General features: G+C 49.9%; 1 protein-coding gene across 2 annotated transcripts; it reads left to right on the top strand.

Annotated features, from left to right (window-relative positions):
• The first annotated feature begins 35,078 nt into the window (after positions 1–35,078).
• On the top strand, positions 35,079–70,592 carry LOC119955304 (podocan). 2 transcript variants are annotated; one of them, XM_038781385.1, is made up of 4 exons: positions 35,079–35,140; positions 56,058–56,135; positions 63,870–64,737; positions 69,155–70,592. In XM_038781385.1, exons 1-4 carry the CDS (start codon positions 35,131–35,133, stop codon positions 70,239–70,241), a joined length of 2,043 nt encoding a protein of 680 aa, XP_038637313.1. In that variant the 5' UTR covers positions 35,079–35,130; the 3' UTR covers positions 70,242–70,592. The 2 variants fall into 2 exon arrangements, with proteins under 2 accessions (XP_038637313.1, XP_038637312.1); XM_038781384.1 differs by lacking the exon at positions 35,079–35,140 and adding an exon at positions 55,374–55,458.
• Positions 70,593–72,089: the final 1,497 nt, after the last annotated feature.

Here is a 72,089-nt window from a genome sequence, read left to right as displayed (position 1 = left end):
CCTGAACCAACTCCCGTACCCACCAGGGTCTGATTCCCACCACCCCTGAGGTCCAACCCCTTCACCAATGTCCCCCCACCTCCGAGGTCTAACTTCCCTGAGGTCCGATGTGTATCCCTTGAGGAATGATCCTCCCTCTTCCCTACCCCTGAGGTACAACAACCACCCCCCAACCCCCGCAGCTCAATCAACCCCTCCCATCAACCCACCCAATGTCCAAAACACCCCTACTTTCCCCTCAGGCCCGATGCTGATTGGTACTCCATAGTTTCATAGTCCATAGTTTCCCAATCCACCAAAGCTAATTTGCTTCCTCCAGAATTTTGTTGTGATTTAAGACCTTTGTTTCTTATTGAAATACATAACTTTCAAAATTCTATAATTTTATGGTCACTCTTTACTAATGGCTCATTTATAACAATTAATTCGCCTTTTTCATTGCACAATATGAGATGTAAATAGCACATTCCCTTGATTGGAGACGTAGGATTATTCTCCTCAGAGAAGAGGGGTGGGATTCTGCAGTAATCGGCACGGTGGGCAACTCCGGCAGGACGGAGTGGGGTGAACCACTCCGGTATCGGGCCGCCCCAAAGGTGTGGATCCTCCGCACCTTCAGGGGCTAGGCCCACCCTGGAGTGGTTTGCACCCCGCCAGCCAGCGGGAAAGGGGCTTGGCGTCACGCCAACTGGCGCGAAGGGCCTCCGCCGGCTGGCACAAGTTGGCGCATGCGCGGGAGCGCCAGCGTGTGCTGGCGTCATCCCCGCGAAGGAGCAGAGGGCTTCGTTTCCACACCGGCAATGGCGGACTGCTGCAGCTGCCAGTGCGGAACAATAGATTGCCCCCACGGCACAGGCCCGCCAGCGGTTCGGTGGGCCCCAATCATGGGGGCACCTCCTGATCTCCCTGCGCTCCCCCAATGACCTCGGTGGCCGCCCGCACAGCCAGGTCCCGCCGGTAAGGGACCTACTCCAATTTACCCTGGCGGGACTGGCAAAAAACGGGCGGGACTTCGGCCATCACGGGCCGGAGAATTCGGGCACCCCCGGGGCCCATTGAGTCATGCCATTCTCCGAGGCGGGCGGCGCGATTCATGCCAGGCAGATTTTTGGGGGGACGGGGAATTTGGAGGACGGCGGGGGCGGGATTCACGTCGACACCCGGCAATTCTCCGACCCGGCGAGGGGGGGTCATAGATCATAGAATTTACAGTACAGAAGGAGGCCATTCGGCCCATCGAGTCTGCACCGGCTCTTAGAAACAGCACCCTACCCAGGCCCATATCTCTACCTTATCCCCATAACCCAGTAACCCCACCCAACACTAAGGGCAATTTTGGACACTAGGGGCAATTTAGCATGGCCAATCCACCTAACCTGCACATCTTTGGACTGTGGGAGGAAACCGGAGCACCCGGAGGAAACCCACGCAGACACGGGAAGAAAGTGCAGACTCCGCACAGATAGTGACCCAAGCCGGGAATCGAACCTGGGACCCTGGAGCTGTGAAGCAATTGTGCTAACCACTATGCTACCGTGCTGCCCTAACTGCTGCTGCCTCCATTTGTTCATCAGCTTCTAGGAGAGAAAGAGGGAGCGAAATGTGTTGGTGTGTGCTATGCAACTTATTTTGGTGATGTGGCTGTCATTGCTGGCAGTGTGAGTAAGCTGTGAGATGTGAGTTTGAGGCTTGCAGCTGGACTAAGTGTGTGAGGGTGAGGTGAAGAATGCGAATGAATATCAGATGGGAGTCATGATTGATAGATGTTGGTAGGTGAGTGATGGGGCTGCTGATGATACATGCAGTACGAAGCTGGTGGTGTAGTTAGCAAGATATGCAATTTGAATTCACTGATCTTGACCACTCGTGTGAGGCCATTGAACTTTAAACAACCACATCCAGGTTTTGGCGACTAAACCCCTGGCACTGAGTCCACAGCCATCTGCTTCCACTGCCTCAAGCTCATCCGCCTGTGGATACAGGACCTCTGCTCCTTTCCACCCCTGCCAGACAGGCCTCCAGCAGAACCATAAAGCCTTGGTGGACATTTTACCATGGCCAGCCATTGTTCTTTGTTGCACAGCATATTCCAAATATTGACAGTCCCTCCAACTGTTACATTGTAGCTTCCCTTCAAGAGGTGCAGGCTGGTGTTGAGCATTAAGTTGTAAGTACTGCGCGTGATAATACGTGCAGCCAATGAACAGCCCAGTTGGTATCAGCTGCATACAGAGAGAGGCCTGTAGGTGCACAAAGATGGGGTGCTGTCTGCAGTCCATTGAACTGTGGTTGCCAATCCCACCTCTCGTATCCTATGCCTGCTTTCAGACCGAATCCGGAGAATCCGGCCCGAGAATGCTGAGAGGAGATTTGATAGAGGTGCTCTAAATCATCAGGGATCTAGCCAGAGTAAATAGGGAGAAACTGTTCCCATTGTTGGTAAGCTGGGGAGCAGAGGGCACCAATTTATGGTGATTTGCAAAAGAACCTTTGATGACAAGAGTGGTTAAGGCCTGGGATGCACTACCTGCGAATGTGGTCGAGGCAGATTCAATCGGAGTTTGAATTGGATAATTAGCTGAAGAGAGATGATTTGCAGGGTTACAGGGAAAAAGTGGGTGAATGGGTTCATTGTGTTGGTCTGGCAGAGACCTGGAATGAGCAAGACGGCCGAATGACTTCCCTTTGTACTGTAACCATTCTATGCAGTGCCACCAGCAGCCACTATACCTCCTTGGCACTGTTACGCACTGAGAGTCCCTCTGAGATTGGCTAACAACTCTTGGCGAGTGGGAATTCCCTTTCCTGGGATCCTTGAGCCAAGGGGAAGGCCTGCTGCTGCCTAGTTAAGTGCCTGAGTTGTATTTAATATGGCAGCCTTTCCCTAAAGCTGGCGCTGCAGTCTCCGACTGGCTTTCCAACCGAAGGATGAGACCCCCATTGCCTGCGTGAGAAACTTCACTCAATGTGATCTTCCCTGGACTGTCCATTATGGCCAGAAGGTGGCCGTGCTGCCCAATTCAGTAGGACGGCTGGGATCTCGAATCTGGAGGACCAATCAGAGGCCTCTCAGCACTGAAACAGGAGTAACTGCCGCTCTGACAGAGAGCACTCCAAACTAGAGGCGCCTAATCTCCATATTTGATGTCTCTCTGCAGGATGGCTTGTGGCTGCTGCCTCATCCGGAAACTGGTGTATACAGGGAGGCCCTAAAACCTTTCCTGAAGCACTGGTTTCCCACCCCACCACCAGATTCCTCCAGGCTACTGCCAGGAGGCCCCCTGCTCCAGGAAGGTCAAGTAGACTGTGTCATAATATACACCAGTATATCATGGTGCAGACACACATTGATGGACACACACAGGGACCAATCAACATGTACAAACACCGCAGTCAATCACCAGTTAGAATACACACACTATAAAGGCAGAGGGCACCACGGTTCCCGCTCATTCTGGGTGCTGCCTCTCAGTGTAACAAGAACTCATCCAGCCCAGCACGGACTCACGCCACGTGCTGAGAGAATCAACTGGTTCGGACAAGGCTTAGGTCTCTAGTTTAAGTTAGCATCATTTAGACCCACAGTCATCGTGTGTTAGTTAGTTAGAAGTAGTTAATAAAATTGAGTTGAACCTTCATCCGTGTTGGAAGTGTCTGTTCATCTCTCCAGCCCACACTAGCCAACACATCAGCCTGTGCTGCCTTTAGGAGCCTGGAGGCCAACCAGAAAATCTCATAGACCCTAAAATGTCTCATGTGCTACTGACCAGCCTGGTGATAGCAGCAAGTTCAGAGCCCAACCACCTCTGTTTATTGTTCCAGCTGGGCCTTACCATCCTGCCCAAAGTGTTCTTGTGGATCGATATCTGTAGGTTCATCATTCTCCAGGCTCAGGTTCGTTCAGTCAGCTGTCCTTCAATGAAAATAATCAGCTCTGGACAAATTCTGTCAGGCGACCCTCCTGGTTAAGGTTGAAAGCTCTGGTTCGATGTATTGCTGGAGATTCCATAGAAACAAACCAAGAAGATTTACCGTGCAGATGGAGAACCATTCAACCCATTTGCCGGGATTTTCCAGTCCTGCCTGTGGCGGGAATCACCGCAGTAGGGATGGAAATTTTGCGGACCCACCAAAGATCCATTGACTATGGGATGGAATTTCTGGTCCCACAGAGGGCAGGACTGGAAAACCTTGGCCATCAATTGTGTCTGTCCTGCTTTTAAAACTACAATCAAACAAATCTCACTTTCCTGCTCTTGATCCGTAGCCCTGGAGGTTTTGACACCTCAAGTGCATATCAAAGTTTATTTTTAAAATGCGATGGTTTCTGCCCGTGCCACCCTTTCAAGGCAATGAGCTCCAGACTGCTCACCCTCTGGGTGAAAAGATTACTCCTCAGCTTCCCTCTCTCTCATCCCTTTGCCAATTACTTTAAATCTATGAGTTTGAAACACTTTCTTCCTATCTTCTCTATCAGAGCCCATTATCATTTTAAATACCCCGATTAAATCTGCCCCTAAGCTCGGCTCTAACCATCCTGGTTTCTGCACTGTCACTGGGCAAACCTTGGCTAGAATTCTCCAGCCGCTGGCTGGCGTTGGGATTCTCTGGCCCCATTGGCAGTGCACCCCTTGCCCGGGAGTTTCCCGGCAGCGTGGAGTGGCTGCAATAGGAAATCCCATTGACAGCGTCAGGAGCACAGAATCCCACCACCAGCGAATGGCGTTCTGCCTCCACTGCCAGGAAACACGCGTCTGGGAGGCCGCAGAATCCGCCCTCTCTGATTTGAAGTCAGTTGAGTGTTTCCGCAGTGCTGTGAATGTTCCACAAGGGGGCGCATTCGCCCACACTTTTTCTTCCACATCGTGGCACAATTTATTTCCCTATATTCACCTGAACTGTATTAAAATCTTAAAATTCTCACCCTGGTTTGCAATTCCTCTGTGGAGTGTTGCCACTTTGCAGTCTCCTCCAGTCCAGTCTTTTGCAGGAGAGAGTTACAGATCTTGCTGTGGGAAAGTGTCTCCTGATCTGCCTTCTAAATGGCCTGCTTCGAATGATTAGATAGATAGAACAGTACAGCACAGAACAGGCCCTTCGGCCCTCAATGTTGTGCCGAGCCATGATTACCCTACTCAAACCCATGTACCCACCCTATACCCATAACCCAACAACCCCCCCTTAACCTTACTTTTTCTAGGACACTACGGGCAATTTAGCATGGCCAATCCACCTAACCCGCACATCTTTGGACTGTGGGAGGAAACCGGAGCACCCGGAGGAAACCCACGCACACAGGGGGAGGACGTGCAGACTCCACACAGACAGTGACCCAAGCCGGGAATTGAACCTGGGACCCTGGAGCTGTGAAGCATTTATGCTAACCACCATGCTACCCTGCTGCCCTGTCCACTTGCCACATGATGTCCACTTGCACTGAATCTCTTCACTTCATGATGTTAGTTCACAATTACATACCATCTCAAATTTAAAATTTTCACATGATTAACTGCATTATCTTTAAGCCCATTGATTAGACTATTTCTCAATCTTCTATTCGCGGGACGACAAGCCATGTTTATGCAATCTAGCTTCATAATTAAAGGGAAGCCTTTCTATGCTTTTCCCTTTTCAAAATTTGTTCCAGGGAAATGGGTGTCGCTGTCTATTCCATTTATTGCCCATCCTTTTTGACCCTTGACAAGGTGATGGTGAGCTGCCTTCTTGAACCGCTGCAGCCCACGTGGTGTAGGTACACCACTGTGCTGTTAGAGAGGAAGTTCCATGTGCCATCTTTGGTTCAGCCCAGGAGTTCTGGAACCTTGGCGGTGCCATTTAGACAGGAGGCTGATGCGCATCAAATAACGTTTTGTGTGGGCCAAGGAGGCAGAGTCTATGGATTGGGAAGCACAGGGAGAAAGGGAAGGCATCATTTGCTGTTGGCTGTCCTCTACCTGCCCACAGAGACTCATATGTCTGTGGTGCTCCTATCCCACTGCAGCAAAGCCTCTGGAAAGTGAGGCCTTCGTCATTGAGATAGTTCCCTCCACATGTGGTGGCTGAGGGGGTGGGAGAGACGTTCCTCTAAAGACAAAATGTCAGTAGGTCAGAAAAATCAGGCCCTAATAATTCAAATTGGCTGCCCACTTCCTTTGGGAAGGCCATTGCCATACCCATTGCTGGGAAAATTCCCTGGCAGCAGGACTACAGTGGAGAGCCTTCCAGACATTTTGCAGTTGAGCCAGCCCCCATTAGTGTCAGCTGAGGACCTGTAAAATTTAACTCAAGGGACTAGATTTTACGTAAGCGATGGTGTCCTGCCTATCAGCTGGAGAGTCCCATACAGCCCATGGGCCTTCCCACCATGGACTGACGGTGCAGAAGTGGGATGTGGCAGGGATGTGACACCTTGCTGGATTAATTGTCCCCTTGCCTCCACTTTCACCATAGGGAAGGACATTTAACCCTGCCCATGTTCTCTGTAAAACAGTAACATAACCTCCACATGGTCTTGAGGCACAATGGTATCGCCCCGCCCTCTGAACCAGAAGATCAGAGTTCGAGTACAGCGTCAGGACCTATTGGCTACGGAAGGAACGTTCATAACCTGGTTCAATGGGCTGATAATCAACTCAGGAATCCTTCCATCACTATCCCATGGAATCTACAGAATCCCTATAGTGCAGAATGAGGTCATTCGGTCCATCCAGACTGCACCGGCCCTTTGGAAAAAGCACCCTACCTAGGCCCACTCCCTCACCTTATCCCCATAACCCCACCTAACCTGCACATCTTTAGACACTAAGGGGCAATTTATCATGACCAATCCACCTAACCTGCACATCTTTGGACTGTGAGAGGAAACTGGAGCACCCAGAGGAAACCCACTCAGACACGGGGAGAACGTGCAGACTCCGCAGACAGTCACCCATGGCCAGAATTGAACCTGGTTTGCTGGCACTGTGAAGTAGCAGTGCTAACCACTGTGCCACTGTGCCTCAAAGCGAAACAGCAGTGGCTTAAAACCTCCTGGTTTTCCAGCGTTGCATTTAGGGGATACCCCAATGATGTGCTGGGGAATCCCTCAAGGAATATCCCAGGGAAGGGTTTACCCGACAATTTCCCAGAAACGCTACCTTCCTCTGGACAATTGCACTGCACTGGAAATGATGCGACAGAAACAATTTAAATCAGTAACTTTGGATGGTTCTGCCAGTTGTACCCTAGTAGTTACTCTGAAAGAGTTAGAGGAGAAAAATCACTTCTAACTTCAGAGTAACTATTCAAAAAGTCCAGACACATGCCTCGCATGTGACACCCCCCACATACATTCCCCTCCCCATACCCCCCAGGGGATCCACACACCACCCCCAACTCGACCCAACCACCCCCCGCACCCTTAAGGAACGCCCCTCCAAACCTGACCATCCCACCTGAACCCTCCTCGCAAACCAACCCAACTGCACCCCCCCCCCACCGACCACCCCCCCCCCGCCTTCCACCCCCACCCAGGCCTTTACGGAGAAACAAAGAGTGTGCGGGGTTCTGACCCACTGCCCGCGATCGGTGCCCACCGATCGCGGGCAGCGGGTCCGAACCCCGCGCACTCTTTGTTTCTCCGCCGCCCTGCTGGATCAGTCCGCGGGGCGGCTGAGGGGCAAAACGGCCCGCGCATGCGCGGGTTTCACGCATATGCGTGATGACGTCATCCGCGCATGCGTGGGTTGGAGCCGTCCAATCCACGCATGCGCGGCTGACGTCATCGTTTGCGTCAGCCGCCGTTAACCTAGGCGCGCGGGCTTAGCGAAGTTCGCTAAGCCTGCGATGCCGCGGTTCACGGGGCCCCGCTGCTAGCCCCGACCGGGGAGCAGAATATGGTCCCGGGAGGGGGCGCGGAGGCTGCCGTGAAACACGGCCAGTTTCACGGCAGCCTTCACGACTCTCCGCATTTGCGGAGAATCGCACCCAATGTACTGAACAATCGGTAAAGAAAAAAAACAACAGTAGTATATTCAGAGCCTTTTTCACATCCTTCCTATTTTCTGAGCTTTTCACTGCATTTAAGGAATGTTTGAAATGTAGTCACCACTATAATGCAGCTTCTGCTTGTGCACAGTAAGGTCACACATGTATCAATTAAATTATTGACAAGACAATCTCTTTCTATGTTCAAATTCTGTTTTCTTTTCATGTGTGCTGGTTCAGTGAAGGATCTTGGGTGGGATTCTCCGTCGGCGGGATTCTCCTAGACGGGTTGGCCACAATGGCAAAAGCCATTGGCCAGCTGCCAGGACAGAGGACCCTGTTGGGGCATGTTGTGCCAGAAAAGGGTCTGGCAGGACGGGGAATCCCGCCCCGTGTATTTGTTTAGTGCCCCTCCTGGTCTCCGGTTGTCCCTGATCAGCTACTTTTGAAGCCTATGTAGATAAAGTTGGAGGGAATCCTGAACATAAAGCACCAATGTAATAATGATGCATCCTTTTTTGGATTCCGAGATGACCTGAATGGACATAAGAAAAAGGAGCAACTCTCCCCCATATTCCTCAATTTCCCCATATTCCTCAATTTCCTTGGCTTCTGAAAATCTATCCATCTCAGTCTTGTGCATACTCAATGACTAAACATCAACAGCTCTCCAGGGAAGAAAAATTCAAAGATTCACAATCCTCTAAGTGAAGAAAGTTTTCCTAATCTCTAACTGTCCCTGATGACTCAGTATGCTACACTCTAACATGGCCTCTCGGTAACTACCTTATCAAGCCATCTCAGAATCTTATATTTCAATGAGTTAGAGTTGCTTGCGCTCATTGAAAGTATGTGAAGAGAAAAAGATTGGTGAAGAAATATGAAGGCCCTTTACAGTTATAAACAGGGGGTTTATAATGGGGAACAAAGAAATGACTGCCCAACTAAATACATAGTTTGGTTCTGGCTTCACAGAGAAGGAAACAAATAACATACCAGAATTGTTGGGGTTTAGTGAGAAGGAGAAACTGAAGTAAATCACTATTAGTAGGGAAATGGTGTTGAGGAAATTGATGGGATTAGAGGCCAATAAATCCCCAGGTCCTGATAATCTATATCCCACAATACATCAGGAAGTGGCCCTGGAAATAGTGGATGTATTGGTGGTCGCCTTCCAAGATGCGATAGACTCTGGTACAGTTCCTGCAGATTGGAGGGTAGCTAATGTAACCCCACTATTTAATAAGGGAGGTAGAGAGAAAACAAGGAATTATAGACCTGTAAGCCTGACGTTGGTGGTGGTGAATCTGCGTGCATTATCTGCATCTGGTGGTCGCACACGAGCTGTATGTTCAGGGAGTGGAACCCCTTTTGGTTAACAAAGGGCACCCCTAGATGGCCCGGTGAACGCAGAGCAACATGCGTGGCATTTATACCCTCCTGGACCTGGGGCAGTGATGGCAGTGAAACCTGCTGCCTGGGCATCTTGCTGGGCTTGGTCCATGTCAAAACCTATGTAGTCTCTGCCCGAGCAGACAGGGCATTCATGACCTGCGGATGCACCTGTGGGCTGTGAGATGCCCTGGAATGATCCCGTGGCATAAAAGGTCAGGGCTGCAGTGAACTTGACGGCCATCAGAAGCTGGTATCCTCCTCCACGTGGTCCACGAGAATATGGCACAGGGGTCGCACCGTCTCCTTGTTGAGTCGGAGCCTCCTGTGGCATGCGCTGTCCGTTATCTGTTCGAATGACCAGCAATGCCTTGTGCACCCTGGGCTACCGCGGGACCTCCCCCCTGGGTCCCTCCCTCACGTGATAGGCGGCCAGGTCCTCATGATGTGGGGCGGGGTCCGGCACTTGGGCCGCTGACTCAAGCATCTGCAGATGCTGCTGCTGCCGTCTTTTCCAGTGTCTGGCCACATCCCGTAGCATCAGCACCACTGGGCCATGTTCTGCGTCCAACATCCCTGCCATAACATTCAATATCTGTACGTTATTGGAGAGGGTGTTAGTCCGACAAACAGCGGTGGCTCTCACCCTGGGACCCACCACTCCCCCATTGATTCCCCTCCACCACCCAACCCGTAACGCCTTCCCCATGTACCCCAGGCCATAGCGGGCCCCCTCACCAGGCCCCAGACCCTGTACCCCGGACATCTGATCACAACACCACCCGAACGGGTGCTGGCCCCCTCCTGTGGCACTCACCCACCCCTCGGCCATGGACATATCCCTGGAGCTTTGCCCCTTCCCTTGGGTGTTCGGATGTTGGCTGCTGCGTGTGTGGTGTTGCTTCCCGCAGTGTTCCGGTACACTGTCCAGGCCTCCCGGCCCCAGCCGAGAGTCCCCCATCCCCCACCGAGCACAGAGGCAGCAAGTCCAGCGCCCCCGGGCTCTGTGCCTGTGAGCAAAGATGGTTACTCACCTCCTCTGCTCCCCACAGAAGTCCTTCTGTCAGGTTCATGTTTTGCAAAAAGAGTACTAATCGGTGCCAGTGTGAATACTTGCTGGGGTGGCCGGTGAATGACGCGAGGCCATTGGATGATGGGTGGCTTTCGTTAATTATGTGGAAATAGGACTTAAGTGTTAATAATTAGTTTCTCGCCACGCTTCAGCGCGATCCCGATTTCGCCGGTTGCATCACTAACTATTTTGCGCCTGGCGCGGTTCCTGTTTTTGGCCTCTCCCGTTATTCACCGGCCTCATTAGGCTTGAACGCGAGTGTATCGAGGCCGGAAGATCACACCTAAAATGTGGATTAAGTGAGAGGACCTGCAGTGAAAAAAAAAACAAGTTGAGATCTGATAGACTGAAGGACCTGTTTCGGTGTTTCTGAAGCATTCTATGAAGCCTTGACAAAGGGTCATCCAGACTTGAAACGTTAACTCCCTTTTCTCTCCACAGTTGCTGTCAGACCTGCTGCAATTGTCTGGTATTTTCTGTTTTGATTCGATGAGTCATTTTGTGTTGCTGTCAGTGTGACTGACCAATAGAGGTCAGTAATGTGCTGCTTTAACCAAGGTTAAAATGGGGAGTCGAGTTGGGCGATGAAAGCAGCGAGCTACACAATGAGAACGAAACCAGTCCCTGCCAACAGCCCAAAGAGCCCATTGGCAGAAGGCTTTTCACTGTGCCGGTTTTTATTTTTCATTGACCTGGCAAAGGCTGCCTGGATTTTAAATCTCAAGCCAGCTAAATGTGACGGTGAGATGAGGGGACAGTTCTCCAGAGAACAGCTTGACAATCTGGGAATATAGAAACGTATAAACATTGAAAATAGGAGCAGGAGTAGGCCACCTTGCCCATTGTGTCGGCTCCACCATTTATTGTGATCACTTGCTGATCATCCAACTCAGTAACCTGTTCCCGCCCTCCCCCCGCTAAAACTATAGAAACATTGGAAATCGGGGCTTCAATGAACAGAAGGTGAGGTGAGAAATTAGCTGCCAATTCACCTCAGCCTGATTTGGACTGCTATAGGTCAATTTTACCCTCAATAAGAATTATATAGTGCCTTATAGGCAGTAAAATATCCCAATTACTTAACTGTGATTCAGTCTGCACCCCACTGGAGCATAGACCAATTGGGAAAGGGTGAGCAGTGCATTTTCCGATTGGAATATGGGAAAATTTGGTTCAGGTACTTTGGGCGGGATTCTGCGGGAATCGGTGGGGCGAAGGAGTGGCGTGAACCACTCCGGCGTCGGGCCGCCCCGAATGTGCGGAATCCTTCGCACCTTCAGGGCCTAGGCCGGCGCCAGAGTGCTTTGCGCTGTGCCGGCCGGCGCGGAAGGGGCTTGGTGCCAGGCCAACCAGCGCGAGTTGGCACATGCGTGGGAGCGTCAGCCTGTGCTGGCGTTATCCCAGCGCATGTGCAGGGAGGTTCATCTCCGTGTCGGCCATCGCGGAGATCCACTGCAGCCGACGCGGAGGAATAGAGTGCCCCCACGGCACAGGCCCGCCCGTGGATTGGTGGGCCCCGATTGTGGGCCAGGCCACCGTGGGGGCACCTCCCGGGGCCAGATCACCCCGCGCCCCCCCGAGGACCCCGGAGGCCGCCAGTCCAGCATCCAGGTCCCGCCGGTAAGTACCTGTTGTAATTTACGCCGGCGGGACCGGCCTAAAAATGAGCAGCCACTCGGCCCAACGCAGGCTGGAGAATCGCCGGGTGGTCGGAGAATCCCGCCCATTGGTATTTGGCCCCAGTATTTATGGGGAAGTGGGAGTGCAGATACAATTTGACCAGGTCGAGGACACTATGCTTATAATTGTTCATTTCAAGCTAGCAGACTGACATCAGTTGAGCTCACTTGTTTGAGTCACAACATTCTGGGTGTAAATATTACTCCACGGCTTGAGTGCAAAAAATAAATACTGACACTCCTGTGTAGTACAGCGGGAGTGCAGCATTGTGGGGCTGTTGCCTTTCAGGTGAGACATTAAACTGAGGCACCATTTCTCTTCTCAGGTGGAGATAAAAGGAGTTCTCCCTGTGGTTCTGGGGCCAATAGGTATCCCTCAATCAACATCACAAAAACAGGCGATCAGGTCATATTGCAGTGCTGTTAATGGGAGCTTGATGTGCACAAAATGGTGGCCCCATTTCCTACGGGCTAGTATCAGGGCATTGCAGCTGGGGATCCTGGAGAAGGCCTCAGGCAAGTGAGAGGAGGGTAACTTGGCGGACGGGCAATAGAGAGCTGGGTCTGTTTCTGGCTGACGGGGATCACCTTTTATAATAGCAACAACAACTTGCATTTATATAATGCCTTTATCAGAAAATTCATCCCACCACATTTCAGAGGGGCAGCACAAAACAAAATTTAACACTGAGCATCTTAAGGAGATATTAAGACAGAGGAGCATAAGCTTGGTCAAAGGAATAGGTTTTAAGGAGCCTCTTCAAGGAAGAGAGAGAGAGATTGGTATTTATACAGGTCCTCCATGACCTCAGTACTACAAGATCTTTTACAGCCGACAAAGCATTTTTTAAAAGTTTAAACACTATTGTAATGTAGGAAATGAGGCAGCCAGCATGTACACAGCAAGCTCCCACAAACAGAACGTGATAATGGTGGATAGTAATGATGCAACAGTGCAAGACCTGGCAGCTTGCCCTATGGTTTGGAAAGTCACAGCTGCTTCTCCTGTTCCAAGGAAAAAAATCAATTGCTTAAACACACAGAGAGTTGGCCGTTGAAGGTTGGTGACTTGGCTCGCTTCAGGCTGAACTTGGAAAACCTGATGCTTTCAATCGGCGGTTCTGCTGCTTTTGGCGTTAAGGCGATTTAAAGATGTGGATGGACGATTTATTTGTTCCACTGGAGACAGCAGTGCTGGGTTGAGTTATTTAAAAATAACATCTCTCTCTGAGGCACTTGGGTAGTCAAAAGCAGCAGACAAGGTTCAAAACTTGAAAGTGGGATGGCGAGAGAGAGGGAGAGAACGAGAATCCATTTGGAGTTGAGTTCCTTCAGCATCTCCGCTGCTTGTCCTGTTGCACAGAAAAAAAGTTACGTAAGCACACATAGGCTTGGCTTGTCCGAATACCTTCTCTCTCCAACTGCCCATTGACCCAAATATGTTCATGGCTACTATATTCCTTATAACTTCATTTGAACATGGCTGGGAATTCCCTTCTTAGGCAGGGTCCCATTGTCCAAGAAATTATGCCTCATGGTTTGTCTCCAACCCTAATGAGTCTCCATGTGAATGTCTGCATTATTCAGACAATCACATGTCCTAACAGCGCAGCACTCCCTCAGGACTGACTCTCTGACAGTGCAGCACTTCCTCAGGACAGACTCTCTGACAGTGCAGCACTCCCTCAGGACTGACTCTCTTTCAGTGCAGCACTCCCTCAGTACTGGCCCTCTGACAGTGCAGCACTCCCTCAGTACTGACTCTCTAACAGCGCAGCACTCCCTCAGTACTGACCCTCTGACAGTGCAGCACTCCCTCAGTACTGACCCTCTGACAGTGCAGCACTCCCTCAGTACTGACCCTCTGACAGTGCAGCACTCCCTCAGTACTGGCCCTCTGACAGTGCAGCACTCCCTCAGTACTGACTCTCTAACAGCGCAGCACTCCCTCAGTACTGACCCTCTGACAGTGCAGCACTCCCTCAGTACTGACCCTGACAGTGCAGCACTCCCTCAGTACTGCCCCTCTGACAGTGCAGCACTCCCTCAGTACTGACCCTCTGACAGTGCCGCACTCCCTCAGTACTGACCCTCTGACAGTGCAGCACTCCCTCAGGACTGACTCTCTGACAGTGCCGCACTCCCTCAGGACTGACTCTCTGACAGTGCAGCACTCCCTCAGTATTGACTCTCTGACAGTGCAGCACTCCCTCAGGACTGACTCTCTGACAGTGTAGCACTCCCTCAGTATTGACTCTCTGACAGTGCAGCACTCCCTCAGTACTGACCCTCTGACAGTGCAGCACTCCCTCAGTATTGACTCTCTGACAGTGCAGCACTCCCTCAGGACTGACTCTCTGACAGTGTAGCACTCCCTCAGTATTGACTCTCTGACAGTGCAGCACTCCCTCAGTACTGACCCTCTGACAGTGCAGCACTCCCTCAGTATTGACTCTCTGACAGTGCAGCACTCCCTCAGGACTGACTCTCTGACAGTGTAGCACTCCCTCAGTATTGACTCTCTGACAGTGCAGCACTCCCTCAGTACTGACCCTCTGACAGTGTAGCACTCCCTCAGTATTGACTCTCTGACAGTGCAGCACTCCCTCAGTACTGACCCTCTGACAGTGCAGCACTCCCTCAATTCTGACTCTCTGACAGTGCAGCACTCCCTCAGGACTGAATCTCTGACAGTGCAGCACTCCCTCAGTATTGACTCTCTGACAGTGCCGCACTCCCTCAGTACTAGTGCTCCAACATTGAAGTACTCCCTTAATACTGTCCCTCTGACAGTGCAGCATTCCATCAGTATTGACTCTCTGATTGTGTGGCACTCCCTCAGTATTGACCCTCCAACAATGCAGTGCTACCTCAGTCCAGACCCTCCAACAGTGCAGCATTCCTTTACTACTGCCCCACGAACAATGCAGATCTCCCTGTATTGACCCACAAACAACGCAGATCTCCTTCAGTACTGACCCTCATACAGTGGAGCTCGCCTTCAGTACTGACCCTCAAACAGTGGAGCTCTCCCCCAGTACTGCCCCACTGTCAGTGCAGCTCCCCCAGTACTGACCCTCTGACAGTGCAGCTCTCCCTCAGTACTGCCCCCCTGTCAGTGCAGCTCTCCCCCAGTACTGCCCCACTGTCAATGCAGCTCTCCCCCAGTACTGCCCCACTGCCAGTGCAGCTCTCCCCCAGTACTGCCCCACTGTCAGTGCAGCTCTCCCCCAGTACTGCCCCACTGTCAGTGCAGCTCTCCCCCAGTACTGCCCCACTGTCAGTGCAGCTTTCCCCCAGTACTGCCCCACTGTCAGTGCAGCTCTCCCCCAGTACTGCCCCACTGTCAGTGCAGCTCTCCCCCAGTACTGTGTCCCTGTCAGTGCAGCTCTCCCCCAGTACCTCATTAGGCAGTCAGCCTGGTTTACATGTTCAAGTCTATGAAGTGGAACTCTACATCCTCCTGACTGAGAGGGTTGAGACGATCCACTCAGCCATGGCTGAGAACTTGAAAACTACACATCAAGAAATGGATTTATCAGCCTAATTATCAAAGCTTTGTTATCGCAAAGTTAATTTGCCATCAGAATGTGCATTACCTGTAGAATTCACAGTAAGCAGCAGCCATAAACAGTAGACAGAAAATACTGGATAAAGGTTTATGAGCAATACAGCATGTCTTCACTTCCCTCAGGGTCTCCTTCCTCGCCCTGCACCCAGGTCAGGGTCCCTAGGGTCTCCTTCCTCGTCCTGCACCCAGGTCAGGGTCCCTCAGGGTCTCCTTCCTCGCCCTGCACCCAGGTCAGGGTCCCTCAGGGTCTCCTTCCTCGCCCTGCACCCAGGTCAGGGTCCCTCAGGGTCTCCTTCCTCGCCCTGCACCCAGGTCAGGGTCCCTCAGGGTCTCCTTCCTCACCCTGCACCCAGGTCAGGGTCTCCTTCCTCGCCCTGCACCCAGGTCAGGGTCCCTCAGGGTCTCCTTCCTCACCCTGCACCCAGGTCAGGGTTTCTATACAAGTGAGGGCTTTCCTTGTTAAGGGGAAGCCCTGCCCCGTTACCGGGGTATTCTGTGGAGGTCACGGAAAACCGGGCGGTCCTTATCCCGTGAACTACATGGGGGTTATAGCACTCCTCCATCCCTAATCAGGAGTATGACCATGGCCAATGCCTGGTGCGCAGGACACCTCGTCCTCTGCATCCTGGAACGATTACAGGAATTATCTGCGTAGCATCTGGAGGCGTATACTGGAATGGGGACCAGCGTTTGCGCAAAGAACACCTGGATGATGTCAGCGCAGTGGCGCGGCATCGGGACTTGGCAAGGCTGCCCCTGGCGGTGGCAGGATATCCATGTCCAACTCAGAATTGGAACTGGGCGGGTCCTCGCCTAGTATCGCAGCGTCCTCAAACTCGGCATTTGGACACTCGACAGTTGGCAGAGCCGGTGGTGGCGACAATGGCGACAATAAAGGCAGCTGACATGGCCTCCGGAACAGGAGTGGGCACATCTGGCACACAGCCGGGGAGGTGGTCTATGTGCTAATTTGACTCGCAGCCCTGTGTGCGCACCTGGTAGGAGACTGGCCCGGTTTGGAACAACATGATGCCTGTGATCCATGCTGTCCCGTTGCCAAAATTCTTGACGTGCACCGAATCTCCAGGGGTGAATGTGCGTAAAATTTGCATCGGCCTGTGGCCGCTTCAGTTCTGCCCTGAATATGGAGGACCTTCCCGCCAATATCTGGGATGACGAGACTTATGCAGCTGCGGAGTTGACGATCCAGCAACATCTCTGCTGGTGCGGACCCCGTTGTGGCATGCAGAGCTGCGCGTTAACAAAACAGGAACCAAGTCAATCGGGTCTCCCAGGAGCCAGACATTGGTTTCCTCCTCCCAAGCTTGGACATTTGTGCCGCCCTTGCAGCCAACCCATTCAAAGCTGGGCGGTATGGGGCGGTACGTACCTGGCGGATTCCGTTTGTGGTAATGATCGCTCAAAATTCCGGACATGTGAACACCATCCCGTTGTCAGACACCAACACCTCCATCCACTTCGAGTGGGCGCCCACGATGATGAGGAACTTCGCCCGCTGATAGCATCCTACAAAATCAACATGGAGGCAAGACCAAGACTGACCCGGGCATTCCCATGGGTGGAGTGGTGCTGCCGGAGGCATCTTCTGGCGCTCCTGGCATTGCATGCAGCTATTGGCCAATCGTTCAATGTCAGCATTGATTCTGGGCGTGGTAGGTACGGGCTAACATTTTCATCTTGGATACTCTTGGGTGTCTGTTGTGAGGTCTTGTAGGAGTGGACCGAGTCCCCGGTCGGGAACCACCACACATGTTTCCTAAAGAATAACATCATCCTCGATGCTCAGCTCCTGCATCATGGATGTATAGGCTTTTAGATCTTTCAGCAAGGCGTTGTGCTCGGCCCCATACTGAATGATGTGGCAGATGCACAACAGTTGCAGGTCCGTCTGGATCTATCCTGAATGTGGGATGCCGTAACCGGCAGAGAGTCCATAAAATGGAGGGCGGCGATAACTTGGTCGGCCGATGCGGGTGTAAACAGCCTGGTGGGGAGGGGGACGTGGCTCAGTGCATCTGCGTGGGGGATTCTGGCTCCGGAACAGCGCTCATATGCAGCTAATATCAGTGCCCAACGCTTGATTCAAGCAGACACGATGGGGGGAATTGCCCAATCCTCCTTAAACAACCCGAGCAGGGGCTTGTGGACCATGAATCCGCAGACATGCTGATGGAACTTTATGACCTCAAAGACAACGGTCAACCCTTCCTTCCCAATCTGCACATATATCATTTCTGCGTTGACCAACATGCATGAGGCAAAGGCGATGGGGCGCTCTGACCCGTCGTCCATTTGATGGGCCCAACCCCGTAAGGGAAAGTGTTTCACGTCAGTAAGAGTGGTTTTGAAGGGTCGAAATGGGTCAGCAGTTTTGAGGATAAAAGCTGCTGTTTCACCGTGGCAAAAGCTGTTTGTTGCCCATTACCAAGGTTGACCCTTCTTCAACAGACGGCGGAAAGGCTCCAAGAATATGGCCAGGCAGGGGATGAACTTCCCGCAATAGTTCACCAGGCCTAAAAATGAGTGAAGCACCATCGCCCTGCCTGGTATGGGAGCCTGTCGGATCGCCAGCACTTTCTCTTCCACGGAGTGCAACCCATGGCAGTCCACGCGGTACCCCAGATATGTCACTTTGGCCGCACTGAAAACACACTTCTTCCTTCAGATGCAGACACCTTTCTCCTTGAAGCACCGGAGTACCTTGGCCTGGTTGTGTAAGTGTCCCTGATCAGATGAGCCCGTAATTAAGACATCCTCCAGATATACCAGCCCACAAGGCATTCTCCACAGGATATTTCCCTTTAACCTTTGAAATATGGCACACACCAAAGGAACTCCAAAGGGCTACCGGGTATTTTCATATAGCCCCCGGTGCATACTTATGGTCACAAAACGGCAGGATTTGGGGGCCAGGATTAGCTGGAGGTATGTGTGGCTCATGTCCAACTTGGTGAACGTGCGGTCGCCACTGAGCTTTGCGTACCAGCCTTCTCTTCGCGGGACCAGGTAATGGTCCAGTCGAGAGACACGATTCACCGTCACCTTGTAATCGTCACATAGGAGTATCGAGCGGTCAGGCTTTAACACGGGTATGACTGGCACTGCCCAGTTGGAGAATTGGATGGGACGAATGATGTTCAGGCTTTCAAGTCGGTCCAACTCTGCATTCACTTTTGGCTGCAAAGCGTATGAGACTGGTCGAGCGTGAAAATAACGTGGTTAAGCCAAAGGGTCGATGCTAATGCGGACCATGGCCCCTCTTATGGTGTCTGAACCTTCCTGGAAGACAGTGGGGAATCTCGCCAAGACACCTTCAAGGCCTTGTGGGTGCATGCTGCAAATCCTCTGACCATCCAACTGTAGGTGGTGTGGCATTATCAATACTGCCAGCATTTCAAGGGTTAATGTAGGACTAGGAATAGCCACTAGAGGGAGCTGCAGAAGGTAGGATATAAGGCAGTGACACTAACCCTGAAGGCAAGGCAACCGGGGAACAGAGAGAGAACGCAACATGAATAGTCAGTGTGAGAATATGAGGGCATAGTTGAAAGTAGTGTGTTAGATTCACAGTAGCTGAGCGTAGTTAGATGCTATTGATCTATTCTGTATTCGTGAGGGACAAGTGTCGAAACCAGTTTTAATAGTGTAAATAAAATCATAGTTTTTGTTTTCATTAAAAGCAATACTGTGATCTTTGTGGAACACTACGCCAACCATTCTAAACGAACAACACAAAGAACACTACAGGTGGTGCAGCCAATCCCATCCAAGCAGACTTGGTCGAGCTCCATGTACAACTACCAAAGGTAGATTCGCAGATTTGCTGCCCATACTGATTCCCCTGTGGTTTCCCTGTCTACGTGGCAATCCATGTATTGGTGTCCCGAAGAGTCAATGTCAGTCGGCCTGATTGATTCCGGTGTACATGTGGCGGCTGATCACATACACTGCCGCTCCCGTGTCGCGATCCATGCGGGTGGAGTATCCATTCACTTGCAGAGAAACCTGGATCAGGGCCATTCTCGGCGAGGCCCCACAGTGCAACTGTTGGTAGGAGCTGTCGTCTTCATGCATGTAGTAAGCCCGGCCATGGGAGGAGGGGGGAGGAGGGGGAGCGGTCACGTCTGGCGGGCCGGCGGGTGGGTGAAGGTCATGGGACGGTCCTTATCCCGTGACCTCCATTGGGGTTATAACAGCACCCAAACAAAAAAATTATGCCAGACCTACAAACTGCACTTCTGGTTGTAATAGTCCACCAGGTGGCTGCCCATCGTGAAATACATTGTTACTTATATACCCAGATTAGTATTGAGTGGGGTTACTGGGTTATGGGGACAGGGTGGAGATGTGGGCTTGGGTAGGGTGCTCGTTCCAAGAGGTGGTACAGACTCGATGGGCCAAATGGCCTCCTTCTGCACTGTAAATTCTATGAAACTATGAAACTATATTGAAAGTGTATCAGCGAAGATAACTTGGAATCAATCAATGTGAACATGGGATTTATTCTCTCCTATCAATAGGGGGCACCATTGCTGTTTTAGAAAACCAGACAGGAAGAACTTGTGCTGATGAGGCAGACTAACTCAATCCAAAGTCAGCAGAGCCACTAACTCAAGCTTGCTGTATCTCCCCTTTTCATTTTAGAGCGAATGCCTTAAGAAATAAATAGCAAATTTACAAAGTGCTATCATCCATCAGCATTTCTGTTCGACTGGCACAGTGGTTAGCACTGCTGCCTCACAGCGCCAAGGCTGGGTTCGATTCCGACCTCGGGTGACTATCTGTGTGGAGTTTGCACTTTTTTCCCCGTCTGTGTGGGTTTCTTCCGGGTGCTCCGGTTTCCTCCCACAGTCCAAAGATGTGCAGTTTAGGTAGATTGGCCCGAGGTGAGATTACGTGGATAGGGTGGGGCATGTGCCTAGGTTGGGTGCTCCTTCAGAGGGTCGGTGCAGGCTCGATGGGCCAAATGGTCTCCTCATGCACTGTAGGGATTCTATGATTCTATGTCGAGTTTACAAAAAATATTCCAATCCATGCTGCCTATTATTATCAAAGGGGCTGTGCAACAGAAGATACAGGTTTTTCTGTTAATCGATGTCACTGGTTAGTTTTAAAAATAAATTGGTTGCATGCTGATTTCTAATAATTACCAATTAGTAATCAGAGTCAGGTTCCTTCAGATCATTGGCTACAGATCTGGTTTCAGGTATTATGAAGTTGAGGAATTTGTGATGTTTAATTCAATGTGCCAGTTCCAGTATATGCTGGAGAAAATATACTTCCATTGTTTCTCACCACATAGCCACTCTATTCGCTAAAACCCCTTATTTCTACCACCGTCACATCGCCCATCTCTGCCCCTGTCCCAACTCATCACCTGCTGGAAACCATATCATTGACTTTGCCACCTCTAGACTCAGCTATCCCAGCACATACCTGGCTGGTTTCCCAGCTCCCACCTTCCAGAAACCTCCTGAACTCTGCTGCCCGTGTCTTAACTCTCAGCAAGTCCCGTTCCTCCATCGCCCCTGTACTCACTGACCCGCATTGGCTCCCATTCAGCAACGTCTCAGTTCTTGTTTTCCAATCCTTCCTTTGACTTTGCTCCCAGCATATCTCCGTAATCCCCACCAGCGCTACCACCTCCAAGATCTCTGTGCTCATCTATATCTGGATGATCTTCAATGTTAATCACTACACCGTCGATTTTTACAAATTGAGCAATAATGTGAATGGAGATAATCATTGGGTGTGCGCACCATTCATTAGTTTGAAGTGTGATGACCAGTGTAGTCATGTATGAGGGATCTCACTGCACAAAATGAGGCTATTTAGCCCATCTTTCCTGTGCTGACTCTTTCAAAGAGCCCCCTTAATTCACTGGTTTTTGCTCATGTCCCTGGCATTTCATTCCCCTTCATTATTCAATTTCCCTCAGAAAGTTATTATTGAATCTGCTTCTGCCGAAGTGCATTCCACATCATAACAGCTCGCTGTGTAAGAAAACAGTCTCTTCTAGGCAATTATCTGAAACTGGAGCCCTCTAGTTAGTGCCCTTCCTGCCAGTGAAAACCGATCCCCCTTATTCATCCAATGAAACCCTTCATGATTTTGAATGCCTCTATTAAAGCTCCTCCTCACCGTCCCTGTCGAACAATCCAACTTTTTCCATGCTCTCTGGAAGTGGTCAATGGTTCAGTTGTTCTGTGTTTGATTATGTGAGTCTGGTTACTATTGATTCTCTCTGTACATGATTGGTTAAGCATGGGTGCTGGCTCAGAGAAAAAAATTTTTAAACTGTAGAAAGAGCTGGAAGCACGGAGTGGGCATTTTAAAGCATTGTGAATAGAATATGTTGCACATGGAGAAACTAATGTCATTTCTACCTAGCTCTCAGGTGTACAATACCCATTTGTCTTCAAGTCACCAGTCTTGATTCTCTCGTTTGACCTTGCAACATTAGGGTGTCCAAGAAGGTGAAGTCTTCTCAATTATTGACCATGACACCAGGGGGGAAAAGAAAGTCATGAAAATGGTGTGAACACAGAGGGACCTTCCGCCTGATAATCCTGAAAACCTCAGCCAGAAATTTAATGCCGTGCGTGTTTGAGCCAAGGCTGTGAGTGGTTGAAAAATGACAGCTGACATTGTACCCCTTTAGTCGATTATCAAAAGAAGTACCTAGTTACAGAAAGAATTATTTGTGCAGCCAGCCACTGGCACCAGCCATGACTCACATTGGCACTGACTTAATCACAACCACATGTTTGAAATGTAATGGCCAGGAACCAGGAATATTATATAAAGTTTGGCCTTGTTAACAGACAGTCGTACCTAGGGAAATGTTGGTGGGTTTGGCTGACTGTCTCTTATTCTTGACTGTACTAAGTAGCCAACTCAGTCCTTAGCCCTTTTGCTGCTCCCCTACTCCCCTGGCTGAATCTAAATGTCAGTTCACAAAGTATTGCACAATTGGCACCCGATTGACATGAGATCACATAGTTCCTCCCCCGAGGGACATTGAAGTGTTAATTTGTTCCAGATTGTTGGCTTGTGCTCCCTTCCATTGCTGCCTTGGATCCCTCAGAGATGGACAATTCTGGAGTCATCAGTGGCCAAGTGGGTAGCACTCTTACTTCTGATTCTGAAAGGCTGGCAATTCAAGACCCCTCACAAAATCTCGGTCGACACTCCCAATGCAGCACCGTTGGAGTCTTTCAATGGAGATGTTAAACTGAAGCACTGCCTTCCCTCTCAGGCAGCCATTAAAGGTCCCACGACACTATTTCAAAGAGGAACAAGATATCTTCCCCCTGTGCCCTGGTCAATACTTATCACACAAGCAGATTATCCGGTCAGGATCTATTCAGTGCCCATTACCAATTAGTCCACAGCAAGCTCCCAGAAACAGCAATGAAATCAGTGGCCAGATATTCTGTTTTGGTGATGGGTGGTTGAGAGATAAATATTGGCCAAAGCAACAGGAAAATACTCCTGCTCATAGGATCTTTCTCAGCCCCCTGAACAGCTGGATAGGCTTTGGATCGCACTTTCACCCCAAAGACGACACCTTCAACAATGCAGCACTCCCTCAGTACTGCACTGAAAACACACCAATCAGAAATGCGATATCAGACCACCACATTCTATTGAATTTTTAACCCATAAAATGAACTCTATTCATGTGAGTAGGCCATCGATCCCATCCAGTCTATGGTGTTTTGTATGGCTTGCCCTTCCCACTGCCGGTAACCCGCCGTGAAGGGGTTGTCTATGGCAGGCCTGGAAAATCCAGCCCTTAGAATTTTTAAGAAGATGATTTAAAGTATATTTTAGTCTTTGCTAAATGAACATTAAATTACTCAAGGAGATAGCATTGGCAGTTGGACAAAACTATCAGTCTGTTAAAGAAATTAAAGAAGTTAAAAATTATGTTTGGTTGGTTTGCAGAGATTTGGGGTTTTACATATGATGCCTACCACGGAATTGTGTTATTCTTAGTCACTTGATAGTACAGAACTTGAGTATTGCTGAGAAGAGAGACATGCTGTCGAAGCTTTTCATCTTGCACTCAACAGGACAGACACAAGAATACCAAATTTCAAAGGGAACAGCAGTTGATACTCCGTGAGAGAAGGGTGCTGATCGGTCAGCAGGAATTACGCTAACACCCAATGTAAGATTATCAGTTGGGTTTGCAATCTGGCTTACATTTGCCTGTTGGGCAATATATATTCATACACAGGGACCTCTACTCTGCAGAAAAAGCAACATGTGCCCGTATCACATCTTTTTTAAATTAAACTAAAATGTGGGGAGCAATAGCCCCCTGGTGCATTCCAGGGCAATGCCTCAACCAAACAGAGGCAACTTGTCAACCAATCAGCATCCTTTTCTCATGCGGTATACATTGTTGTTCCATTTGAAATTTGGTGTTCTTGCATCTGTTCTGATGAGTGCAAGATAAAAAGCTTTAGCAACATGTCTAATTTTTCAGCAAAACTATGTTATTATTCACTCCTAGTAAAAATAGATGCCTGACTCATTCATATGATGAAGCATAGTCTAGCAGTTTTAGTACTAAATACTAAGGGTCTACCTTAGCCCGTCTAGACTCAGCTTTGGAGGCCCATTGCCCAGCCTTGTGAATTCTGCAATATTTTGCTTATGTTGTGATTTTGAGGTTGACAGAAGGCTGCAAATCTTCTCTATCCAGCTATTAAAGTGAAAATGATATAGCCCGTGCTGGACAGACCTTAATTTCAGCAAGTTTGAAACCTGCTCAAAGGTGCTGTCTTGTGTCCAGTTTTCCCTATGCCTATTGCAGTCTATTTATCCTGACTCAATTCTCATCTTTTGTTTAGGTTCAAAAAGAAAGACTTGCATTTATATAGCGCTTTCATGACCATGGGATACAGCCAATAAAGTGCAGTCACTGCTGTAATGTAGGAAACGCAGCGGGCAATTTGCACCCAGCAAGATCCCACAAACAGCAATGAAACTGTTTTTGTGATATGACCAGGTCACGAGGGCAGCATGGCCGCACAGTAGTTAGCACAGTTGCTTCACAGCACCAGGGTCCCAGGTTCGATTCCCGGCTTGGGTCACTGTGTGCGGAGTCTGGACGTTCTCTCCGTGTCTGCGTGGGTTTCCGCCAGGTGCTCCAATTTCCTACCACAGTCCAAAGACGTGCAGGTTAGGTGGATTGGCCAAGCTAAATTGCCCTTAATGTCCAAAAAAGGTTTGACTGGGTTACAGGGATAGGCTGGAGGTGTGGGGCTTAAGTAGGGTGCTCTTTCCAAGGACCGGCGCAGACTCGATGGGCCAAATCCCCAACAGATCCACTTTTAACTTTATTTATACTCGTTCTAACCTTTTAAAAATTAATTCTAAAGCTAACATTATTACTAACCTCTGTCTTTTATCCTGTCTTGCAGGCCTGAAGATCCTCCGAGTCCCTTGGAGACCTTGTGACCCGACCCGACCTGACCTCCGTGACCTGGAAGAAGATCGGGCCCAAACCGGAAGTGAAGCCCCGACCTCGATTTGGAGCCGACCCGGGCTTCGGAGCTCCAAACCCGGCCTAACAACCGACGCAAGCCCCCGGATCGCCCGGCCTTGTCCCCGGAGCTCCCGACCCGACCCCCGACGGCAAGACACGGCTCAACGCGACCCCGAGAGACCCGCCCAGCGACCCAACCCGGAGACGCCCGCCCAGCAACCCGACCTACCTGGTGATGGAAGAAAGAAAAATCCACATGGAGGCCCCACCGTGCCGACTTCAAGATCCGACCCCAGGAGCGCCCAGGAAGGGAACAGACCATGGGACCTAGCCCAATCTGCCCCAGGAAGCCCCTGCCCACGACCCAGACCCCAAAAACAATGGAGACCGCGTGCGAGGACCCGAACACGCTGCAAGGTATTCCCGTGCCCGCAGAACGCCGGGACCCATCCGGATCGCAGACTCACCCCCCCAGCAACCCCTCTACCTCAACCAGCACCCGGGGCCCTGCCAGACGCGACCCCGGAAATGTAAACAGCGCCCTGGACCTCGCTAGCGCCCTGGATCCCGCCAGCGCCCTGGACACTGCCAGACGCAACCACCTACCTTCCACAAGGGCTGACGTCTCTCATCGGATCCCAGGATCATCCAGCAGCAGCCGCCGACCGAGAAAGCGAGGGAAACGCAGCGGTCTGCAGGTTAGACTGAAGGAACGCGGTTTCAAGACCCCTCTCCCCAGCATACTCCTAGCAAACGTCCAAGCGATTGAAAACAAGCTGGATGAACTTAACGCCAGACTTACCTCTCAGAGGGAAGTAAGAGACTGCTGTGTGCTCTGTTTCACAGAGACGTGGCTCACCCCCGCCTCACCGGACTGTGCCATACAACCTGAAGGCTTCTCTATTCACCGGGCAGACCGCACGGCATCTTCAGGCAAAGCGAAGGGTGGAGGGGTTTGCCTCCTCATCAACTCCTCCTGGTGCTGGGATGTGGTGACCCTGGCGACCTACTGCTCCCCAGACCTGGAATACCTGACCGTAAAGTGCCGCCCATACTATCTTCCACGTGAGTTCACTTCAGCCATTATCACAGCGGTCTACATCCCACCCCAGGCAGAAGTGAGGAAGGCGCTGGATGAACTGTACACAGTCATAAACAACCATGAAACAGAACACCCGGAGGCCCTGTTCATTGTGGCCGGAGACTTCAACAAAGCCAACCTCAAGAGTGTACTGCCAAAATTCCACCAGAACATCTCCTGTACCACCCGGGGCGACAACACTCTTGACCACTGCTACTCAAAAATCAAGGGCGCCTACCGTTCCATCCCCCGACCGCACTTTGGGAAATCAGACCATAAGACTGTGCTCCTTCTCCCGGCTTACAAGCAGAAACTCAAGCGGGAGAATCCAGCTAAGAAGGTTGTGCAGTGCTGGTCTGAGGAGACAGAAGAGCTCTTACGTGACTGCTTGGAGACAGTGGACTGGTCCATATTTAAGAACTCAGCGACTAACTTAAATGAGTATGTCACCACCGTCACAGACTTCATCAGCAAATGTGTGGACGACTGCGTGCCAAAGAAAGCAGTACGTACGTTCCCCAACCGGAAACCATGGCTCAACCGCGAGATTGACTCCCTACTGAAGGACAGATCTGAGGCGTTCAAGGCAGACGACCCTGTCCTATACAAGAAATCCAGGTACGACCTCCGCAAAGCCATCCGAGATGCCAAGAGAGAATATCAAACTAAGCTAGAGTCACAGACAGACTCTCGGCGGTTGTGGCAAGGACTAAGCAACATAACGGGCTACAAAGCGAAGCCGAGCAGTATCTCTGGCAGCAGTGCACCCCTCCCCGATGAACTTAACGCATTCTATGCTCGGTTTGAGCAGGTAACCAACAATCCGCTATCGAGTGCCCCAGCAACCCATAATTCACCCATACCCACCATCACCGTTTCCGAAGTCAGATCGGCCTTCCTGAAAGTGAACCCACGGAAGGCGATGGGCCCGGACGGGATCCCTGGTCGTGCACTCAGAACCTGCGCGGACCAGCTGGCAGAGGTCTTCACAGACATCTTTAACCTATCCCTACTCCACTCCGAGGTCCCCACCTGCTTCAAGAAGACCACCATCATACCGGTACCAAAGAAGAACCAGGCAACGTGCCTCAATGACTACCGCCCGGTGGCCCTGACGTCAGTTGTAATGAAGTGCTTTGAGAGGCTGATCATGAAGCGCATCACCTCCATACTCCCGGAACGCCTTGACCCACTTCAATTCGCATACCGTCGCAACCGGTCCACATCAGACGCCATTTCCCTGGCCCTACACTCATCCCTAGAGCATCTCGAAAACAAGGACTCCTACATCAGACTCTTATTTATTGACTACAGCTCCGCCTTCAACACCATAATCCCAGCCAAGCTCATATCAAAGCTCCAAAACCTAGGACTTGGCTCTCCGCTCTGCAACTGGATCCTTGACTTTCTGACCAACAGACCACAGTCAGTAAGAATGAACACCAACACCTCCTCCACAATAGTCCTCAACACCGGTGCCCCGCAAGGCTGCGTACTTAGCCCCCTACTCTACTCCCTGTACACACACGACTGCATGGCAAAACTTGGTTCCAACTCCATCTACAAGTTTGCTGACGATACGACCATAGTGGGCCGGATCTCGAACAACGACGAGTCTGAATACAGGAGGGAGATAGAGAACTTAGTGGAGTGGTGCAACGACAACAATCTCTCCCTTAATGCCAGCAAAACTAAAGAGCTGGTCATCGACTTCAGGAAGCATAGTACTGTACACACCCCTGTCAGCATCAACGGAGCCGAGGTAGAGATGGTGAGCAGTTTCAAATTCCTAGGGGTGCACATCACCAAAAATCTATCCTGGTCCACTCATGTCGACGCTATCACCAAGAAAGCACAACAGCGCCTTTACTTCCTCAGGAAACTAAGGAAATTTGGCATGTCCACATTAACTCTTACCAACTTTTACAGATGCACTATAGAGAGCATCCTCTCGGGCTGCATCACAGCCTGGTATGGCAACTGCTCGGCCCAGGACCGCAAGGAACTTCAGAGAGTCGTGAATACCGCCCAGTCCATCACACAAACCTGCCTCCCATCCATTGATTCCATCGACACCTCCCGCTGCCGGGGGAAAGCAGGCAGCATAATCAAGGATCCCTCCCACCCGGCTTACTCACTTTTCCAACTTCTTCCATCGGGCAGGAGATTCAGAAGTCTGAGAACACGGACGAACAGACTCAAAAACAGCTTCTTCCCCACTGTCACCAGACTCCTAAATGACCCTCTTATGGACTGACCTCATTAACACTACACCCTGTCTGCTTCATCCGATGCCAATGCTTATGTAGTTACATTGTATATCTTGTGTTGCCCTATTATGTATTCTCATGTATTTTCTTGAATTCTGTTCAATTCCCTTTTCTTCCCATGTACTGAATGATCTGTTGAGCTGCTTGCAGAAAAATACTTTTCAATGTACCTCGGTACACGTGACAATAAACAAATCCAATCCAATCCAATCCAATCCAAATGGCCTCCTTCTGCACTGTAGATTCTCTGTTCTCTGAATAACCTCTCTGCCCATCTTCGAAATAGTGCCATTACTGGCCTCGGTTTAACATCTCACCCACAAGTTGACACGTCCGACAGTGCGGTGCTCCCTCGGTACTGCACTTGATTTTTTTTTGTGCTCAAGCCCTGGAATGGTCGAGGAGAAAAGTAATTATTGGGCAGCACGGCAGCATGGTGGTTAGCATAAATGCTTCACAGCTCCAGGGTCCCAGGTTCGATTCCCGGCTGGGTCACTGTCTGTGTGGAGTCTGCACGTCCTCCCCGTGTGTGCGTGGGTTTCCTCCGGGTGCTCCGGTTTCCTCCCACAGTCCAAAGATGTGCGGGTTAGGTGGATTGGCCATGCTAAATTGCCCGTAGTGTCCTAAAAAAGTAAGGTTAAGGTGGGGGTTGTTGGGTTACGGGTATAGGGTGGATACGTGGGTTTGAGTAGGGTGATCATTGCTCGGCACAACATCGAGGGCCGAAGGGCCTGTTCTGTGCTGTACTGTTCTATGTTCTATGTTCATTCTTTTTTATTCCCCTCAAGCCGGAGGGATTTTTCTGCTGAAAACTTCTCCACCTTTCGACCAGAGCAGTAACTACAGAGAAATTAGGCCGAGGCTTCAGCTGAGAGTTAGATACTTCGACAAACCTGACTGAATTGCAAAAAGAAAATGCCCTGAGGTCACCTTTTGAGATCAGAAAAATGGCAAGTATGATGGTGCATGCGGAGATGGAGTGACAGCAAGCTGCCTAACAAATTCCAGTCAGCTGGAATCTTCCACTGTAACCATCATGACAGCTACAGTGACATATTGATCTCATCTGCTGAAGGCTGCACCTAGTAAAATTGCCCCCAGTCCCTTGTCGCGTTTTCAGTACATCTTAAACCTGCTTTAGGTTTTAGGAACAAATGCTTGAGCCTGTCCCATCAATCAATGTGATTGTGGCAGGCCTACTCCTGAGCTCTATTTTCTCAACCCCTTACTAAACAAATATCTATACATCTGAATCTTGACACCTCCAGTTTCCACCAGCTTCCTTTAGGGGGAGAGTTCCAGATTTGTGTCATGGTTCCAGGAACATATTATTGCTGAGAAACTGGAGCGTGCACCGGCAGGTGGCAGCCCGAGGCAGGCTCGGAATCAGGCCTCATTTGCAGAGGCCAATTCGAGGTCCTGACTTAGGTCCCTCTCCTCTGTCAACCATGCCCCCAGCCCCTGATGGGAGCTGTCCCAAAATGGTCAATCAATTATGAAGCCAGCCTGTGGGTAAACCCTGGAATAAAGAACAACTTACATCTAAATAGCACCTTCCATGACCTGAGGAAAGCGCAAAGCACTTTACAGCCAACACAATACTTTTCGTAGTTTTGTCAGTGTCGTAGGGAACAATGTTTTGCACAGCAACAAAACATTGAAAGGAATAGACAGGGTAGATGCAGGTACCATCTTTATCCTGGTTGGGAGTCTCGAACCAGGGGAGAAGGCAGTTAGGACTGAGATGAGGAGAAATTTCTATACACTGAGGTTTGTGAATCTTTGGAATTCTCTACTCCAGGGGGCTGTGAAAGCTCAGTTATTGGGTGTGTCTGAAGCGGAGATTGAAAGATTTCTGATTAACAATAATGTGAAGGATTATGGGAATGGTGGGTGTAAAAGGCATTGAAATGTCCGATCAGCCATGATAGTATTGAATGGCGGAGCAGTATCGACGGGCCAAATGGCCTGCTCCAGTTCCTATGTAAAATAAAAAATAAATAATCTTTATTGTCACAAGTAGGCTTACATTAACACTGCAATTAAGTTACCGTGAAAAGCCCCTCGCGGCCACATTCCGGCGCCTTTTCGGGTACACAGCATGTCTTTCTGGACATGTGGGCGGAAACTGGAGCACCCGTTCCGAACATCCCACAGACAACTATTATATTGACCAGACAATCTGAGTCAGTGATGTTGGTGCAGGGATAAATATTGACCAGGACAAAGGAGAGAACTCCTCTTTAAAATAATGCCATGGGATCTTTCAGCTTCAACTGAGGGGTTCAATTTCATGTTTCGTTAGGAAGACAGCACTGCCAACAGTGCAGCATTCCCTCAGTACTGCACTACAAATACCAATGGATTCTATGCCTAAGTATCTGGAGTGGAACTTGAACCTATGGCCTCTGAGACAAAGATCAGAGTGCTATACACTGGGGGCCGGGGTGGAGGGGTGGGGGGGTGGTGTGACTGGGCTGAGTCTTGGAGAGCAGCAGTCCAGAAGGACCCAGGAGGAGTGGTCGCTATAAATAGAGCTGAAACGGTCTTTATTTTACCTCAGTGGCCTCTCATTGTCCCTAACGATGATTTGTTTGGTCACGACAGACCCAGAGAAACACAGGGCACATGCTTTGCCCATTTTGTGCCAAATCCTTGAACAGGGTCCTAAAAGAGGTTTTAGGCCCCTCATTTGCCTAATCCTCGTGCCCTGGGGCAGGTTTTTCATTCCCATCCACCACTTGAGTCGATGCGGCGGGAGCAGAAATTTTGTTTTTTCTTTTTTTTTAAATTTAGAATACCCAATTAATTTTTTCCAATTAAGGGACAATTTAGCATGGTCAATGCACCTAACCTGCACATCTTTGGGTTGTAGGGGCGAAATCCACGCAGACACGGGGAGAATATGCAAACTCCGCACGAACAGTGACCCAGGGCCGGGATCGAACCTGGGACCTCGGTGCCGTGAGGCAGCAGTGCTAACCACTGTGCCACCCTGCTGCCCTAGGGAGCGGAAAATTTGACAGACCATTTAAAGGTGCGTTGACGTTGGAAAAATTCTGGCCTCGGGGTGGGCACAACCGAAAAATCCCACCCTTAGGTCCTGACAAACCAACACGGTTTCTAATTCCTGGATGGAGTGTTTCTGTTTTTGGTACAATCAAATATGCTGGTGCACCCGGAACCCAAATTGGTATCTTTTTTGCAAATTGTTCTTACACCCCATATTTCCACTGAAGCACATCTGCATCTTGCTGAATGCAAAATCTGTCATCAACCAGAGAAATTTGGCAGAATTTAAAAACCCAATTATGTTTTAAATAAAATAATAATTTCATTTTGAAAATTATTTTTTGATCTAGTTGGGAGGGGTAAATTGATGGTATCATTAATAGAGCAGAAACTGCAAGGGTGAGATTTTCTGGCCCACCCACCACCGGATACATCCAATCCTGCCGCGGGTAATTGGATTTCTGGCTGGGCTGCCGAATCTCTCGTGGCGGCTTGCTGCGTGAAAATGTTTTTCCTCATGTCGTTATTGCTTTGTTTGCTGATCCCCTTAAATCTCTAGTTCTCAATCCTTCCCCATTGGGAACAGTTTCTCCCTATCCAGGGAAGTCCAGACTCCTCACGGTAGCATGGTGGTTAGCATCAATGCTTCACAGCTCCAGGGTCCCAGGTTCGATTCCCGGCTGGGTCACTGTCTGTGTGGAGTCTGCACATCCTCCCTGTGTGTGCGTGGGTTTCCTCCGGGTGCTCCGGTTTCCTCCCACAGTCCAAAGATGTGCGGGTTAGGTGGATTGGCCATGCTAAATTGCCCGTAGTGTAAGGTTAATGGGGGGATTGTTGGGTTACGGGTATACGGGTTACGTGGGTTTAAAGTAGGGTGATCATTGTTCGGCACAACATCGAGGGCCGAAGGGCCTGTTCTGTGCTGTACTGTTCTATGTTCTATGTCCTCGTGATCTTGAACAGCTCAATAAAATCTCCTCTCAACCTTCCCTTCTCCAAGGTAAATAGCTCCAGCTTCTCCAATCTATCCACATCACTGAAGATCCTGATCTCCAAAGTGAATTGGCGGAATATCATCCAGCGTCTGGTCTGTCAACCCTGGCTTTGTTGGTAGCTCTACTGCACCCTGAATCATGAAGAACCAGTTTCAAACCCAAAGCTGCCAAAGGGTGATGGTTATGCAGTGGTACTATAACTGGAACTGATAATCCGGGTAATCCTCGGGGGACATGGGTTCAAATCCCACTATTGCAACAGGTGGCATTTAAATTCAATTTTTAAAAAAATCTGCAATTAAAAGCAGATCTTCATAGTGGTGACTCTGAAACATTGGCCGGGATTCTCCCCTACCCGGATGGGCGGGGGGGGGGGGGTCCTGGCGTGATGGCGTGACATTGTGAACCACTCCGGCGTCGGGCCGCCCCAAATAGGGGCCAAGTCCTCACCTTGAGGGGCTAGGCCCGCGCTGGAGTGGTTGGCGCCATGCCAGCTGGCGTGGACGGCCTTTGGCGCCACGCCAGCTGGGGCCGAAGGGACTTCGCCGGCCGGCGTAAGTCCGCGCATGCGCCGGAGCGTCAGCGGCTGCTGATGTCATCACTGCGCAAGCGCAGGGGAGGGGGTCACTTCCTCCTCCGCCATGGTGAAGACCATGACGAAGGCGGAAGGAAAAGAGTGCCCCCACGGCACAGGCCCGTCCGCCGGTCGGTGTGCCCTGATCACGGGCCAGGCCACCGTGGGGGCACCCCCAGAGCCAGATCGCCCCGCACCCCCCCCCCCCCCCCCCCCCCAGGACCCCAGAGCCCGCCCGCGTCGCCTGCTCCCGCCGGTCAGGTAGGTGGTTTCATTCCCGCCGGCGGGAGAGGCTTGACAACGGCGGGACTTCGGCCCATCGTGGGCCAGAGAATCGCTGGGGGTGGGGGGGATGCCCGCTGACCGGCGCAGTGCAATTCCTGCCCCCGCCGAATCTCTGGTTGCGGAGAATTCGGGACATGGCGGGGGTGGGATTGACGCCGGCCCCCGGCAATTCTCCAGCCCGGCGGGGGGTCGGAGAATCCCGCTCATTGTTTTAAAAACCCATCCAGTTCACGAATGCCCATTTAGCAAAGGAAATCTGACCACTCTTGTCTGGTCTGGTCTGGCCTACATGTGACTGTAGACCCCCAGCAATGTTGTTGACCCTCTGAAATGGCCGAGCACGCCACTTAGTTCAGGGGCAATTAGGGATGAGTATCAAATGAAGACCTGGCCAGTGACACCCACATCCCAAGAAATAATGAAAGAAAGAAAAAACTCTGGTGCAATGCTTGTAGGAGTGCATGATAGAAGGCGCTGTCTATTGAACAGATATTAAATCCTGCAAGACGGATGTAGAAGATCACGCAACACTAATTTGAGGGAGAGCAGAGGGGGAGTTCTCCCTGGTATCCCAGAGAATATTCTTCAATCAACATCATTGCAAACAGATGATCTGTCTGTGCGCTTACCGCACAAAATGCTCCGCATAACATCAAGGGCCGAAGGGCCTGTTCTGTGCTGTACTGTTCTATGTTCTATGTAAATTAGATGCTCCCTTTTCTACACTACAACAGTGACAACACTTGAAAAAGTGCTTCTTTGACTGTAAGGAGCTTTGAGATGTCTGGTGATTGTGAATGGTGCGATATAAATGCAAAGTGATTCATTAATTCTCTCTGTGGTCATGGTCAGTTAGTGGGTGGGGGAGGGGGCAGGGGTTTACCTTCTAACGTGATGTTTTTAAAAGGAGTGAAAATGGTCACAGACCCCAAGTTGAACACAAATTCCTACTTGAAACTCTGCCGTCTTTTACACGGGCAATGGGGAAATCGTGCTGAAAGAATTGAATGGAAACTCCAGCAAGTTTCTGTTATTATTTTTTAAATAATGTAAACTCTTCGGCAGGTAACCCACATGGTCACAGAATGACAGAGTCTCACCGAAGGAAGCCATTCAGCTCATTGTGCCAGTGTCAGCTAGTTTAGAGAACTCTCCAATTAGTCTTGGTGTCACTACATCCCTGCTCTTCTTCAGTCGCTGTGCAGACTTTTTTCCCCTTCAAGCATTTACCCAATTCCCTTTTAAAAGTTGGTTCACAAGCTTAAACCCTTCCCGAAGCATCTATCGTGACGTGGCGCATGAAGTGAGACGTGTTTTGTGAGAAGGGTTTGAAAACAGGCTGCGATTAAAATAAAACCTTTTGAAGTGGGCTAACGTGGCAAGAGAAAATGAGCGAATGACTGACAGAGCTTCTGAGGATCCAGGGTGAGAAAGTACACTTTGTCAAATCACAACAAGTTTGAATACTGTGCAGGCAGGCCATTGTCGAAAGCTGAACGACCAACCATTGAACAGTGTAAGACGAATGATTCTTCTCATTGAAGCTGCATGGAATGAAATGAATCGACACGTTGCATTCGAACAGTGGGGTGGCAGCATTCAGCAGCAAAAAGTAGGAAGATTTAATAGAATTGATTTGGTGACACCTTCACTCGCCTCTGTCCGAGTTACTGGGGGCAATCCCTGACTGAGCTGACGCATTGGGGAATTGATGGATTCGGGTACGACACTGATTTTATTCCACGCCTTCTTTTACTATCTGGAAGTAGCCCTCACTGAGTTTCCAAAGGCCACCAATGTCTATCTGATACCATGACAAAGAATTATACTTGTGGCAGAATGACAAAATGACGCAGTGCAGAAGGAGGCCATTCGTCCCATCACGCAGTGGGCAGCACGGTAGCATAGTAGTTAGCGCAGTTTCTTCACAGCTCCCAGGTTCAATTCCCGGCTGGGTCACTGCCTGTGCCGACTCTGCACGTTCTCCCCGTGTCTGCGTGAGTTTCCTCCGGGTGCTCCAGTTTCCTCCCACAGCCCAAAGATGTGCGGGTTTTTTTCACAATTTAACATATTGACATTTCTAAAACAACTGGGTTGACGCACAAAATGCCCCCTAAAATAACAACACACAATAAACCACGAACCCCACTTCTCCCACCCTATCCCCAATTACCCGTATACTAAATTCCCTGTCCTTATTTAACATTACCGTGCCTCCTATTTTTCTCCCCCCCCCCCCCCTTTTTCCCTTTCCCCCCTTACTGCTGACGTTTAGTTTTTGTTAAAGAAATCGATGAACGGCTGCCAACTCCGGGCGAATCCCTGTATTGATTCTCTTAAAGCAAACTTGATTTTCTCCAGACTGAGAAACTCTACCATATCGCTGACCCACACTCCTGATTTTGGGGACTCGGAGTCCCTCCACCTCAGCAAGATCCGTCTCCGGCCCACCAGGGAGGAGAAGGCCAGAATATCGGCCTCCCTCCCTCCCTTTGCCCCCGGATCTTCCGACACCCCAAATATTGCCAATTCTGGACTCGGAGTTACCCTACCTCCCAGGACTTCCGACATACCATCTGCAAATCCCTGCCAGAATTCCCTCAGTTTCGGACAGGCCCAAAACATATGAGCAGGGTTGGCCGGGCTACCCCCACATCTGTCCTCCACCTCCTCGAAGAACCTACTCATCTGGGCTACCGTTATGTGGGTCCTGTGGACTACCTTGAACTGAATCAAGCTGAGTCTAGCACAGGACGAGGATGCATTTACCCTTTTCAAGGCTTTTCCCCACAGTTCAATTTCCAGCTCCCCTCCTATATCCTCTTCCCACTTCCTCTTCACCTCTCTGATAGGGGTCCCTTCCCACTCTAACAATTCCCTGTATATGTCCGAAACCTTCCTACCTCCAACCCCTGTTTTTTGACAGCACTTTATCCTGTAGTCCCCTCAGGGGGAGGCGAGGAAAGCTTGGGACCTGTCTCCGTACAAAGACCCGCACTTGAAGACACCGAAACCCCTCGGTTTCCTCCCAGCAAGTCAAACTCCTTCTCTAATGTCGCCAAGGTCGGGAAGCCCTCCTCGATGAATAGATCCCCAAACCTGTCAATCCCTGCCCTCTGCCATACCTTAATGCCCCCATCCAGCTCCCCCCAGGGACAAACCGGTGATTGTCACAGATCGGTGACCACACTGATGCCCCCTCCAGTCTCATATGCTGCCTTCATTGCCCCCATAACCTCAGGGCTGCCACCACCACAGGACTCGTGGAGTACCGAGCCGGCGAGAACGGCAGGGGCGCCGTCAGTAAAGCCCCAGACTTGTACCTTTGCAAGATGCTGCCTCCATCCGCTCCCAGACCGACATCCCCCCCGTCCCCCACACCCCCGTCCCCCACTACCTGACCATTGATATGTTGGCAGCCCAGTAATAGTTAATAAAACTCGGGAGAGCAAATCCCCCTTCCCCGGGGGCCCGTTCCAGGAGCACCCTCTTTACTCTTGGGGTTTTACCCGCCCATCGATATCGCCACATTCATACTTCTGAAAAAAGGCTTTTGGGACAAAAATCGGGAGACTCTGTAAAAAGAAAAGCAGTCTCGGAAGAACAGTCATCTTCACCGTCTGAACCCTCCCCGCCAGCATCAGTGGGAGCATGTCCCATCGACAAAAATCCCTTCTCATTTGATCCACTGCTTTGCCCAAATTTAACTTGTGAAGCTGCCCCCAATCCTTGGCCACTTGAATCCCCAGATACCTAAAACTCTTCCCAAACACTTTAAAAGATAGCTCCTTCAGCCTCCTTTCCTGCCCCCGTGCCTGAATCACGAACATCTCGCTTTTTCCTATGTTTAACTTAAAGCCTGAAAATCGCCCAAATTCTCCTAATACCTCCATGATTTTGGTCATTCCCCCCACCGGGTCCATGATATAAAGCAGCAAATCATCCACATAGAGAGAGACCCTGTGCTCCACCCCTCCTCTCATTGTACCCCTCCAGGTATTCGCTGCTCTCAGAGCCATTGCTAAGGGTTTATGGTCATCTCAAAGCGAGCGGGCATCCCTGCCTTGTCCCTTGACAAAGACTAAAATATTCTGACCGAACTCGGTTAGTTCTTACATTTGCCACCGTGGCCTAGTACAGTAGCCGGGCCCACTCCACAAATCCTTGCCCAAACCCAAACCTGCCTAAAATATCCCATAGATACTTGAAATGAAATAAAAAATGAAATGAAAATCACTTATTGTCACGAGTAGGCTTCAATGGAGTTACTGTGAAAAGCCCCTAGTCGCCACATTCCGGCGCCTGTCCGGGGAGGCTGGTACGGGAATCGAACCGTGCTGCTGGCCTGCTTGGTCTGCTTTAAAAGCCAGCGATTTAGCCTTGTGAGCTAAACCAGCCCCTAGTACTTCCACTCCACTCGGTCGAAAGTCTCCTCCGCGTCCATGGCAACTACCACCTCAGCCTCGCACCTCTCCACTGGCATCATAATTACATTAAGAAGCCGTCTAATGTTAGATGTTGGATGTCAGGTGCATGCCCTTTACAAATCCCATCTGATCTTCCCCAATTATCTCCAGGACACAATCCTCTATTTGAGTGGTCAGGATCTTTGCCAATAATTTGGCATCTACATTCAAGAGGGAGATTGGCCTGTACGATCCAAAGCACTCCGGATCCTTGTCACGCTTCAGGATGAGAGAAATTGATGCCTGTGATAACGTTAGGAAGAGTACTCCCAGCTCCTTGGACTCGTTGAAAGCCTTAACCAGGAGCGGCCCCAGTAACCCAGAGAACTTCTTATAAAATTCCACTGGGAACCCATCAGGTTCCAGGGCTTTACCCAATTGCATCACCCCCAGTCCCTCTATCACCTCCCCAAGCCCAATCGCCCCCCCCCCCCCCCCCCCCCCCCCCCCCAGGGCCTCCACCAGCTTTGCGAACTCTAGTCTCCCAGAAATTGATTCATACCCTCCTCTCCATCCGGGGGTTCCAACTCATATAGCTGGCTATAAAATTCCCGGAACACTTGATTCACTGCCCCCGGGTCCGTCACCGTCTTCCCCTCAAATCCTTTATTTTCCCTATTTCTCTCGCCACCTCTTGTTTCCTCAGCTGTTGTGCCAGCTTCCTGCTAGCTTTCTCCCATGTTCATATATTGCCCCTTTTATCTTCCTCAGCTGACACTCCGCCTTGCTTGTGGAAAGGTGCCCAAACTCCATTTGAAGTCTCTGATGCTCCTTCAGGAGCTCCTCATTTGGAGACTCCGAGTATCTCCTGTCCACCTGTAAGATTTCTCCTATCAACCTGTCCTGCTCTGACCACTCAGTTTTATCCCTGTGGGAATCCCAAGGCTTTTTACACGTACATAAAAAGCAAGAGGGTCGCCAGGGAAAGGGTGGGTCCACTGAAGGACAGGTGAGGGAATCTATGTGTGGAGCCAGAGGAAATGGGCGAGGTACTAAATGAATACTTTGCATCAGTATTCACCAAAGAGAAGGAATTGGTGGATGTTGAGTCTGGAGAAGGGTGTGTAGATAGCCTGGGTCACATTGAGATCCAAAAAGACGAAGTGTCGGGCGTCCTGAAAAATATTAAGGTGGATAAGTCCCCAGGGCCTGATGAGATTTTCCCCAGAATACTGAAGGAGGCTAGAGAGGAAATTGCTGAGGCCTTGACAGAAATCTTTGTATCCTCACTGTGTTCAGATGATGTCCCAGAGAACTAGAGAATAGCCAATGTTGTTCCTTTATTTAAGAAGGGTAGCAAGGATAATCCAGGGAGCTACAGGCCGATGAGCCTTACGTCAGTGGTTGGGAAATTACTGGAGAGAATTCTTTGAGACAGGATCTACTCCCATTTGGAAGCAAATTGACGTATTAGTGAGAGGCAGCATGGCTTTGTGAAGGGGAGGTCATGTCTCACTAACTTGATAGAGTTTTTCGCGGAGGTCACAAAGATGATTGATGCAGGTAGGGCAGTGGATGTTGTCTATATGGACTTCAGTAAGGCCTTTGACAAGGTCCCTCATGGCAGGCTGGTACAAAAGGTGAAGTCACATGGGATCAGGGGTGAGCTGGCAAGATGGATACAGAACTGGCCAGGTCATAGAAAGCAGAGAGTAGCAATGGAAGGGTGCTTTTCTGATTAGAGGGCTGTGACTAGTGGTGTTCTGCAGGGATTAGTGCTGGGACCTTTGCTGTTCGTAGTATATATAAATGATTTGGAGGAAAATGTAACTGGTCTGATTAGTAAGTTTGCAGACGACACAAAGGTTGGTGGAATTGCGGACAGCGATGAGGACTGTCAGAGGATACAATAGGATTTAGATTGTTTGGAGACTGGGTCGGAGAGATGGCAGATGGAGTTTAATCCAGACAAATGTGAGGTAATGCATGTTGGAAGGTCTAATGCAGGTAGGGAATATACAGTGAATGGTGGAACCCTCAAGAGTATTGACAGTCCTGCCCCAGACGATGTCACAGGCCACAGTTTTGCTGATTCTGAAGCGGGACAAGAACCCGGAGCTGTGTGGGTTCTACAGGCCGATATCCCTGTTGAATGTGGACACCAAACTGTTGGCCAAAATGTATCCTCTAGGATTGAGGATTGTGTACCGGACGTTATTGGGGAGGATCAGATGGGGTTCGTTAAGGGCAGGCAGTTGGTGGCCAATGTAAGAAGGCTGTTAAATGTGATCATGATGCCCCCGGAAAGTAGGGAGGTGGAGGTAGTGGTCTCAGTGGATGCGGAAAAAGCTTTTGACCGGGTTGAATGGGATTATTTATGGGAGGTTCTGGGGCGGTTCGGATTTGGGACGGGCTTTATTGACTGGGTCAGGTTGCTGTACCAGGCTCCTGTGGCAAGTGTACGGATGAACAGGATGACTTTGGACTATTTTAGCCCGCACCGGTGGTCGAGACAGGAATGCCCCCCTCCCCACTGCTGTTTGCGCTGGCTATAGAGCCGCTGGCAATTGCTCTGAGAGCTTCAAGGGGCTGGAGGGGGCTAGTCCGGGGCGGGGGGGGGGGGGGGGGGGGGGGGGGGCTGTGGAGCACAGAGTCTCGCTTTACGCAGATGACCTGCTCCTGTATGTTTCAGATCAAATCGAGGGGTTGGAAGAAATCATGGGAATTGTAGGGGTATTTGGCCGGTTCTCGGGGTATAAGCTCAATGAGGGGAAGAGCGAGAGGTTTGTGGTCCAGGCGAGGGGTCAGGAGAGGCGACCGGGGGAGCTGCCGTTTGGATTGGTAGGGGACAGTTTCAGGTACCTAGGTATTCAAGTAGCGCGGGATTGGGACCGGCTACATAAATTGAACTTGGCTCGGTTGGTGGATCAAATGAAAGATGATTTCCAGAGATGGAAGGCGCTCCCATTGTCTCTAGCTGGGAGAGTCCAAACGGTGAAAATGACAGACCTCCCGAGATTCCTGTTTGTATATCAGTGTCTCCCCATCTTCATTCCGTGGTCCTTTTTAAGTGGGTCAACAAAGTTATTGCAGGCTTTGCGTGTCTGTGTCGGGGGGATGGGGGGGGCAAGTCCCGGTGAGTGAGGAAGGTAATGCTGGAGCGGAGTCGGGGAGAGGGCGGGCTGGCGCTGCCGAATTTTAGCAATTATTACTGAGCGGCTAACATAGCCATGATTAGGAAGTGGGTGGTGGGGGAGGGGTGGATATGAGTGGGTATGGAGGTGGCTTCATGCAAGGGCACAAGCTTGGGGGCGCTGGCAACTGTGCCTCTGCCGTTCCCGCGGCACGGTACCACCAGCCCTGTGGTGGTGCCGACCTTGAGAGTCTGAGGGCAATGGAGGAGACATGTGGGGGCAGTGGGAGCATCGGTCTGGTCCCCAATCTGCAATAATCACCGGTTTGCCCCATGGAGTATGGATGGGGGGTCCCGAATTTGGCGGAGAGCGGGGATTGAGAGGATGGGGGTCTTGTTTATAGAGGGGAGCTTTCCGAGTATGAGGGCGCTGGAGGAGAAGTTTGTATTGGTGAAGGGAAATTTTTTTTAGATATTTGCATGTGCAGGACTTTCTAAGTAGACAGGTATCAACCTTCCCACACCTGCCGTTAAGGGTGATTCAGGACAGGGTGGTGTCCAGAAGGTGGGTAGGAGAAGGGAGCATCTCGGACATTTACAAGGAACTTATGAGATCAGAGGAGGTGCAGACCGAGGAGCTGAAGCACAAGTGGGAGGAGGAGATGAGAGGTGAGATTGAGGAGGGCCTTTGGGCAGACGCATTGAGTAGTCAACCTGACTGCAACATGTGCCAGGCTCAGCCTGATACAATTCAAGGTCGTTCACCAGGCCCACATGACAGCGGCCGGAAGAGCAGATTCTTTGAGGTGGAAGACAGGTGTGCAAAATGTGCGGGAGGACCATGTCCATGTTCTGGGTATGTCCAAAGCTTAGGGAATTTTGGCAGGGGTTTGCTGATGTCATGTCCAAGGTATTAAAAACAAGGGTGACATTGAGTCCAGAGGTGGCAATTTTCAGGGTGTCAAAAGATCCAGGAATTCAGGAGGAGAAAGAGACAGACATTCTGGCCTTTGCTTCCCTGGTAGCCCGGAGACGGATACTATTAGCTTTGAGGGACTCAAGGCCTCCGAAGTCGGAGACCTGGCTATCGGACATGGCTAGCTTTCTCTGTTTGGAGAAAATCAAGTTCGCCTTGAGATGGTCACTGTTGGGGTTCACCCGGAGTTGACAACAATTCATCAACTTTTCACGGAAAATTAATCGTCAGCGGGGGGGGGGGGGAACCAGAATGATACGGAGGCTTGAGAGAGGGTGTAGAAGAGATTTACCAGGATGTTGCCTGATATGGAGGGCATTAGCTACGAGAAGAGGTTGAGTAAACTCGGTTTGTTCTCACTGGAATGACGGAGGTTGAGTGGCGACCTGATAGAGGTCTACAAAAAGGTTCAAGTCCTAATATATGATGCAGTCCCTGAAAACACAAAAATCCAGCCTGACACTCTGGTGAGGGAATGCTGCACTGTTGGGAGGTGCTGGGCGGGATTCTCCAGTCGCCGACCCCAAAATCGTATTCGGCGGTCCGCCGGAGAATCAAAGTTTGCACCGAAATCGGGGGCAGCGGTGCTTTTGCGATGCCCCGCCCACTCCAAAGCGGTATACTCTAGGAGTACGCTGCACGCCGTAACGAAGGCCTCAGGGTGTTACCTGAGGCTCTCCTCCCGATGCTCCGCCATCGACAGACGGAGTTCCTGATGGCGTTCCCGACGGCATGGGTCTCTCATGGTATTACTTCTCGGGAACTCAACGTGGCGGCTGCGGATTCAGTCGAGCACCGCCACAGTCGGGGGAGGGCTGATCCGCGGGCACGAGGGACTTTGGCAGGAGCTGGGGGCACTGTTGGGGGTGTGGTCTGTGGGTCGCGAGCCGGCCAAAGGGGGGGCACTATTTGGCAGGCTGCGTCCGTGCGCGGCCGGCGCCATCTTGCACGCGCAGCCACGGACCCAGCAATTCTCCGGCTTTATCGGCAGCTGGAGCCGGGTGCTCTACGCCGCCGGCATGCTGGCCCCCAGCAAAACAGGAATCGGTGGCCGCTTTGCACTGAATGTTCGGTCACCGTTCCCATTCCGGCGTCAGGAGATAGCCTGAAAATCGGAGAATCCAAACTGCTGTCTTTTGGATGGGGAGGTAAACTAAGACCAGTCATTATCATATCATCACTTGTGGGAGCTTGCTTTGTGAAAAACACGAGGGAACAGTCCCAGGATAAGAGGTTGATCATTTAGGCTGGAGATGAGGAGAAATTTCTTCACTCAAAGGGTTGTGAATATTTGGAATTCTCTACCCCTGGAGGGTTGTGGATGCTCCATCATTGAATACATTTCAGGCTGGGGTAGACAGATTTTTTTGGTACCTCAGGTAATTAAGGGAAATGGGGAGTGGGCCGGGAAATGGAAAAGTCCTAAATCAGCCATGATCATATTGGATGGCGGAGCAGGCATGGTGGCTGAATCCATAGAATCCCTACATTGCAAAAAGAGGCCATTTGGCCCATCAAGTTTACACCAGTCCTCCAAAAGAGCACCCTACCTAGGCCCACTCAGAATCACAGAATAATACAGTGCAGAAGAGGTCCTTCGGCCCATCGAGTCTGCACCAACTCATGAAAGACACCAGACCTGTCTACCTAATCCCATTTGCCAGGACTTGGTCCATGGACCAAGTGCTCATCAGGCACTTTTTAAAGGATGTGAGGTAACCCGCCTCTACCACGCTCCCAGGTAATGCATTCCAGACGGCCTATCCCCATAACTCCAACTAAACTGCACGAGCGGGATTCTCCGTTTCTGAGACTAAGTGTTGACATTGGGGCAGGATTTGTGGACTTCCACGAAAGCAAAACTGGCGCCACACCTGGACTGACTCAGCGACCATTGAGGGGCTAGCACCAGCGCCACATGGAACACAATGGATTCCAGTGAGAAACGGTGCGGGATTTGCTGGGTCCGTGATGCAGCCGTGGCCCTAAGTTCACAATGGTCAGACAGCGGTGTGTACAGCTGCATAGCAACCTTGCAGACTGTCGCAATGGTGCTCCTGCCCGTCCACCCCGACCCACAGCCCAACTCCTGGCCACCCCCCGTCACTCCCTCCAACCCTGGAAGAAGTCCCCCGGCCAGCAAACTATGGAGTTGTTGGACACTTTCCGTACCCCCTTTTCTCTCCCTCAACAGCCACGTCACCTGTTTCACAATTTTTAAAAGCACAAGTGAACCTCGCCATCAGGAATTCACCTGGTGGAGGCGGAGAATCGCAGAGGCCCCGGAGAATTCTGGGTCAGGCCTGCGAATGATATGCCAATGTTGTTTACTCTACTTACATTCTGGAACGCATTGACGTCGCTGTCAAGGCACCGAAGAATTGCGATTTGGCGTGAAACCGATGGCTGAAAAAATTTTGGCGTCAAAACCGATTCACCGCTGAATCTTGTTTCCCGATTCCGGCGTCAGCTGACAGAAAATCCCACCCCACATCTCTTCACTACTCTTCACCACACTACCCTTCGGATTTAACTATTATTTTACTGGATGTGGGCATTGCTGGCTAGGCCTTCATGTATCGTCGGTCCATAGCTGCCCTCGAGAAGGTGGTGGTGAGCCGTCTTCTTGAATCGCTGCAGTCACTGAGGTGTAGGTACACCCACAGTGCTGTTAGGGAGGGAGTTTCAGGATTTCGGCACAGTGGCAGTGAGGAAATGATGATATATTTCCAAGTCAGGATGGTGTATGACTTGGAGGGGAGTCTCCAAGTGATGGCGTTCTATATCTTGTGTTGTTTGTGAAGAGGTTAGGATGTTGTGAAAGGTGTTGTATGTGTACACAAGTGTTTTTCTTTCATTGCACCTGGATGCACAGAGTAACTCCAGGACATACAACGCATAATATGGGCTTCAGTTTATCATCCGTGTGTGAGGCCCACATTTTAGAGCTGAACCTCTGTGTGCTATTGACTTCCTCTGGAACTCGACAGGAACTTGCTGACTGCCCATAACTAAACAGTTGGATTTTTAGTGCAGAGTGGGACTGCATAATATTTCAAAGACATGAGTGCGTGAGAAAGCAAGTTCTTAAATCCACAACTGAGTAATTAACTGCTCCATTTGCTCCATTGTCCATCTGCAATGCAAGCAGCAAAGCATCATTTTTAACTCCTTCCTACCTGGTGTGAAGGAAGAGTAGGAATTAAGCCGAAGCCGTGGGATTTCATTCTCGTTTAAAGCCGACTATTGGTCTTTTAATAAGGACATGGCATGTATACACCGAGTAAAATAAAGAACTTTGGGTGCGATTCTCCGGCTCGTTGCTCTGTCGCTCAACCATAACACGGCCGGTGAAATAGCGGGAGAGGCCAAGAACGAGGTCCATGCCGGCAGCCAAACAGTTTGCGCTGCAACCAGCCCACTCCTGTAGGCGAAATTGGGATCTCGCCATAGCGTGGTGAAAAACCAATGATCACCACATAAGCCCGATTTCCATACAATTAATGAGAGCGACACCATATCCTCCCGTCATTCAGTGGCCTCCCCAGCAAATGGTCACGCTAGCACCGATTTGTACTCCTTTTGAAAAACGTGAACCTAGTGGAATAGCTTCTGCGGGGAGCTGTGGAGGGAAGTAGCCACCTTTGCTCACAGCCAAACAGACCGGGGGCGCTGGGTTTGCCACTCTTGCGCTCGGCGGGGGGGGGGTGGGGGACGCTCTGCAGGGGTGGGCCGCCATGAGCGGGTGGGGGAAGAGGCGCTGGGGGAGGGCAACCACTCGCGGCACCACCATGCCAACCCTGGATCATGTTTACCCAATCTGGGGGCAACACCTGTCTCTGCTGTCTGCCCCACTGATCACCCATACCCCCCACCCACTGCTGAGCATCTGGCTGTGCTACTAAGGTTGTAGCCTGTAGGGAATTGGCAACCTTGAGTATAGTGTTCAATTCTGGTCGCCACACTACCAGAAGTATGTGGAGGCTTCAGAGAGGGTGCAGAAGAGATTTACCAGGATGTTGCCTGGTATGGAGGGCATTAACTATGAGGAGAGGTTGAATATCACTGGAACGAAGGAGGTTGAGGGGCGACCTCATAGAGGTCTACAAAGTTATGAAGGGGCATAGACAGAGTGGATAGCCAGAGGCTTTTTCCCAGGGTAGAGGGGTCAATTACTAGGGGGCATAGGTTTAAGGTGCGAGGGGCAAGGTTTAGAGGCGACGTACGAGGCAAGTTTTTTACACAGAGGGTAATGGGTGCCTGGAACTCTCTGCCAGAGGAGGTGATGGAAGCAGGGACGATAGTGACATTTAAGGGGCATCTTGACAAATACATGAATAGGATGGGAATAGAGGGATACAGACTCTGGAAGTGTAGAAGATTTTAGTTTCGACGGGCAGCATGGTCAGCGCAAGCTTGGAGGGCCGAAGGGCCTGTTCCTGTGCTGTACTTTTCTTTGTTCTTTGTTTCTTCTAACCCAAGTGTATTCCCATGGGTGGGCCATGTAGCATGTGGGAGCCATTGCCTAGCATCCCAGTTACACCCTTATGCCTGGACACTGTGCTTGAACACTGTGGGAGGCAACACCACACATGCAACATCCGAATACCCAGAGGCTGGGAAACAGCTCTGGGGACATGTCCACGGCCGGAGGGTAAGTGAGCGCCATGGGGAGGGGGATGACTGGAGAGATGGGCAAAGGGTCCGGGGGTCAGCCCGCAATGCGGAAGAAAGTGACAGAGGCATCATAATGGTTGTGCAAAAAGGGTTTAATGTGCTGTACAACCCCACTTCAGGTTGCGCTGCCCCCACCAACCCCCCTATCTAACCCCCCCCCCCCCTCCTCCGGTGCCCTCAGTGATCCTCAATGTGCCCGGCCCTCCGAGCTCTACCACTACATCTTGGTGTATTCCCCGGATGCACATCTGGGGTGGAGCAACCAGCTGCTTACCTCATCCCATGGCCTTCGATGCCCCTGGCGGGCGTCCTCTGGGGGCTCTGGGGCAGAAGGGCCCCGGCTCACTTGTCGGCGGCACATAGACAGCCGCGTCATCCTATCCAGTATGCTGACTTCGACATGCGGCCTAATCAGAGGGGTGGAACCTAAGGTGCTGCTAGCCACCGTCGCCACTCCATGGGACGGGTCCGGCTTTGGGGCGGGTTAGGTGGATTGGCCATGCTAAATTGCCCGTAGTGTCCTAAAAAGTAAGGTTAAGGGGGGGTTGTTGGGTTAAGGGTATAGGGTGGATACGTGGGTTTGAGTAGGGTGATCATGGCTCGGCACAACATTGAGGGCCGAAGGGCCTGTTCTGTGCTGTACTGTTCTAAGCCATCTAAGGGTTGGCACTCAGCTCCCCCTCCTCCAGCTTGGGGCCCATAGGGTCTTGGGGTCCACCGTGGGGTGGAGGGCCAGCTGGTTCGAGCCCCAGCTGTCCCTGCATCATCTGGCTCTGCCAGCCCTGGTGTGGGAGTCACCACTGTTGTATATATGACATACAAGATGTAACACGGTAAGGCTCCTGTACTACAGGTATGGGGGTAAATCCCTGCCTGCTGGCTCCACCCAGTAGGCGGAGTATAAATGTGTGTGCTCACCGAGCTGCTACCATTTCGGCAGAAGCTGCAGGAGGCAACACATCTCTACGTAATAAATCCTCAATTACACTCTACTCTCGCCTCGTCGTAATTAATAGTGCATCACCTGGTGGCTCCCATGGTCTGCACAATCGTGTCGACGCCCTCAGCGATGGTATTCCGTGACTGGGACATGCTCTGCAGCCTCAGCAATGCCCACACGCGACTGGAACAAGCTCCACAGCACCTCGGCCATGCCTATCGGAGAGCGGGACATGTCCCACAGAACCTCATCAAGGCTGGCCTTGGTACTGGGTGACAGCCCCCAGTGAGGCGGGCATTCTGCCGAGGCCCTCAGCCATGGCCAACACCGATGATTGTGGGAGAGCTTTTCCTGAGGAGACACAGAGAGGGCATCGTTAGCCATATGCGTGGTTCACAGTGGGGAGGCAGGGTTTGAAGGTGGGGCTGGGGGGGATTGATGGGGGGGGTAACAGGAAGGACTGGGGTCACCGGGGTGGTTGAAGGGGGTGGATGGTCCTTTGGGAGGGGGAGGAGTGTTGGTGTGTACTCCCTTGTGCTGCCTGTGTAGGTCATCAAACTTTTTCCGGCACTGAGGACCAGTCCTCCTGGTCACACTCCCGAGCTGACAGCTGCCGCCACCTCATCCCAAGCGGCTACCTTGTGGCTCACCCAAGGGATCCTCAGGGGAACAGGACATCCCTCCTGGCCTCCACCACATTCAGGAGCCTCCCTAGGTCAGCTTCCCCGAATCTTGGGGCCGGTCCCCTCAGCACCATTGTTGCCAGCCGGCTGGTGTTGGCTGAGCAAATGCAGCTTCAGTGCAGCTGATGTGCTGTTTAGGTGCTGCTCAAATTTGTTAGTGGGGGGATCTGGCGAGCCGTCATTTGCAGCAAGAAGCCAGTGATAGAACCTGCAGATGGGAAGGGCACCTCATTAGAGTGGACGAGGACATTGGGGCAGACCTCACCAGGAGACAGGCCGAATTTAATAGAGCAAAAGCAGCCCTTCACAGGAACAAGGTGCGCTTTGGTATGCTGTACACAGCGGAACTCCGGGTCACGTACCAAGAAAGAGAGTATTTCTTCACATTCCCCGCCGACGCAAACAAATTTCTCGAAGAACATGGGCTGGAAAACCGACAGCGAGGGTAGAAACACGGGGCCCCTGGTAAGGGGCAACAACACGCTGACGGGGAGGGGGGGGGGGGGTGAGGCAATACCACCCCCAACATGGCAAGCGCACCTTGAACAAAAATCAAACCGCTACCCAACAAACCGACATAGGTGGGAAACCAGGCCCCAGCACAAGGGTATGAGAGTAGCGGAGAAGGGTGAGCAAACAGGGGGAGCACGGGGTAGGGCGGGGGAAGAGTGGCCGAAAAAACGCAGAGGCTGGGCAGGGGAGAAGCGAGACAGCAACTCCCTATGGGGGGGGGGGGGGGGGGGGGGGGGCACACTAGCAACAAAGCTAGCACCGGGGACATGCAAAAAAGCAGGGCCGCAGTGCACCCCCAACAGATGGGACGGCGCCAGGCAGAGGGCGGGTGGGACCACTCAACAGAGCCAGGAGGGCAAATGGGGACAGGAGCAGGGGAAAGAGGGACAAAGGAGGGATATACAGGAGAGGGGGAGGAAAGGGAGGGACTGGGGGGTGCACGGGGGGGGGGGGGGGGGGGTAGGGGGGGGGAACACAGGGACGGAGGGACAAACAAGGCTAGAAAAGGAACAGCAATAGGGCTATAGAGTGCCGTAACCAAAGGCTCGGAACAAGGAATCACTGCAAGCATCCGCCCAGTACGGCCTCTGGGTGAAGGGAAACCCCAAAGTGGAGGGGGCTACCCGCGTGACGGCCACATAGCGGGTGACCATGGCGGGGGCCCCCTGGACGGAGGGAAGTCCCAGATAAGAATAGCCAGGTAGCCAGGAACCAGGGGAAAGCAGCCAAAACATGAGAGGGGGAGATAGGACGGGAGGCGGGGGGACGACAACTCATTCTAAGAGGAAGAAAAGGCGAACCACAGAGGGGGGTGGGGGTTGGTGAGGAGGAAAGGAAAGGTGAACCGCAGAGGGGGGGAGGAGGGAAGAGACACGGAATAATAGAGGAGAACCAGGGAGGTGGGGGGGGGGGGGGCAGGGAAACGTTAACCAACCTGACATCCACAGGAACAGAGGAAAAGGAGAACACAGGCGGAGGACGGGAGGGCCGGATGAAGCGGCAGCGTGCACGAGAAGACAACGGCGGCAAAATCCGACTGGGAGAAGCGAGGGGCAACACCGGCACCAGACCCACTCGAGGATTGCCCTCCGGAAGTGCCTCTCCGGCACGAACGGATGCCTACTGACATATATACAGATATATCATATCCTGTGTACATAATGGCAAAATATACTCTGCAATAGTCCAATAAAAAACATTTTTTAATAAAAGAAGCCAGTGATGCATCGTTAAGTGAACCAATTAATGTTGAATTGCATTGCCGGCCCTGCTGGGCTGAGCGCCGTGAAATCACGGCAATTCCCGTTCACTACCACACTTCGAAACGTTTCCGGAGAAATGCGCCTAGTGATTTATTTACAATAATGTTATATACACTTCCCGGTAAATCCCTACCGGATCTTCATCTAGTCAGTGCTTTACTGACCAACCTTTTATACAAAGGTAAATGGAGTTCTCTCACCCTTCAGTTCGTACTCCGCAAGAACCATGGGGAAGATAATCGTTTCCCTCCCCCCATAAGTCTAGGGCATTCCTCCCCCATGAAGCCTGAAGACCCCCTCAACGACCGATGGGAAGGAGAAGGAAAAGCATGCGGAGGACGTTGGACACTCTTCGGTTCCGGTAAATCGTTGTGTAATTGATGTGCCGGATAGATCGGTGTGTACCTCGCAGGGGAACATCGTCTGCGGCAGGAACGCCGTGTTGGACAATCGGCAGGAGGCGCTGAACTGTTGAATCGCCATCCGAGACCTCAAGGGCGGGATTCTTCGTTGGCTGAAGCCGAAATCGCAAAATGCCATTGGGTGAAGAATCAGTTTCAATGCCAAAATCGCGGCGGGAGCCCATTTGACGCCAAATCGCAATTTTCTGTCATCTCGACAGCGGCGTGAATGCATTCCTGAACGCACGTACAGTAAACGGCGTTTGCATGTCATTAGCAGGCTCGACCCGGTATTCTGCAGAGCCACCACGATGTTCTGCCACCCAGTGAGCTGATCTCCCGGCGCCGTGGTTCACTTGTGCCTTTACAAAAATCATGAAACTGGTGGCGTGGCTGCTGAGGGGGTACGGAAAGTGTCCAACATCACCATGGCTTTCTAACAGTTGTGCCTCTGGCCAGGGGGAGTTGGTGGGGGGGGTTAGTCAGTAGGTGGGCTGTGGGGTTGGAGTGGACAGGCATAGTCAGTAGGTGGGCTGTGGGGTTGGAGTGGACAGGCATGGAGCACCATTGCCATAGCTGACAGTGCAGCCATGCAGCTGCGCATGCTGCTGATGTCCACTGTGAAATTAGGGCCATGGGTAATGGGGGTGTCCCCCCAGGCCACACCCCAAGGTGCCCGCTGGCCTCAGCCGACCCATCAGCTGCAGGGGTGTGCAACCAGTGCCATCTTGTTGGCTGGGATGATTGTGTGTGTGGGGAGTGTAATGTGTATGTGCTGCTGCAGTTTGTCAGCCTCCCGAGTGTCAATCATGGACCCGGCAAATCCCGCGCCGTTACTCATTGGAATCGATTGTGTTCCACGTGGAGCCGGTGCTAGCCCTTCCACAGTCGCTGAATCGATCCAGGTTCGCCGCCAGTTTTGCTGTTACGAAAATCCACGAATCCTGTGAATCCTGTCAACAATATTCCCAATTTTCCTTTGCCGTCCCATGCCTCGAGAAGGATGACCAGCTACAACTAGCTGCAGGGGAAACAGGCAGGTGGAGCGGGAGAATGGGACGGTCTGGAGGGCCGTCCAGCTGGCCCTACGGTCCAGAAATCTCCCGGCCTCCCGCTGGCAGGAGGTCCTCCCCGACGCACTTCACTCCATTCGGTCGCTCCTGTCCACCGCGACTAATGAAACCCCCCATGAACGTATCTTTGCCTTCGCTAGGAAGTCCACCTCTGGGGTTTTGCTCCCAACATGGCTGGCAGCTCCAGGACCCGTTCTGCTCCGTAGACACGTTCGACTCCACAAGGCGGACCCTTTGGTTGAGAGGGTACAGCTACTCCACACCAACCCGCAGTACGCTTATTTAGGGTGGCTCGACGGCCGCCAAGACACAGTCTCCCTCAGAGACCTGGCACCAGCTGGTTCCACACACACCTCCCTCCCTTCCCCCGGCGCCACCCTCCCGTCCCCCGGCGCACCCCACCACAGCCTCCGCTCCGGGACAATCCGTCCTCCCCTTGCTCCCACCCGGGGATGAAGAGGATTTCGACACGCCCCCGGAGTCACCGAAGACTAAGCCGCCGCCTGAGTCGCCACCAGCACTGCGGCGCTCTCGACGACAGATCAAGGCACCGGACCGCCTGAATTTGTAATATTATCTGTAATTTTAAACACAACTTTCTGTGTATAGTTCTCCACCACCTCTTCTGGACTCATTTTTTAACAGGGGGTGAAGGTGGTAGTCACCACTGATGTATATTGTATATATATATATGTGTTTTACGGTAAGGCTCCTGTACTCCTGTGCTGGCTCCACCTAGTAGGTAGAGTATCAATATGTGTGCTCCCCGTACAGCAGCCATTTCGTCAGCTGCTGTAGGAGGCCACACATCTCAGTGTAATAAAGCCTAGATTACATTCTACGCTCGCCTTCTCATAGATCATAGCTCATAGATCATAGAATTTACAGTGCAGAAGGAGGCCATTCGGCCCATCGAGTCAGCACCGGCTCTTGGAAAGAGCACCCTACCCAAGGTCAACACCTCCACCCTATCCCCATAACCCAGTAACCCCACCCAACACTAAGGGCAATTTTGGACACTAAGTGCAATTTATCATGGCCAATCCACCTAACCTGCACAGCTTTGGACTGTGGGGGGAAACCGGAGCACCCGGAGGAAACCCACGCACACACGGGGAGGATGTGCAGACTCCGCACAGACAGTGACCCAAGCCGGAATCGAATCTGGGACCCTGGAGCTGTGAAGCGATTGTGCTATCCACAATGCTACCGTGCTGCCCTCATAATTGATAGTGCACCAGACGCCGCGTTCTGTTCTCTCGCGGGACAAAGAAACCTGCCGTGCCTTTTGAAAGGTCAGGGAAGTTTCGCCCAAATACATTTTTTTGAGTTTGCACATTATTTATTCCACGGACCAAACGATCGCAGAGCATATCCGATAAAGCAGTTCCACAGTCACAAAACCCAGCTATCTTCTGCAGCCGTGATATGAACTCGGTGACGGACTCACCGGGGGACCATTCCGCCATATTAAATCAATACCTTTGAACGATCACTGCCGGGGTCGGGTTAATGTTTCTGTGTCACAAGTGGCATGAGTCGGTTGAATGAGTGTGTATCTGGTGCCGATGGGTATGTAAGACTCCTGGTCAATCCGAATGTGTGCTTCCCGCAGGCCATCAACAGTATGGCCGTCCGGCGCTCATTCTCTGTGATGTTGTTGACCCGGAAGTAAAGCATTGTTCCTGCAATTTTCGATTCCGGGGGAAAGAAAGCCTCCCCCCAGCACAACTGGGATTCTCTTTAAATATATAGATCATGTGACAACATCAGGGTGTGGGGGATTGGGGTTGGTGACCTGAGTGTGGGCTGTTTTTCACTACAGATCTGGTGGGACAGGCCAGGGTCAGATGAGGCCTAGACAAGTTTTTATTCATTTTATTTTCTCTTTCCTTGAGGACTGGGACAAAATGTTCTTTGGGGCCCCACATTGGAACCCTTGGCCCTGTCTTTCCCTGGGCTACTCAACCACCCCCACACACCTCCACACTACCCCCCACACCCCTCAACATCGGAATCACCTTAGTACATTCAATGACCCACCTTGACTATTGATGATCGCTCCATGTGGGATCCCCAGCAGAGGCCTCCTGCTGCCCATGTCAACTCTCTTTCCAGCCCACCAGAAAAGCAATGATTTCTGCTGGGTCCCAGCCTACAGTCAGGGTTGGAATACGGATCTGAGAGCTGGGAGTTATCGGATGATCTGAGTGGCCATCTGGGAGGGGAGACAGGAAAGTGGAGTTAAGGCCACATCTGATGAGCCGTGATTTTATTGATTGGCAGACCGGGCTGGAGGGGCCGATTCGCCTAGTCCTGCTCCTATTTCTTATGTTCACAGAAACGCAGAAATGTTACAGTGCTGGAGGCGGCCATTTGGCCCATCCTGTCTGCACCCACTCCCTAGATGAGCAACTCACCTCATGCCATTTCCCGCCTTTGCCCCATTAACTCTACACTTTCTTGCTTTTCAGATAACAGTCTAATTCCATTTTGAATGCTTCAACTAAAACTGCTTCCACCGCACTCTCAGGCAGAGCATTCCTAACTAACCCCTCGCTATGTAAAAGTATCTTTCCTCGCGTTGCCATTGCTTCTTTTGTCAATTATCTTAAATCTATGCCCTTTGGTTCTTGGTCCGTCCCGCAGAGGGGGGGGGGGGGCAGTTTCCCCCTCAATACCCTGCCCAGTATCCTCATACCCTTATCAATTCTTATGTTCTTGAAGAGTGGGAGAATGGGACTGACTGGATGCACTAGAGACAGCTAGCATGGACACGAGGGCCAAATGGCCTCCTTCTATGCCATAATGATTTTATGCCAGGTGAGCATGTCCTCATCCTGACTATTCAACCACGGCAGGCAATGAACCCGCTCCCAATTTCAATTAACCTAGAATATGTCTATGGAAGATTCTTATAAAATATATCTGAAGAGTGATGCGGACTTGAAATATAAATTCTGTTTCCCGCTTCACAGATGCTGTCAGACCTGTGGTGTTTTTCCAGCATTTTCTGTTGTTATTTCAGATTTCCAGCAGTATTTAGCTTTTTAAAAAATATGTCTACCAGTGAGATGGCATCAAAGTTGAAGCTGACAGTTACTTACTAACCCCCAGGCATGTTGACTATGTCAGGACCTGTAGCAAATGAGAATTTGCTGCAAGATCTCCATTGCAATAGACTGCGACATTGCAACACTGTCACCTTGTGACCTTGCCTGACCCTAGGCTCCAGGAACCCTCGTGAAGACCAGCAGAAAAATGAGAGCAAATAAGTGCTTTGGTATTTTGAAGGGCGTTTGGAAAAGAGGCCTTTTATGCAGGACTTGTCCTTTGGCACCTTAGTGTAAAATCTCTGTGTTCTCAGGCTCTGTATTGTGAGGTCCGTTTACTCCAAGAGATTTCTGTCAGCGAAACTTTGTTACTGGGGCAAATACTACTTAGAAGGAAAAATAAATGGTGCATTCTTTAAAATTCACCCTGCCTCAGTTCATTTCTTTGAACTTGTCCACATTTGTAATAATGACTGCAGTTAACATGAGAAGGCAGGGAAGGCATTTCTGTGTCAGAGAGTCAGCTCTATCAATAATCAGGTAACGATACACAAGTTGGATATGGAGAGTTCCACCAGCAGAAAGTGTCACAATGGCACCGCCTGGTTGCTATTAAGTTCCCAACTTGCAGAATGCAATTGTTTTATAGAAGTCTCCTTCTTGTTCCTGCATGACCTGTGACCTTTTTCGGCAGACCTGCAAAGAAATGCTTCCCCTTTTAGTGTTTGTCTGTGAAAATCTGGGAGTTCTGTCACATCAACGTCCTCGTTGGGATTGTTAGTAACTGTGGCCATATATACCAGTGCAGCACCAAGCCCATCCCCGATACATCAGCATCTCACATCGACAGTGATCCAGAGTTTCAGATGGAGTCAAGGACGTAGGCAACGTGAAAGTCAAAATAAAATGAAGAACTATAAAGGTAGTGTCAGCTGGGATAGATTTCAGTCGTTATTGTGCATGTTTTCCTAAATTGAACAGGCATATGTTACTTTGTAAAATTGCACTTAAAGCATGTATCATGCTCGACACTGCGTAGTTCACAGATGAAGATCCTGGAACTGAGAAGGGGAAAGGTTGAAAAGCCGAGACTCTTTTTCTCTAGAAAAAAGACCGAGGGGGTGACCTTAAAGAGGGGGTTTAATAGGGTTGACGTGGTGAAGATGCTTTCACCCATTGAAGAGTACAAAATTAGGGGTACTAAATATAAGACGGTCACTAATAAACCTACTAAAGAATTCAGGAAAAACTTATTTACCCACGGAATGGTTCGAATTTGGAGCTTGACGTGTATAACATGGATGTTCACCAGGGAAGCGAGATAAGTACATGAGGGGAAAAGTGATATCCTGATAGCATGAGAAGAAATAAAGTGAGAGAGTCCTTGAGTGGAGCATATACGACCAGTTGGGTCGATGGCCTGTTTCCAGGCTGTACATTCTCTGCAAGTCAAATTAAATTGCTGCAGATTCTGTTATTCTTTCTAACTCTGTGCATGTTTCATTATACATTCTAATATAGGCCAAATGAAGAGTTTTGCAGCGACGTTGATGTGGGCTTCACTGCTGCTACAATCTTCAGCCACCGATTCACAAAACAGTGAGTAGCATCAAGAACTGCCCAGTGTGGTGTAACACAGAACTTTCCTTCTGTGTCAAGCATCAACACATCGCTGGGTCCAGATAAGGGTGACGATTGAGGTGGGAAATCGCATAAATTCACATTGTTGGCTGGATTCATTCGCTCCTGGGACATTTTCCCAGAGGTGGGTTTCAGGGTGGTCTGGTGGGGGGGGAGGGGGGGGGGAAGAGTGGGTGGGGGAGCAGAGGAAAGGCTACCTGCCCACAAGCAGCGGGTAGCCGACTGATCACGTTAAAGGCCGATCAAATTATCGGAGGCTGACTGGGATAATCAATTGGTCAATTTGGGGGGAATCACAGTCAGGCGACTGTTGCGCACACAGTGCGGGGTCGTATCCCCCATCCGGCCATGTCAGCTGGATTCTGAAGGCCAGGGGGGAAATCCTGCCCCAGAGTCACCCAGTATTTATGACTGCAATCTGCTCCTGGCAATTTGGTGATGCCTTGCTAAATGATCCATTTTAGTGGATGGAGCAGCGCACGTTGCACAGGAAATTAAGAATTAAATCCGAAAAGAAATTGAACTCTCAGGTCATTTGGGAACACAGGAAGCTATTCAGCCCATCGAGCCTGTTCCATCGCATTCAATTAAGCCATGATTGATCTGTGGCTCAACTCAATCTATCTGCTTTAGCTTCATGTTGTTTACTACCCAGGTTCAATAAAACTGTTATCCCAGCCTTCAAGGCTCCTATTGCCCCAACGTATTTTTGTGGGACAGAATTCCAGATTTCTGCCAACCTTTGTGTGAAAAATTGCTTCCTGATATCCCTCTCAAACAGCCTCATCAGTCTTAATGCTCCATAGTTTGAATATTGCTGTAGAGACAAAGAGAGAGTGTGACGTTGCTTCCAACTTGCACTCACCAGGTTGGCAAGAGTGCCAACTTTCAAAGAAACACAACAATTTATACCACAGGAGAAAAGGGTGATGATTGGTTGGCAAGTCAGCTCTGATTGGCAGAGGGGGAAAGCAATGGGAACTATAGTTCCCCATCTCCCAGGGCCATTCAAAAAAGGTGAAAGGCTTGAACAATTCCTTTTGTTTGCAGTTGACGGGTCCCTGCCTATAAATGTTTGTCATTTCTAGAAATTGTAATTGTGCCACGCGTTATGAGCTCAACTGATTATCTGAAATTGATTGTTGGTGTCACACACTCAGAATTGTTCAGCAAGTGCTGCCCAGTCGTGAAATCACATCAACAGTGGGTGTTTGATTTTGGGTTTTGTGAGCATACTTTTTGCTTGCGTACTCTGTACTCTGCCTAATACAGAGGGCGGCACGGTGGCACAGTTGTTAGCACTGCTGCTTCACAGCGCCAGAGACCCGGGTTTGATTCCTACCTCAGGTGACTGTCTCTGGGGAGTATGCACAATCTTCCCATATCCGCGTGGGTTTCCTCTGGGTGCTCAGGTTTCCTCTCACACTCCAAAGATGTGCAGGTTAAGTGCATTGGCCTTGGGAAATTGTCCGTAGGTGGGGTTATGGGGATAGGTGGGGCTTTTGGGCCTAGGTCGGGTGCTCTTTCAGAGATCCGGTGCAGATTAAATGGGCTGAACAGCATCATTCTGCAATGTAGGGATTCTATTCTATCTGTAGCATGGTAGGCGCAGGCCTGGAGGAAAGGGCCTGTTCCTGTGCTGTACTTTTTTGTTCTTTGTTTTGAAGGAACATGCTGTATGGTTTGATCAGCCAATCAATCAAATAATTTTTCATATCTACCCTCTTAAATCATTTTAACATTTTGAACGCCATAATCGCACAGCCCTGAACCTTCCATCGTGACAGGAATAAATGCCAAGTTGATGTTTCCTGCCCCTCATAATTTAACTGCCTAAACCGCCCCTGGGATCAAATGAATTAAGAATTACATTGCTTGTTAGATAAAAATAACCTGTCAGTTATCTTTTCCAGTACATCTATCTAAGATGCGCAGGTTAGGTGAATTGATCATCCTAAAATTGCCCCTTAGTGTCCAAAGATGTGTAGGTTATGTGGCGTTACGGGGATAGGGAGGGTGAGTGGGCCTAGGTAGGATGCTCTTTTAGAGAGTTAGTGCAGATTCGATGGGCCGAATGGCCCTCTTCTGCACTGTATGGAGTCTATGGAATGTATAATGCCTACCTGGACATGGTCCTCACTACTCTGTACAGTTGGCCCTACAGGTCACCTTACTGAGCAATGTGTCTGCCAACCTCCAACTCCTTGCCCTCACCAGCTCCCTACTCAGCTTCGTTCTTCCAGTGTGACTGATTTCTGGTTCATTGGCATCCTCTTCACCTCCGTCTCACAAGGACATAGTTAGTAAGTCCCTGCACGTGTGAGGGGGAGGGGTGGGGGAAGCAGTCTGGCAGAAAGGACACAATGCCCTGTGGAAGCCCATGCCGTGACTCAGTGGGCAGAGGTCTCTTGTCTCTAAGTCAGATGAGATGAACGTAAAGGGGTCCGTGGCCACTGTTTCAAAGAAGAGCAGGTGAGTTCTCCCTGGCGTCCTGGCCAATATTTATCCCTCAACCAACATCGCTGACAACAGATTACTTTGTCATCAACACGCTGCTGTTTGTGGAAGCATGCTGTGCACAAATTAGTTGCCGCATTTCAACAGGGAGTGTTTTTCAAAAGGTGTTCTTTATTGGCTGTCAAACATTTTGGCCCTGAGTCCTGAAAGACTGGATAAACAATGTCTTCCATTTACATCTTCTTACAGTTTCATGTTCTTAGGCTTTGGATTTTCATGAGCCTGCCATGCCAGATTCATTGTGTGTAATCTATGGATAAGATTGCTTATTGCTGTTTGCTCCTAAAGCCACCTCATGTTCCTGTATTAGGAATGCCCAAGGATCGGGAATCTGATTTTATGTTTCTGCCATTTCTTTGCTGAAAGGTCAATGACCGTACCTCCTGTTGAATTTAATGACCAAATCCAAAATGGCTGCAGATTGTGGGTAATCCTGTAAAACCCAGTTCCATTTGTGGAAACAAAGACAAATCGGCCAATCACAGCCCACCTGGACTGTTGGTTGTTTCGCACTTGCAGACTAGCCAGATAACTGATGCAAGCAACAACTGTTTTGGTAATAACCGTTGCTTAAATATAACGACGAGGAAGATGTTGATTGTCTGTAATTTTCAACCTTCAGAAAAAAAAGTAGCCATTATCTGCACCAGTCAAACTGACCTCTGTGCTCTCCGTGTAATTAGCTCTCCGGAGAAAGTAAAGTTGTCCACCGAAACACTTATTTTCAGCTCCAAATTACGGGGTGTTGCAGGAATGTGCAATCAGAGTTGATTCACTGTTTTTCAGAGTTCTGACACACTTTCTGACCTTCATGAACTTGTCCTTGCTGTACGCAATGATGTTTCCCGGCTCTCTTGGATCACGTCTTTAGCGCGTTCCTCATGTTTATCACTCAGAAGTACAGTGGTGCTTGACCAATTCAATAAATGCTAAGCTATAAATGAAGAAAGCCATTGTAAGTTTATTTGTGTGTGGTAATGTGTCCTTCAGCCTTCTAAGCCCATCTTGCACTCTGCATAAATTTGAGTTTATCCAAAACTTATCACCCCTGTACTTGCTGACCAACCTGGGTTTGACAGTGCCTCAATTTTAACTCTTGTTTTCATCTTGATCCATGGTCTCATCTCTCATTCTCTGGAACATTCTCTAACCCTTTGAGATATCTGGGGCCTCCCAATCCTGGCCTTATGCACATCCCCGATTTTTAATTGTTCCAACATTGATGGCCCGTGCTTTCAGCTACCTGGGTTCCACAAGAGCGTTAACTCACTTCCTGACTCCCCGACCCCTGTCCACCATCTATAAGACACAAGTCAAGGGTGTGATGGAATACTCTCCACTTGCCTGGATGAGTGCAGCTCCAACAACACTCAAGAAGTTCAACGCCATCCAGGACAGGGCAGCCCATCACTACCTTTTCGAAGGCAATTAGGGATGGGCAATAGCCAGCCCAAATCCTATGAATGAATAAAATAAAATAAGACCATAAGACATAGAAGCAGAATTAGGCCACTTGTCCCATCGAGTCTACTCCGCCATTCAATCATGGCTGATATTTTCTCATCCCCATTCTCCTGCCTTCTCCCCATAACCCCTGATCCCCTTATTGATCAAGAACCTATCTATCTCTTTCTTAAAGACACTCAGTGATTTGGCCTCCACAGCCTTCTGTGGCAAAGAGTTCCACAGATTCACCACCCTCTGGCTGAAGAAATTCCTCCTCATCTCTGTTTTAAAGGAACGTGCCTTTAGTCTGAGATTGTGTCCTCTGGTTCTAGTTTTTCCTACAAGTGGAAACATCCTCTCCACGTCCACTCTTTCCAGGCCACGCAGTATCCTGTAAGTTTCAGTAAGATCCCCCCCCCCCCATCCTTCTAAACACCAAAGAGTAGAGGCCCAGAATCCTCAACCCTTCCTCATAGGACAAGTTCTTCATTCCAGGGATCGTTCTTATGAACCTCCTCTGGACTCTTCCTAAGGCCAGCACATCCTTCCTTAGATACGGGGCCCAAAACTGCTCACAATACTCCAAATGGGGTCTGTTGAGAGCCGTATACAGCCTCAGAAGTACATCCCTAGTCTTGTATTCTAGCCCTCTTGACATGAATGCTAACATTGTATTTGCCTTTTTAACTGCCGACTGAACCTGCACGTAAACCTTAAGAGAATCGTGATCAAGGACTCCCAAGTCCCTTTGTGCTTCTGATTTCCTAAGCATTTCCCCATTTAGAAAATAGTCTATGCCTAAATTCCTTCTTCCAAAGTGCATAACCTCATACTTTTCCACATTGTATTTCATTTGCCACTTCATTGCCCATTCTAGTTTGTCCAAATCCTTCTGCAGCCCCCTTGCTTCCTCAATACTACCTGTTCCCCTACAGATCTTTGTATCATCTGCAAACTTAGCAATAGTGCCTTCAGTTCCTTCTTCCAGATCATTAATGCATATTGGAAAAAGTTGTGGTCCCAGCACAGACTCTTTAGGCACACCACTAGTCACCGGCTGCCATCCTGAAAAAGACCGCTTTATCCCCACTCTCTGCCAGTCAGCCAATCCTCTATCCATGCCAGGATCTTACCCTCAACACCATGGGCTTTTAACTTATTTAACAGTCTCCTATGCGGCACCTTGTCAAAGGCCTTCTCGAAATCTAAATAAATCACGTCCACTGATTCTCCTTTGTCTAGCTTGCTTGTTACCTCCTCAAAGAACGTTAACAGATTGTCAGACACGATCTCACTTTGTCAAAGGCGTGCTGATTCAGTCCTATTTTACCATGCACTTCCAAGTACTCTGCGATCTCATCTTTAATAACAGACTCTAAAACCTTACAAATGACTGAAGTCAGGCTAACCGGTCTATAATTTCCCATCCTGTCCTATAAGTCCTGGAATTCCCTCCCAAAATCTCTCCGTCTCTTTCTCTTCTTTAAAATGCTCCTAAAACCCATTGATCATGCATTTGCTCATCTTCCCTATCACTTTGTTACGTGGCTCATCAGATTTTGTCTGATAATGCTCCTATAATGTGCCTTGGAATGCTGTGACTGTGTTAAAGGTGCTGCATAAATGCAAGGTGTTGTTATCATCCATTAAACTGCAAGAAGAAGCAAAATACTGTAGCTGCTGGAAACCTGGGTACGGGATTCTCCGACCCCCCCCCCCCCCCCCCCCCCCCCCCCCGGCCGGGTCGGAGAATCGCCGGGGGCTGGCGTGAATCTCGCCCCCACTGTCTCCCGAAGTCTCCGGCACCAGAGATTCGGCAGGAGCGGGAATCGCGCCGCGCCTGTTAGCGCCCCCCCCGGCGATTCTCCGGCCCGCGATGGACCGAAGTCCCGCCGCTGTCATGCCGGCGTGAATCAAACCACCTCCCTTACCGGCGGTACCAGGCGGCGTGGGCGGGCTCCGGTGTCCTGGGGGGGGGGGGGGGGGGGGGGGGCGCGGGGCGATCTGGCCCCGGGGGGTCGGGGCCCACCGATCGGCGGGCGGGCCTGTGCCGTGGGGGCACTCTTTTCCTTCCGTGTTCACCATAGTCTTCACCATGGCGGAGGCGGAAGTAACCCCCTCCCCAGCGCATGTGCGGGGATGATGTCAGCAGCCGCTGACACTCTGGCGCATGTGCGGACTTCCACGGGCTGGCGAAGTCCCTTCGGCCCCGGCTGGCATGTCGCCAAAGGCCATTCTCGCCGGCCGGCGGGGTGCCAACCACTCCGGCGTGGATCTAGCCCCTCAAGGTTAGGGCTTGGCCCCTAAAGGTGCGGAGAGTCCCGCACCTTTGGGGCGGCCCGACGCCGGAGTGGTTCACGCCGCTCCATCCCGCCAGGACCCCCCGCCCCGCCGGGTAGGGGAGAATCCCGGTCCTGAAGTGCAAACAGAAAAAGCGAGAAACACTCAGTGAGCCATCAGGTAACACAAGGGGAGAGAGAAACAGAGTTAATGGGGGATTGTTAACACTCCCCTCTCCCACTGCAACTGGGACAGGATAGTGGTGGAAGAAGATCTGTAACTGGACCCTTATTGAGACGTACAGGGCAAGATTCAGCGACCCCATGGCACCTGGCATCGGGTGCAACAGGTGAATCATGAGCGAGTCTCAAATCTGGGTCCGTGCCAATCGCGAGTCGCCCAAATTGCTCCACCTGGCGGAATCTCGATCTTGCCCTCCCAGTGCCAGAGGGTGCCGGGTTGGCACTACCAGGGGTTAGGTCCTGGGGGGTCTAATCATTTGGAGAGGGGTGAGGGGTGGGGGTGGTTCCCAGGGGAAGATTGTTACGGCCGGGGAAAATGGCGCCAGATCTGTGAGAAGCCTTTCCAGGAAATCCTCTCAGTGCAGCCTCGGCGGAGAGAATCTCCCCAAGGCCAAAAGAAATGGCAAAGTGCCGTTGGATAGCAGGATGTTTCTTGGCGCTGCAGTCACCGAGGAACAGCTCACTAAATGTGTCCGACAGCGGAATTTAGTCTGCTGAAACTCGGCCACAGGATTCTCAGGGGGCCTGACAGGGTCGATGCTGAGAGGCTGTTTCCTCTTGTGGGAGAATCTAGGATCAGACGGCATAATCTCAGAGTAAGGGGTCACCCATTTAAGACAGGAATGAGGATGAATTTCTTGTCTCAGAGGGCAGTGAATCTGTGGAATTCTTTACCGCAGAGGGCTGTAGAGGCTGGGCCATTACGTATGTTCATGGCTGAGATAGACAGATGTTTAATCAGTAAAGGAATCAAGGGTTATGGGGATAAGGCGGGAAAATAGAGTTGAGGATTGTATCAGATCAGCCATGATGTCATTGAATGGTAGATCAAACTCGATGGGCTGAATGGCCTAATTCTGCTCCTATGTCTTATGGTCTTATGCCTCAAACGCATTCACATGAGTGTAGTAGGGGGACAAAGTAACTTGCTCTTCAGCGTTGCTTAAATAAAAAATGCCTCAAAGTTTAACAGCTTTTAAGTTTGAATGGACCCCAGGGTTCAGGAAACCTAGCAGCAAAAAGGAGGCAAGAGGACTGGAGCCATGAGGTAAGTTCCTTTTCAGCACTGCTTGTGGGCTGAGAAATAGTATGAATGGATGTTTTTACTTCCAAGCCCTCTCCCAATCTACTCGCTGGAAGAAATTCCAGCTGTCTGTACATACCATTTTGTAAATTATAAAACCTGTGTTTCCTTCTCTTTCAACAGCTACGGAAAGCAGGCAGATAGAGGTGCAGATAGTGCGGACCATTCTCATGTCGGCACAGGCTCTGGAAAATGTGACCAGGCTTCAAGAAGCCAATGGCACCAACCTGCAAGTATCAGATATCACAACAGTTGCTGTTGCTACCAATGTTGCCGAGCATGTGGCTCCCGTGTTTGGCAATAAGACTGGCAATGGTCGTATTCCTGAAGCTCCAATGTTCAGCAGTCTTAATCAAATCCCTAATTTATCACACCTCAGCAATACCACGATAGCAACCTTCCTGCTCCATAACATAAGTGTCACCTTGAGGCCATTCTCTATGTTGACAATGAATGTCAGCACCGCTCAGGCCTCGATTAAATCCGAAACCAATCAGATTCAAAAGTTTGCTGTCAACAAAAGCCTAATACCAGCTCAACAGCCAATTACTGTGAACCACGATGTTCGCCTGGCCTCTAACTCTTCCCTATACTTTAGCAACCGGACGACAGGCAATAAGTCACCACAGGGAAAGATTTCAACACCCAAGTTAGCGAGGAAGAAAGCAGGCGCCTCAATCCTCAAACTATTGAGGAACGGTACCATCACCGCGCATCAGGGGCTAGTGCGAGGGAAGAATATCACTAACGTTATCGCCAAACCTCCAAAACAACACAAAGTCACCAAACCAACAAAGAAACACCAGAAATCTCAGAAGCCAAGGTCCTCCAAACTGAGCATCAAGAAGCCCGAAGCTCGTGTGAAACCGAAAAAGCGGCAGAAGGTCAAAACCAAGAAAAACACCAAAACAGGAGAAAGCAAAGTGAAGCAGACACCTTTTCCCTACTTTGAAGACAATTATTGCCCTCCTCAGTGTGCTTGCTATGGAAGGTATGGTTTATATTGTATGTTAATATGGTCAGTGATAACAAAATCCAAACTTAACTCATGAAATTGTCTCACATGATGAAAGAACCGGGGAGGGGTGGGGGAGGGGGCGGGGGCTGCAGTCCCTGTAGTGTACGTACACCCACAGTGCTGTTAGAGAGAGAGTTCACAGATTCTGACCCAGTGGCAGTGAAGAGGGATTTTGGGTTGGGAATACCAGATGGACACGGAGTATCCCAGACTACCTGGGGGAATGAGCACCCACCTTTCCTGCCTGAGGCCCAAGCATTTAACCTGCTGGGTTTTCCCCATCCCCAGCCTTGACCTATTCCCATTGGCCTCAGACTTGGGTCTGGTCAGCAGGTGACCATTAAGTTGCCATTATTTGGCCAGTTAGGGGCTGAATTGGAGCGAGGGCAGATGGGCAAACTGTCCTCAGCCTGGCATGGCCCCCATAATATTGCAGACAGGTTGGGGTGGGCATGACGGCTGTGGGAGGACACCTGGGGAGTTTTACAAGCCCCCCCCACCCCACAGCTCCATGCTCAAATCTGCTGGTGAGGTAGCGTAAAATGCGGCCCACTATTTCTCGGGATTGAGCTGCATGAATTTCAGTTTATACAGACGATGTGTTAAAATAGCATCCGATTGCATCTCTCCACTTATAATATGTAAAATTCATGAAAATAAGTTAAAATAGTAATTGCTAATTGATCTTCTGTGGTGATGCTGGTAATATGTTGGTAAACCTGGTCATCCATTTGCTTCTTCATGTTGCAGTTTTGTCCTCTGTGTCTCCTCTTCTGTTCTAACATTTTATTTCTCCTCTGCTTTCTTCCCCAGTACTCTTTCCCTCTCCTTCCCTCAACCCTACATCATTCCTCTTAGCCGTTCCTTCAGCTCCAATTCAGCCCTGTCCTGACCTTCACCGTTTCTCATTTCAAATAACCACTCAACCCATTTCCTGTCCTCCCCAGCAACCCCTTGGTCCACATCCACTTAATTTGCCCTTGATTGCCCCATCTACTGCACCCCACACTAAATCATTCCTCCCCCTTAAAGGTGGGGGGCAAGAAGCCAGTAAACTGCTCATCCTCAACCTGGTTCTCTCCTCTAATTTACTTCCTAGCTTTTAAAACAGCCTCAGGAGCTCTTCTAGCAAGGCCAAATCAGACGGAAATAAGTGGGGAGCAGGCATGAAGAGGAGATGTTACAGTTGGATACAGATAAGCTCAGAGATTGGGATAAAATTTGGCAGATGGAGACTAATGTGGATAAGTGTGTGGTTATTCATTTTGGACAAAAAAATAGAAAGGAAAATTATTATTTAAATAGAAAACAGATTCAAAATGTATCTGGGCAGACGGATCAGGGTGCCTTTGTTCATGAATCACAGAAAGTCGGTATGCAGGTACAGCGTTTAATTAAAAAGACAAATGGAATGTTAGCGTTTATTGCAAAAGGACTAGAGTTTAAAAGTAGAGAAGTGTTGTTGCAATTGTATAGGATGTTGGTGAGATCACATCTGGAGTATTAGGTCCAGTTTTTGTCTCTTTATTTGAGGAAGGATGTGGAGGCAGTTCAGAGGAGGTTCACCAGACTGATTCGGGGATGAAAGGGTTGACATATGAGGAGAGATTAAACAGTTTGGGCTTATACTCACTGGAGTTTAGATGGATAAGAGGGGATCTGCTTGAGGTCTATAAAATACTATAAGGGATTGGTAAAGTAAATGTGGACCAAATGTTACCCTTGTGGGGTAATGAGAGTTCACAGATGTAGGTTGAGAGGTGGTAGATTTAGAACTGAGATGAGGGAGAACTACTTCTCATTGAGGATGGTGAATTTGTGGAACTCGCTGCCCCATAGTGTGGTGGAGTCTGAGTATTAAATGGTTTCAAGAAGGAGATAGATATATTTCTGATACAAAATGGGTTAAAGGGATATGGGGAAAGGATAGGGAGGATGGGTTTGAGGCCAGGAAGAGATCAGCGGAGCTGGCTCGAGGGGCTGAATTGCCTCCTTCTGCTCCTAATTCCTATGTTCCTATCTTAAACATTCCACCTGTGCATCACCCAATTCCCAGGGGGTCAAAGAGCCCACTAGGCTCCCAACATGACAGGTGGGACACACACAGATTTACAACCAGAGTGTTTTACTTTAATTCATTCATGCATTGAGTACATGACTGGCAAGGGTAACACTTGTTGCCCATCCGTACTTGCCCTTCAGGGGCAGTTTAGGGTCAATGGCATCCTTGTGGATCCAGGATCACATGTAGACCAGTCTAGTTAGAGATTTCCTTTCCTAAAGAGCACCAGCAAACCAATCACCAGCTTTCAATTCCAGATTCCTTTTTTTGAAAATTCAATTATAAATTCCATTATGAATTGCATCCCCAAGATTACGTGATCCAGTGACATTACCACAACACCACTGTCTCCCTGCTAGGTCAGCAGCCATTTTGGAAAAGGTAAATGAGGGTTCTGCATGTCTAGGACTGGTTGGAAATTTTCACAAGTCTCAGCTTTTTCAGCTCAATGGTTTTCAAACTGTTTTATTGTTAAAACCGCTGACAGACTGCAAAGGACAGGGTGGAGAATCCAGCCCAAGAACTTGGAGCAGGAATAGGCCGTTCGGCCCTTCGAACCTGCTCCACCATTCGATAACATCATAGCTTATCTGAATGCCACCTGAACTCTACATTCCTGCCTACCTCCGATAACCTTTTACCCCTTTCTTAATCAAGAATCTATCTAGAGCCACCTTAAAAATATTCAAAGACTCTTCTTCCAGTGCCTTTTGAGGAAGAGAGTTCCAGAGACTCGCAATCCTCTGGGAGGAAACATTTCTCCTCATTGCTCTGCTGAATGGGCGACCCCCTTATTTTTAAACAGTGGCCCCTCGTTTTAGATTTCCCCATGAGAGGAAACGTCCTCTCCACATCCACCCTGTCAAAACCCCTCAGGATCGTAAACGACTGAGTGAAAAGGGCAGGAATATACTAAAAACAGAAAGATTTCATGGGTGGTGGAGGAGAAGAGGATCAATGATTTCAAAAGCAAATTGGATGGGCACATGAAAGATATAAACCTTCAGGGATGTGGGGATCAAACGGGGTAGTGGGACTGGCTGGACCCAATGTGGTGAAAAGCTTCCTCCTTAAGCCATAAATGCTTCAATAACTTCAACACCCGGCTTCCTCCCCTGACAAAGCATGACTGAGACATAACCAGTAAACAAGACTGCAGAACTACAGCAGCCCTGGAAATCAGACACAAATGTCAGTCTGGTTGTTTTAGCTATAAAACATCCCAGCCATGATTCAGTTTGTCCACACGGTCGTCTCTGAATTCTGTGACCTGGCACAATTCTGTTTTCTTTTCCAGTGGACTGTGTGGTCTGTTACTTTCGCCCATGCTGAGATTTGGCAGCTGCACTGGAGACAGAGAGATAGCCTCCACTAGTCTCCGCATCTCACAGGAGTCTCCCTGTCAGCTGCAGGGAAACCTCTCAACAATAGGGCTTCTGTTTCTCGAGGGAAGCCAAGGCTGTTTGATTAATGTCAGGGTGGCTGACAGCTTTGGACCTCTGACTGAAACACAAGTGCTCGTGGCCAATCATACACGTTAACCATTTCACTGCTGAGGTGGTATAAAATTGTTTTGATACTATAAACTCGGGCTGTTATGTTTCTCGTAATTTTGAGTTGCTGCACCTCAGCTGAAAGAAAGATTTGGATTTATTAAGGGTCTCTCAGGACCTTCCACGGAGAGCAACTATTTGGATGGATTCAAGGAGTGTGGTAGTTGGGATGCCAGCCAGGAGAACAGTAAAGAATTAAGTCTGGAGAAAACAAGGTCATGGGTGAGGGTTTCAGCGGCAGATGGGTTGCGGTGGGGTGGAGACTGGCAGAGGTCCATGGCCTTGGTGATGCAGAGGACATGGAATCATTCACCATAGTGTGTATACAGCTTTACACCAGAGATTTCGAGCTCAGGAATGTCAGACCCCTGTGTCAAAAACAAAAAAATAATCAAAGAGCTTCAAGTGATTAATCCATAAATCCCTCATCATCCATAAACCTCACCTCAGTTAAAGCTCTGCATCCTGCATTCTTGGCTAATCCATCACTCTGCGGCATTGCCTTTCTCAAATTGTCATCCTTTCTGTGTAAACCCTCCAAGGTCCCAGAACTCTCTTTCTCTGTAACTCACTGCAGCACCACTATCTCTCTGAACCTTCTGCTCTGAACTCTTGAGCATTGTTCCCCCCTCCTCCACCTCCTCCACCCCGTCTTCCAAAACTGTGATCACTAATAGTTTGATAAAGCTACTGAATTTTCGCACAATTAAAGACCAGCAGTATGGTTCCTTGAAATTATTATTTTTTTGCCTCAGTCCAAAATGTTTGTTTTCAGGATTGTTCAGTGCTCAGATAAAGGCCTGAATAAGGTCCCGTATGGAATTCCATTCAACACCAGGAATCTCTTCTTAATGAACAACAAGATCGACTTAATTCCATTGGATTTATTGAATGAGTACATGTTGCTGGAATTTCTGGTCCTCAACAATAACATGCTGACAGATATTGGGGTAGAGGGCACGTTGGAAGGCATGCAGAAGCTGACTCGCTTGTACATGGACCAGAACAATCTCTCCAGTGTCCCTGCCAATCTACCCCACACTCTGGAAGAACTGATGCTGAACTCAAACAACATCAGTATGATATCGTCAAATGTCTTGGCAAATTGCAAGAATCTCAAAATCATCAGCCTTAATAACAATAAGATAAAGGATGAGTCCATCGCTCCAGGAGCATTCAAGCCAGTGCACAACTTGCAAATCATTAAAATGAACCACAACCTGTTGACTGCCGTCCCTGTAAATTTGAGTACAAGTCTTCGAGAGTTACACTTAGAAGGAAATCAGGTTCGGAAAATATCAGACAAGGTGTTTACCAATTCCTCTGCGCTGATATATCTTAGTCTCCACGACAACCAACTCAACAACAAAGGCATCAGGGAAAAGGCCTTCCAGCACATGAGCAAGCTTGAATATTTGGATCTCAGCAAAAATTCCCTCACCGCCATCCCCAAATTACTCCCTCGCTCCTTGAAGAAGCTAATTCTACAAACCAACGGCATCACCTTGATTGGAAAAGATGCCTTTCCGAACATGTTGAACCTGGAGGAAATTTACTTATCGCACAACCAAGTTTCACTGGTGGCCTTTGGTGCTTTCAGGGGCTTGGCGGGGCTGCGGTGTTTGGACCTCAGTCACAATCGACTACTTTATGTCCCCCGTCAGCTACCTTCAACATTGCAATACCTCTACCTCCATAACAATCAGATTGCTGACATTCCTAGAGATTCTCTCTGTGGTCACCAGTGGGGGAAGAGTCGCCTCATACTTGTACGCCTTGAGAAGAACAACTTTGACCTGAGGCAAATGGATGCCCGTGCGTTGAGATGTCTTCGGGGTTATCAGGTGATTCACTTTGAGTGAGCTTCACAGAGGAAATGAGTCCTGTTTTCAGTCCAGAGGATAGATTTCACAATGGTCGCATGCTCAAATTCTAGCTCCCAATTTATTCAGGGTTTATTTTACACTCAGGGCAAAACAGACTGAAAATCTTTTGTGCAAACTCTACCTTCTTTCCTGTGATATATCAGAATGGAACTCTTTTTCTTTGGATACAATGAAGAGTATTAGTTTAAAAAGTAACAAGGCTGTGCTCTAATTGGCCAGGTAAAGTTGTATTGTAATAGAATTGGAACATGTAACAGGGGCTTTCTGTATCTTTAATGTGTTTCCCTTTGTATTTTGTAGATGTAGATTGACGTATATGAATAAAGAGACTCTTTTCCATGTTTGAACACATTCGACTCAGCCCCTTTCACCAACGCACCTGAGCGAACACATACAATCTGCAGAAGGCTACAGCACTAATTAGGAGCCGTCAGCTGAAAAGCAACTTTTGCACATCAGAATAAGCAGATGTTCATTAGTGCGGCACTTAATAAGTGGATCTCATTAATGCACTTTGTTTATTAACAACTGAATTTATCTATCTAACAATCAACCTACCTACCTACTCATTTAGACATTTAAAACTACTTGATTGCATCACCCCTTATACTTGAGGGAACACAATACTGATCTGCAAAACCTATTCTCATAATTTAACTCTTTCACGCTCTGGTATCATTCTGGTGAATGTGCGCCACAGCTATCCCAAGGCTAATATATCCTTCCTCAGGTACAGTGCCCAGAACTGATCACAATGGCCCAGATACAGTCTCACCAAAGCTCTTTACAGCTGTAATGTAATTTCCATCCATTTGTATTCCAGCCCCCCCTACTTCCAGTATTTTCTAGTGATTTCTGAGCATGAACCCCAAAGTTTCTCACCTTTAGTAATTTCCCACAATTTCGAAAATACTCTGATCAATGGGAAAAGAGGCATGCTGTCGGAACTTTTCATTGTGTGCTCATCAGACCAAATGCAAGAACACCAAATTTCAAAAGGAACAACAATTCATACTGCATGAGAAAAGAGCATTGATTGGTGTGCAATTGGATTCTGATTGCTCAAGGCGTTGTCATGGGGAATGCACCAAGTATCAGTTGACCCCAGTACTTTTATTCCCTTGAAAAAGATGCAATATCTGGATATATATTTTCTTATTGAAGAGGACAGAGTCCTGAAAATAAATACATGTCGCCTCTTGCGAACTGAACTACATTGCAAACCTGACAGATAGGGCGGGATTTACCGGCTGTTCACGCCGGGGGGGATATTCCGGTCCCACGATGGTGTACGGGTTTCCCAGCAACGAGGGGCACAGTCAACATGAAATCCCGTTGACAATGGCGGGACCAGTAAATCCCACTGGCGGGCCGCCTCCGACACCGAAAAACATTGACGGATTGGTTGGTAGATCCCGCCCATAATCTTAAATTAGTTACTAATATAATTCTTAAAATACTTGGGATTGGTCAGTCAGTTCTGTCCAATCATAAATCACATCTAATTATTCTGCAAACATTGTTTTCAATTAAACTAGGGGAGGGGGGGGGGGGGCGCAAATGTTCCCTCGTGCATTCTCAATGGCAATCCTCAACCAGAGTTGACTTGCTTTTTTTGAATTTAAGCAAAAGCTTGGGGGCAACTGTTCCTTGCTGCATTCTCCATGGCAATGCCTTGACAAATCAGAGTCCAGTTGCTAATCAATCAGTACCATTTTCTCATCCAGTGTGAAATGTTTTTCCCTTTGAAATTTGGTATTCTTGTGTCTGTCCTGATGAGTGGAAGGAGAAAAGTTTTGATAATATGTCACTTTTTTCAGCAAT

The sequence above is a fragment of the Scyliorhinus canicula genome, chromosome 20 (assembly GCF_902713615.1).
Source record: "Scyliorhinus canicula chromosome 20, sScyCan1.1, whole genome shotgun sequence".
Classification (NCBI taxonomy): Eukaryota; Metazoa; Chordata; class Chondrichthyes; order Carcharhiniformes; family Scyliorhinidae; genus Scyliorhinus; species Scyliorhinus canicula.
This window is presented reverse-complemented; position numbering and strand designations above follow the sequence as displayed.

Excerpts from the sequence above, each read along its gene's own strand:
- LOC119955304 (XM_038781384.1), top strand. Across the intron at positions 56,136-63,869 it reads AGCCACCGATTCACAAAACA|CTACGGAAAGCAGGCAGATA; the intron begins GTGAGTAGCATC and ends CTCTTTCAACAG. Across the intron at positions 64,738-69,154 it reads CAGTGTGCTTGCTATGGAAG|GATTGTTCAGTGCTCAGATA; the intron begins GTATGGTTTATA and ends GTTTGTTTTCAG.